The sequence below is a fragment of the Amblyomma americanum genome, chromosome 8, assembly GCF_052857255.1.
Source record: "Amblyomma americanum isolate KBUSLIRL-KWMA chromosome 8, ASM5285725v1, whole genome shotgun sequence".
NCBI lineage: Eukaryota > Metazoa > Arthropoda > Arachnida > Ixodida > Ixodidae > Amblyomma > Amblyomma americanum.
Genome location: NC_135504.1, coordinates 121874958 through 121947046, shown reverse-complemented (window position 1 = coordinate 121947046; position 72089 = coordinate 121874958). Strand labels below are relative to the sequence as shown.

At 46.1% G+C, this 72089-nt stretch overlaps 1 protein-coding gene across 1 annotated transcript; it reads right to left on the bottom strand.

The window, feature by feature from the left end:
• Window positions 1-41133: 41133 nt before the first annotated feature.
• On the bottom strand, window positions 41134-49555 carry LOC144102711 (uncharacterized). The gene is made up of 2 exons (XM_077635902.1): window positions 48580-49555; window positions 41134-41259 (listed from the first exon to the last, which is right to left on the bottom strand). The coding sequence occupies exons 1-2, from the start codon at window positions 49393-49395 to the stop codon at window positions 41134-41136; spliced, it is 942 nt and encodes a 313-aa protein (XP_077492028.1). The 5' UTR covers window positions 49396-49555.
• Between the last annotated feature and the right edge of the window lie 22534 nt (window positions 49556-72089).

The following is a 72089-nucleotide window of genomic DNA, read 5'->3' as shown; positions in this document are numbered from 1 at the left end:
AATTTTTCTTTCTTTCACTCTTCGCACCATTGTTGTGGGATTTTGCAGCAAGGTAAAAAAGTCTTATGGGGTTTAAGCATCGTCTTTGGTCATGGAAAAACAGCCTTGCTTCTTTGTTGAATATTTCTGTTTGGCAGGCGCCCTAAACATCCGCAGCAAAAAACAAGCGATCGGACAGCAGCTACGTGTGGTGCGTTTTAGAGGGCTGTAAAACTCCTCCATCCAGGTAGTACAAGTACGGTCGTCAACATTGCGCTTCTGCTAACCGTAAAATGTCGCCTTGAAGCGCAGAGTTGCTATAAGGTCCATATACTTTTCCCTCCTCAAACCTCCTTACCATGCACCAGAGTAGTTGCCGGCCATCATAAAAATAGTTCTCCACGGTAACCCACACGAACCGTGCTTAGTAACAGCGCGGTTGCGAGATCGCACAAGGTCGCCCAAGCTCACAAAATCAAACACTGAGCAATATTTCCCACTCCATATAAAACGATGTTCGTCTCATTCTGGAAGATCGCACACTAATCTAATTCTTTCTGAAGCAGGATACTAAAGAGGAGCCGCACCGCCAGGCATCTCCATCAGCCCTGATGGTTTCCTACAGTTGTTCACCTGTACGCAGCACCAATGGCCATGCCCAAAAAAAAAATACTTGTGCCTCCAACACACTGAGAAGGACCTAGAAAAGCTTCATCATCGCCATCGTCGTAATCTTCACCTCAGGTGCCAAATTACATAAGCTGCAGCAAAAAATTGTCAATAGCAGTCGTGAAATGCGCAGATCAGGTACAGGTCCTACTAAGTTTTCAGAACTCACCTCACCACCTGATATTCCTCCACATCCAGCTATGTCTCTGTTACGCTAGCAAACCCTGAAACAAACTCTTCTCCGCGTTGATTTCGACCAGCTCGTCTTAGTTTCCTTCGCTTAGTTTGCACTTTTTCAGCACTTTATTTATTTATTTAGTTGTTCATCTTGTTCCTCTAGCGAAATGAGTATGGGAGGTTACATCTAAGCATAATAGCCAAAAGGAGAAATAAAGAAAAAAGGCACACTATGATTTATTGCATGGTGTTTAGCGCCCCAAACCGACCCAGGCTGTGAGGTCTGCCGTAGTGGACGGCTAGAGATAATTTCGAAGGCCGGGGTTCCTTAACGTACATTGATATCGTACAGTGCAGGTGCCTGTAGCATTTCGCCCCCATCGAAACGCGACAGCTGCGGCCGGGATCGAACCCGCGACTTTCAGGTTAGCGGCCGAGCACCATAATCACTGAGCCACGGCGGCGGTGCGAAAAAACACTAAATCAAGAAAGGAAGGTAAATAGAAATGGTTTTCTAAGTTATGCGTCGTTTTTTCTGTCTGTCCAAGTTACCTCAGTTGTCTTCTATCAACAGCTCACTCGTCTATCGCAAACCTAGCTGTTCATTTTTTGCCATATTTGGCATCTAATGCCCTGTTTCTTGTCATTTACTAACAATTTTTATGCTCAGTTCAATAGCTGGCGTCACTAATAGTCTCTGAACGCCTAGAACCTATTTTATTTCTTTGTACTGCATTTATTTTTTGCACATTTTGAATGTTTGAAATTTCTTCCAAAGGGCAGCTTCATGAGAAATCAATTTTCCGGCTTCATTTTTTCGGTGTCCGTGCTACCAGTCTACCCATTGCCGAGCGGTAACTACAGCCGCTACAAATATCGGAAGGTTCCGTTGCATCATTGTTGCTTTGTTGCTTCTGGACCACTCAAGTGTTAATGAATGCTTGCTGAAGAACGAAGAGTGCCATCCGACAAACGTTTAAAACATCAGCCGCAGGTTCAGGGACATTCGTGGCAGTAAATATAGATATATCTTTTATTGAAGCGAAGCTGAAGAGTAAAACGACTGAGCTCCCAGAGAGAAAACAAGACATTTGAAGCAGTAATGCTTTGCTGCCCTGCATGTAATGAGATTGGCTAAATAATCTATAAGTTTTATCTTTATTCATTGGCGATCTCTCAAGGCCTATAAACATAAAAACTTGGCACGGTTTCAAAGTAGTTAAACCGAACAATGATGCAAACGCATGCCTTCAGCCTGTTTGTCTAATTGTTTTGCTTTGCTGGGTTGTCAGCAATTCAAACGACTATGTTAGATTCAAATTAGGTTCTGATCGGGGTTAAGCTTGTCTGATCTAATCGCGCCGCAAATGAAAGTGTAGTGGCTTTCGTGCAGAAGCCAGCAAAGCTGACCTGTTCGCGGCACCACGGGTTCGAAACCCAGTCGTGGAAATATATATTTTATTTCTGCATAAGCTGTTGCTACGCTAGATTCGGCGAAGGGGACCCTCAAGGTCACCTTCCCACTGTCTACAGGTGGCTACGCTGTTCCGAACTTACCCGAGCTTCCTCCCATTGGCTGCAGCTTGCGCGACGCAGCTCCGAACTAACCCGAGCTTACCGCTGTTACTCAAAGGCCTCACACACGATTGTTGCTTGGGAACGTGTTAAGTAGTACTAGAAAAGAACAGTACAAAGGGCGGGATGGGCCCTTCATTTGGCTGTTTCACGTGATAGAATGTTGTACCAACCAGAGCCCCCCCCCCCCCCCCCCTACCATGATCCTGAATAAGGTGGCAGTACTGCACGGGTAATACAAATGCATATAATTAAACTTCTTTAACTTGTATCACTTACACTCAATATAATGTGCATGAAAGAGACAATTATTGAGTCTTTTCAGTTGTAAGTCATTTATTAAAGCAAAGAATTGAAAGATATTACATTAATATGAAAAATGGCGGTTCCCAAGAGCACTTCGTTTTATTTAAAGTTCCCATTAGTTGCAATACACTTCTGTAAATGGTGCACTAACCTTTACATGCTGTCCTAGAAGCAACAAAGAGGCTCTTGAAAACACAGCCAAAGACCGCAATGGGGACCTCGTCTTGAGGCGTGAATCGAATGCTTCCAGAATGATGCTTGTACTTGGAAAACAACCATCAGACATCCAAATCAAAAGGTGTTAATCAGTACTGTAATGAGTGCGCACGAAGTTTGCTCCATGGACAGCCAAATAATCTTTGCTGCCGGTTTTCTTAACAAACACTTTATTCAGACACAGTGGGGTTGTATTCCACGGCCCGCTCAAACTTCGCACTTCTTCAGTCAGCCTGGGTTTGCGTGCAGCCTGGCTAAGCGATCATTTTTGATTTTGTGCTTTCGTTGTGGCTTCATGTCTTAGTGTCGCAGTTGTTGGTCTTTCGCCTTGTCCGCGACCAATAATTTTGCGGAATTGCTTTGATCACAGTGCGTGAACATAGCCTTTTGGGCGCATTGGTTGGTAAGACCGAACATACCCCGCTACATTCTCAGTGTTACACAAGTAGCATTTCTTGCTTCTTCGAAAATGTCCCCCGCTTGGATCCCAAATTAACCTTATGCAGTCCTTTCCAATTAAGTTGCTTGATTTTTGCCCTGTGTGCAGGGCTTCTTTAGGCACACCAAAGCCCTTAGATAGACTCATTGCACTCACTTTATTTGATATCCCCAATAAAAAGCTCGGTTATCATACAGCGACGGCCAAGAGAAAGCGAGATTTGCATATAATTTTTTTTTTAAATGTGGTGTCATGTTACGCTCCACAGCCACGTTTTAATTTATATAGGCAAAAAGCTTTCGATTGGGCAGAAAATAAGCGATCTGAACGTCTGTTAAGGTGAGTGCCAATATACATGCGGGGGTTCCTTTGAGCTAGATATCCAACTACTGTGGTACCTTGTTTGGGGATTTAGGCGGCAGTAGTAAAGAATGTGACGTTTTGTCCCACTCTCCTTCAAATTATTGTGCATCTGGGAAAGAGGAAATTCTAACTTTCGTTTCAAAGTACTATCTTCTTATACCGCCAGTTAAAAAAGTTTCAATGCAGCGAGTTGGCCTTGAGCTGCAGTGCAGTGCGGAAGTGCGTCGCATGGGCTCCGCAGATTTTTACTTCCCCGGACCTTCTCAACCCACAAGGCCCCCAGATTTTGGCAGGAGCATAGAGGAAACACATGCTGGCCCACTGGGACACCGAATTCAAGACGGTGGGACCAATTTTTGTTTTTTACCGGAATTGGAAAATTCCAGGTGGCCCATCGTGCGCTAGGCCTAACGAGACTTAGCTCAACTACGGGCGTTCGCGGGCACCCCGGCTCGCCCCGAGGCGACGATGCAGCCCGGTACGGGTCCCCGCCCCACGAATTACCCTAGTTTTGAGCCGACAACGAGCAGACCAGCCCAGAATCTATTGGAAGCTCAGGAAATGGACGAGGACTACCTCGACGCCACCGACTCCGAGAACTCGGCAGACGGGGAAATCGAGGATGCCGCCATGCGAGGACAGCAACAAGACGCCCCAAGGCAAGACGAAGCAAACTGGGAATTGGCCCTGTCCAAACGCCAAAAGAAACGCCAACCGAAGAACGAACGAAACACTCCCGGGAATTTTCCACCGACCGCTCAAGGTGACCTCGGCGGAAAAACCCCGGCCAATGCTCCGTCGGCAGCTGGTGCGACAGCTGACGCTACTTCGAACAGCGACGGGAAGGGAGCGCCGCGGCGGCTTAGGCCGAGGCTGCCACCACTCCCCAAAGACGATTTCAAGATCATTCTGCGACCGAAGGGACCTGCAGTCAAGTCGCTCCAGACTCATCAAGTAGCTCGCGCCGTAGCTGTAGCATGCAACCACGAATGTAAAGGAGAAGATGTGATCATCAGACTTAACACCTGTTCCAACATCATAATAGTGAGCACGGCAAGCGAGATGGCCGCCCAACACGTGAGACACATTTCCAGTCTCACTTTGGGGGAAAGCTCATACTAAGTAAATGCTTACGTAGCAGCCCCGGAAGACACTCGCCGCGGTGTGACACACGGAGTGGGCCCCGGGACATCGCCGGAAGAACTGAAGGCCACCCTGCGAGTGCGCACTCGAGGAGTTAAAATCCACAGAGCTCGAATGCTAGGACAATCCAAGTCGGCCGTCATCACCTTCGACGGTCCCATAGTCCCGAAGCAAATCACCTATTACGGAGGCGAGATGTGGTGCTACCCGTATCGCCCCACGTGGCAGGTATGTTACATCTGCTGTCAACAAGGCCATCGGTCAGACGTGTGCCCGAATCCGGAAGCCAAGGCGTGCAAGCAATGCGGCACGCAACATACGGCGGAGGGCCACCAATGCACACCCAAATGCTTGATCTGCGGCGGCAGCCACGTCACCGGAGCGAAGGAGTGCAATGACAAACTGAAGAAGACTAGAGAACTGCGCAACAAACACGGCGGCAGCGGAGGCGGCGGCGGCAGCCACGACAGCAGCGACGCAGTCGGGACTACCGCGGAAAGAATCCGCGGTGGTTCAGCTCTGAGGGGGAGACCTCGCGGAACCGTTCGAGATCCCGGGCGTCACGGAGCCGGTCGAGGAGCCGTTCACGGTCCTTCCCGCCCCTGGTGCCCCTGGTTGGCCAGCAACAATAGCAGCAAGAGCAGAAGAAACCCGCAAGGAACACCGGAGTAAAGGTGAGCTGGGGAGCAGGAAATACTTGGTTTGCTTCGCACTCGGGTGGGGAAGCTAAACAGAACACAAATACAAACAACAATAACGCGCCCAAGCAGCAGGAGGACGCGAACAAAGTTATCACAGCCCTAAGACGCGAACTAGAGCTCGCCCGTGTAAGACAGAGCGAGCTAGAACGCCAGGTAGCCGAGCTCACGAAGGCAGTTAGGGAACAGAGACCAAACAGCCCTCGGCAGCCGCAACCCGAGCAAATCCAACTTCCACCCTCGCCGCAAGCAGGCAATGAGGATTTCAACAACTTCAAAGCTGAAATGCAGCAGATGATGCAGCATGTGATGCAACAGAGGCAACTGCAAATTATAGAGACACGGAGCTCAATACGCAAGCAAAAATTCACTGAGAATATTAGAGAGAAGGCGTATCACCGTCCCGCGCTGGCGGCCCTCGCCAACACGACAACAACAAACACGGAAGCTTAAACATGGCCAACAAAACCTTAAGCAAACAAGAAAACCTATAAATTTGGCAATAGAACTGCAGATGCTATAAGAGGGAGCAAGACCTACTTCAACAGTACATTCACACACAGCAAACGCCTCCCGACATTATAGTGCTTCAGGAAACGGGAACCACCCCAACCCTAGGAGGATACACGTGCTACGAAACCTAGGAAAAAGGAAGGACGGCAATCCTAGTCAACAAAGCGATCATAGCCATAAGCCACGACAGGATAGCTGAAACGGACATTGAGCATGTGATCATAGAAATTATTCCACAGAAACAGAGGAAAAGGGGCAGCATTTTCATCGTTAATACCTACATCCCGCCGAAACAGAGGAAAGCGAAATTCCAAGAGCTTTTTCAAGGCGCCAGCAAACTGGCAAAGGGCAACACGCTAGTCGTCTGAGGCGATTTCAATGCCCGGGATAAAACCTGGGGATACAAGAATTTCAATGTTAAAGGAGAGACATTAGCGGAAGCGGCAGAAACTGCAGGCTACAATTTACTCACAGACCCAGAGACTCCGACCAGAATAGGCAACAGTGTCAGTACCGACACCTGCCCGGACCTCACATTCATTAAGGGTCCGGGACAGGCGCAATGGGAAATCCTGATGGAAAATCTGGGGAATGACCACTACATAATCGAAACCCAAGTGGCCACCGACCGACTCAAGCGGCAACTAGGCACGGCAAAAATCACAGTCTGGAACGCCTTTAGAGAAGCATGCTACGAACACCTCATCAAAGGAGGGATTCCGTAGATTGAAGAACGGGGAAACATCCTCAAGCAAAGGCAAAATGAGCACACCAAAGAGATCAAGAGAACAACACAGACACCCGAAGTAGACGCCAGGCTCCTTAGGCTATGGGAAGTCAGACGTGGTCTAATCAAGATATGGAAGAAACAGAAACACAACAGGAAGCTCAAACTTAAAATAGCAGGAATTACAACGAGAGCAGAGGAGCACGCAGTACAGTTGGCGAAAACGAACTGGCAGCAATTCAGTGACTCCCTCAACGGAACTATGAGCACAGCTAGGACATGGCATATCCTGAAAGCGCTCATCGATCCGACCAAAACCAAAGCAGAAAACAATAAAGCAATATACCGATTAATCCACCAGTTCGAAGGAACCGATGAGGAACTCCTGGACAAATTGCGCATCAAGTGCTTCGGGGACACAAACCCGAGAACCTATGCAAGAGATGATCGGGGGAAAGAAAATCCAAACCTAGATAGACCCATCACACGAGAAGAAGTCTATGCAGCAATTCGAAGCACAACTAGGAATACGGCAGCGGGTGCGGACAAAATCAACAACGCACTCATCCGCAACCACAGTGACGAGCTAGTCGCAGAATTGACCGATTTCCTCAACAAGCACTGGGCAGCGGAGACCGTGACCGAGGATTGGAAGCATGCAGAGGTGGTTATGATTCTAAAACTGGGTAAAAAGCTACAAATCGAAAACCTAAGACCCATCTCCCTCACATCGTGCCTCGGCAAGCTGTACGAGAGAGTGGTTACAGTAAGGCTACAACAATACATGGATGATCACGAACTCTATCCCCACAGTATGTTCGGATTCAGGGCGAAGCTGTCGACCCAAGGCGTACTTCTACAAATCAAAGAAGGAGTTCTAAGTAACGTCCCTAGAGACGGAGAGAACATAATAATGGCACTGGATATCAAAGGAGCTTTTGACAACGTATGCTACGAAGCCATCCTGACAGGCCTGGACGACCTGATCTGCGGCAGGAGGGTCTTCGGTTACGTAAAAGTTTTCCTCTCAGATAAAACAGCGACGGCAGGGCTGGGAGAACTCTGCTCGGAGAAGTTCCACACCCCTACCAAGGGAACTCCCCAGGGCTCGGTCATCTCACCTACGCTTTTTAACGTTGTAATGATCAGCCTTGCAAAACAACTTAAGGAAGTCGAAGGAATACACTATGCCATGTATGCCGACGACATCACCATCTGGACAAATACGGGCTCACTAAAAGAAAAGGAAGAAAGACTACAGGAGGCCGCGACCTGCGTAGAGAACTACGTAAAAGCGAGAGGGCTAGCATGCTCCACCGAAAAATCAGAACTGCTCAGAGTCTGGAGAGGGAAACAAAACCGCACAGTCCCAAACAGGAACGAGCTTAGGCTGAACGTCTACCTATAGGGAAAACCCATACCAGAGAAAACACTCGTAAGAATCTTGGGCATGTGGATACAATCAAACCAACGGTGTACACATGCACTTGCTCTACTCAAAGCTTCCACCCTACAAGTTGCCCACATGATCACGCGCGTCTCCCATAAACGCTCGGGCATGCGAGAAGAAGAAACGCTGAAGCTGGTCAGGAGCCTGGTGATCAGCCGAGTCACCTACAGTCTTCCATACTACAACCCAATCAAAAACGAAATCCAACAGATTGATGCGATTATACGCAAAGCATACAAAACCGCACTCCATCTACCGCAATGCACATCCACAGAGAAGCTTTTAGCACTAGGACTTCATAACAACTTTGAAGAACTGAGAGAGGCACAACACGTCGCCCAGTTGCAGAGACTACAGCAGACTCCGTCTGGCAGGGAGCTTCTGCAGAAGTTGGGATGCAACGAACAAATACAAGAAATCCAGCGAACCGCGACTATCCCGGACGGCATACGAGGCACAATTAGAGTAACCCCCATCCCCAAGAACATGGACCCCAATCTACACGAAGAACGCAGAAAGGCGAGAGCCGAGTACATCCAAAAATCACTAGCCCGCTAGACAACAACGGTGTATGTGGACGCAGCCACATACCCCAGAAGGACGGTACAAAACAACTGCAACGCGGTAGCGGCTGTGATAAACTTGGACATGCGGGAAATCATCAGCGCGTCGCTACGGGACTGCACGGTAGTCGAGGCTCAAGAAGTGGCCGTCGCTCTAGCGGCAGCGGAGGGCTACCGGACTAAGCGATCCTTAACAACACTAACCGACTCTCAAGCGGCATGCCGAAACTTGATGTTAGGCACAATAGGGCACAGAGCGCTCCGCATACTCTGCTCTGGGGACCGACCCAAACAAAGCACAGAAGAAGAACCAATAAACCATACGATGGTATGGACGCCGGGACACGCGGGAGTGGAAGGCAACGAAGCGGTCGACAGGGTGCTCGAGGGTACACTCTCTACCGAGCTCCCTTGACAAGCGACTCCCTCCACAAGCGAGCTCCCTCCACAAGATTGCTCGGCAATCTTAAACCACTACAAGGGCTGCAGGAAACGGTACCCCCACCACACAAATCTCTCTCCAGGGAAGACGCCGTCGCCTGGAGGCTGCTAAAGACGGGCTCATACCCGAATCTAAATACACTCAACAAAATACAACCCACACAATACAAAGACAAATGCCCATGGTGTCATGAAACACCCACGCTCTATCACATAACGTGGGCCTGCCAGAAAATAGTGGTGGCACCAAAAATACTAAACCCGAGTGCGGAGCAATGGGAAGGAATGCTCTCCAGCGACCGTCAGGATGTCCAACTTGGGCTAATCCGGCGAGCACAGCTGGCAGCAGCATCCAGCGGAGCCCTAGACTAAGGGCAGACGACCATTGCTAAGAAGACGGACGACACACCTGACTCCGCCATATTGCTCACCTACTCTCTAGAGCTCAATAAACGTTTTCCTTTCTTCATTCTTTCAATGAAGTGGTCCAAACATCAAGTACGCCTTTCTGCTGTTAGTTTTCACGCATCCGTATTACCTGTTATGGCATTATGGGAAATCGGAAGGAGGTGACAGCAAGCGTGGCACATTTTACTTACAGCTGCACCGAATGTTGCGTCGCGCAAACAGCTTAAACCTATTGTGCCGGAAAAACTGTTGGCGCATGCATGATAAGGTCTCACCCAAAGGAAATTGTTGATGACAGGATTCAGGCTAACCGCGCTTAAATGCTGTACTTGCTGGTTTTTAGTGAAACAAACCTTTGTATGCTGCATTGTTCGAACTAATGTGACTATCAATCTCTATATTTTTTGTCGCTGAAGGGAGGCTGCAAGTCTATCCGAAAACACATCTCTGCTGGGTGCAACGCCCTCAATAACAGAGTGAATCAAATTGGGGCCGAGCGATATAAGAGGTCACAAAGTATGAAATCCGAAGATGCCGAACTAAACGCGCTCTAAGCTCCACGTTTTCACTTCTGAACAGTGCTTAGTGTATTTTTATGTCGCATGCTGCAGATCGCTTTATCTGGCTTCGACATGCGGTCGTTGTTATGCGAGGTCCTACCGTCCTTATCAATTATAATGCAGTAGCTGCATCAAGGCCACTTTGTTCACTTTGGTCACATGCATGTAAAAAAAAGCATGATTGAACTTTGTGATTCCAAAGAAGTGTGATAGACGTGAGCGTCGAATCGAGCATGCCGCATTGCACCGGACCGACGCCGATAGCGCCATTCTGGCGTCAGAATTAAAGCATTTTCACGTGACCTCTCACTTCGCTCACCTTATCTTGCTCAAGGAACCTTATGCATAATTTTTATATATCACCATGCTTCAAGCAAGAAGGTTCACTTGATACGCAACCTTCCCACATTGCTGGACGAAGAAATGCAGCAACGAGTGGCGGCACGGTAAGGTGCAGGGCCGAGCAGCACTTCTACTGCGTTGAGACGGCATCTATCGGGTCCGCCACCAAGGTCCAAGCGACGAAGCACTAGTTAGGTGTTCTTATCAGCACAGTCGGTTTCTTGCTATTATGATGATCCGGAGTTCCCGGGTTTGAACCCGACCGCGGCGGCTGCGTTTTTATGGAGGAAAAACGCTAAGGCGCCCGTGGGCTGTGCTATGTCAGTGCACGTTAAAGATCACCAGGTGGTCGAAATTATCCCGGAGCCCTCCACTCCGGCACCTCTTTCGTCCTTTCTTCTTTCACTCCCTCCTTTCTCCCTTCTCTTAGGGCATGGTTCAGGTGTCCAACTATATATGAGACAGATACTGCGCCATTTTTTTTCCCCCAAATCCAATTATTATTATTATTATTGCTATTATGATGAGTACCAATCAATATTCTCAGCCGCGAAACATCATTAGCCGGCGATTTCGGTCTCTGAAGTCTTCAAAAAATTGAAAATTGGTTTTTGGGGAAAGGAAATGGCGCTGTATCTGTCTCACATATAGGCGGACACTTGAACCGCGCCGCATGGAAAGGGAAGGGATAAAAGAGGAAGTGAAAGAAGAAAGGAAGAATGAGGTGCCATAGTGGAGGGCTCTGGAATAATTTCCACCACCTGGGGATCTTTAACGCGCACTGACATCGCACAGCACCCGGGCGCCTTAGCACACCACACGGGCGCCTTAAAAACGCAGCCGCTGCGGTCGGGTTCGAACTCGGGAACTCCGCATCAGTAGCCGAGCGCCCTAACCACTGAGCCACCACGGCGGGTAGAAATTCCGTAAAAATGCTTTGCGACCAAGGATTCAAGAATGCATATATGCCTCACAGGAAGGAAAATGAAGTATGCTAGTTTACAGAGGAAATGATATAAAAAATGGCCGGGCACTAGGCCAACCTCGCAGTGGCGATGAAGCTGGTACTGCGTTTTTGTGGAGAGGGGTACTTAATCAACGTGTGCTGAACTAAGCCGCTTCATGCACCTGTAGTTAAATTGCCTATTTTTAAGATCTAAAAGGTATCTGAACTCACGTTCCTTAAAAACGCGAAGTTGGGCAAAATCGCACCGTAGAATAAGATTTATTTCCCACCGGGAGATGCCGCTTTTAATCCTCGATGCAAAGCCAGAACAGGCAGGGATCCTGAAGGATTCAAATGCAAATGCCGCTACCCTTAAATAAAGAAACTGCCTTGATTATAAAAGAGCGAAGCGCCGGAATTTACGCAAAGTCGACAGCTCCATATAAATTTAATGATTTGAGGCAGTGATTGCCGAAAATAACGATGCGTTGAGCCTTCTGCCTTCATTCAGGACAGAATGCATGCAATGTATTTATTCAGGCCGCTACTTGGCAGCCCATTTTATTTCCGTTCTTTCACAAGCCTTTTGGCAGGCAACCCTATGCAAAGTCAACCGTTTTTAAATGTAATTTTTAGCAACATAAAAAAGCGTACTGTCTCTCGTTTCTTGAAAGAGCTCTTTGCCATCCGCCCGTCTTTCTTTCAGGAAGCTTCCTGAGGGGGAGGCTTCGACGAACCGCGGTCTATTGTGAGTAGTTTGCCGTTTCTGCCCAAATGTATTCCAGTTGAAGTACCTTAAAAAGACGGTGCTCTGAGACTAGACTACACTCTATTTACTATGCCTGACTTTACGAGAAGGAACTGACGAGCGTGAAATGGCATTACGCAAGGCTTTCATGGTGACCTGATCATTTATTTGTTGGTTTAAAATCTAATTGCCCGATGTGCGCGTTCCAATACGCTTCCGAATTTCGGTGGAATTTATTGAGCAATGCCCAGTTACAACATTCTTCTTGGGAATTGTGCTAGGAAGGAAACATGGTCTGGTGCTACCTACTTACTTAAGCTCGGGTATCGTCGAGCGCAGTCTTTACTCTGGGTTAGAAGACGCACCAAATATTCACTGCAGCTTTGAATTCTCAGATTCATTCCCTGGGATTTTATAATTTATACGTGTAGAAAGCAATCTCTCCGGAGAGATAGAGAAATGTATTATACTGTGGAACGAGTTCGGAATACACTCCATAGCTTATTAATCTATTGAGGCAATTCCTGATGGATTGCCAAAATGAAACGTCTTTTTGCTAAACACATTTACTCTGACAGTCTAAGGAAGAATTTCAAGTAAAAGCGGCAGAGAGATATGTGCAGTGTAAGCGCAACTCCGGGCATGCTACACGATAAGCTTAATAACATTCTGAACGATGCAATACCACTATGCTGTTGTCTGCAACATGCCCAATTATAAAATATTATTGCAGGTGATGAGGTGAGCGAGAAAAGGAAAAAAAATGACGGCCGATTTGCGAATCTAGAACAAATACGAATTATGTGCTCTAGCTCTGCGGTCTTTACTTCTGTTCCGGTGTTTGGAAAGCGGTATTGCGTTAATTATCATATATGCTGAATTGGTCATTCTCTGCCTTTTATCCATACATCCCTGGGAGTCATCGTACCTCTCCTCGTGCAGCGATGCTCCTTTAACTTTAAGAAACAAGAAATAAGTGGTCAGGTATTTAGGACAGTGATCAGAAGCAGGAATACTAACTTCAATTCTTTTTACTTACAGGGACCTCTTGGGCACATTTGCTAGCTTCATTTCCTTTTTTCCCTCAATATTGGGGACCCACGAAAGTGCTGCTTCTCGCTGAGAGAAGTGGTGAGCTGCTTCAGTGTCCGTAGGGGACATGGAATGAGGGCTCCATCCAGTCCCCAGAGACGGCGTTGCTCGTCTCGAGAACTGTTTGGTAGAGATAGCTACATTACGCTAGCATTACGAGCCTTCAGCGTGGCTCATGTGGTACGTCACGTGGTTGGTCACGTGACCAGCCACTTGCTGCGGAGCAACTGCTGCTGCCGGCACCGTGGCACGCCGGCGAAACCTAGCTGCAACAGCCTCGCGTATGCGCCTTGCAAGTGGGACGAAGATGAAGAAGGAACGCCCAGCGAAACAAAGTGGCGAAAGACTGACTGTGCAATTCAACTCAGCAAGTTCCACCCGGCCAGCTGTAGCTATCGCGTCACTCCAGGTTTAACCAGAGCTAAACCACCGCCAATATGTTCTTTGTTCATTCGCTCACAAGTACTGTTCCAGTAGCAGGAGTTGCAGTCCGCACAATCAATAGACCCCAAAAAATTACTGAAATTATCTGCACGCGCTGAGGGAACGAAGACACAACGTTATAGTCTAGATCCTAAAGGGGTCTCCAGTTCAGTGTGCCGCAGCGTCGTCAACATTTTTCTGCAGTGCTTGTTGCACAGCACCCTGAAGCCCATGACAGTTGGCACAGAATGCAATACGCCGTGTCAACCCACAGCACACTTATTACATGCTTCAAGGAAATTTTATGCTACTGCAGATGCTGATCGCAGGTCAAAAGATTGTGATTTGTGGTTTATAGGGTTTAACGTTCCAAAGCGACTCAGGCTGTGAGAGGCGCTGTAGTGAACGTCTCCGCAAATTTAGACCACCTGGGTTTCTTTAACGTTCACTGACATCGCACAGCACACGGGCCTCTGGAATTTCGCCCCCATCGAAATTTGACCTCCACGGCCGGGATCGAACCCGCGTTTTACGGGCCAGCAGTCGAGCGCCATAACCACTGAGCCACCGCGGTGGCGCAGGTCAAAAGACACAGAGAAACGCTATTGATTAACGACGTGAGCCATAACATCCGCAGGGCATGATCTCATCGAGAAATTGGTTCGGCATAAAAAATGTTGATACGCTGGGACAAAAATGAAAGAAAAGAGCACTTCAGTTCCTGTGATACACTGTTATTGCTGCATAGAAACTCTTGTTTTACAACGCAGCACCTATTAAATGTGAACTGGAGTCGCACTGACTTTACCGGCACACACACAGGTCAAGATTTCTTTTCATTTTTTAGAAGGCAGCCCTAAAGTAACGTCAAACATTCTGTCGTCTCTTGGCGCAAGAGAGTGGTTTACCCATTCCTTCAGTGTTAAATCTTCCTATGGTTGGCGCAAGGTTCAGCTATAGTAGTGGCAGCACCCTCAGTATTAGTACCTATAAACTACAAAAAATAAAAACGATGCCCCCCTCTCCCCGTGAGAAAGCGCCCGTTATTTTTCTCCCTTTCAGAAGAAACACTGAGATGTCTCCATTTTTCGGCGTCCATAATACTTTATTATTAAGACGGAGGTCAAGGCTTGTGTAAACGCCCTCTGGTCTCTCGGTATTTGCGCCGTCTTTGCATTCGTGAATCGGCCTTTTCAAAGAGTAACAAATAATGTTGGCAAGGCTTCACATGCGTCCTTTTACAAGGAAGAATATGTGTGGTTTATTTTTTACCGTACATTCCGAACAGATCTATGCATAGCAGTGACAAAAAAAAAAAATTGGCGGCGGCTTAGCTTTGGTTAAACCTGGAATGACGCGATAGCTACAGCTGCCCGGGTCCCAAGCAGCACAAGTAATTGGCCCAACATCACATCTGTATTGGAAAAGCTGGCCCGAAAAAGCACCAGGATGGAACCATCCTGTTGCAATATTGGCCCGATGACCTGTGCTGCTTGGGGTGCGACTTGGTCACGTGACCAACTACGTGACGAACCACGTGACAGCGTGGCGGCGCTGCCACGCTGAAGGCTTGAAATGCTACCGTAATGTAGCTATCGCTGCAAAACACGAGGTCAGGCAAGACTAAAATGCCACCCCGTTGTTTTTTTGGGACGTCTCTTTTTGCATACCAAAACGAACGCTTTTACATGCACCTACGACCGCACGATGAAAACTTTAGAGCTCGTGACTTGTTTTCTTTGCCTCGTGATAAGACTCATTACTTTGTACCACTAGTAACGTTCGAGCGTCATCTTGAAAAACAATGAAGCAATACAATTAAAGGAACAGTCGTTGGTCAGTAGAAATGAACAAGAGAACATGCCAATGAGTGAGCCGCGTGCAGTTATTGGGAAAGCAAAAGTGCCTTTTTATGCAACAGCACTGAACAATAAAAAAGACAGGGCGCTTGGTTTTATGCCAGTCGCTGGCTTAAGCCAAGTGCTCTTCTTGAGATAACTGTGCGCACCTTAGAATTTCACTGTGCAGCACTGTTTAATAACGCAGCCTGCTTTAGAATGCCTAACCAGAATGCAATAAATTAGAAACGCGTTATGAATCCACGCTATGAAGGGCGCCATTGGAAATCGCCGCTAACTGTAGCTGATACTTGCTTCCATTGCTGTCTTGAAATGTTTCAGGTGATTTATCTTGTCTAGTTGCGAGCTTTCGAAAACAATTTTTTTGCTTTTTCGGATATTCAAATCATATGCCATTAGCGGCATGAATGCAGTTTCTATTTCGGCACAGAAAACCACACGGATTAGATGTACGTGCGTTTGTTCTGACTGTGCATTGAAGCCGGCTGACATGAATACGTCTAAAGAGGGAATCTATGTGGTTGGCTCGTGAGGAGACCTGTAGTGTTACATACCATTTCACCAATCGTAGGAGATTTGAGGTGTATTATTTGCAAGAAAAACAGGAGACGGCCATTAACAAACACACTTTATGCTGTCAGAGAGTGTTTGTTTCGCATAACATAGTAGTGCATGAGACACCTTTGATGCATGGTGCAACATCAAAAACTGTGGCACCAGCGAGTTCTGCTCAATCATGAACCGTGGCGACCCAAAGTGCGGAGACGACACCATTATTCATGCTTCAATTACACTGCAAGGAAAAAGACTAGAGGAAAGATTTATGGACTTGCATTGCAGTTATGGATATTTATTTTTCTGTTCAGTCAGGGCTTCTCTGCAGAGGGTGCAGAAAGCTGATGTCGCTGCATGAATAATAAAGTCTAGTACAGACGCGAACGGCCCGCAAAGAGGAGGAATAAACAAGCTTGCTGTGCAAAGGCACCATTGTCTAGGCAACTGGTAATAATGTGGCAAGAAAAACCAAGGAAGTACTAGATTAATTTCGCTTGCTCTGTAATCCCACACATTGTTTATGACGGGGGAAAGGAAAGAGAGATGTGGAGAGACAAGCAGACATGGCGCTGCCAGAAATAAAGGCCTCGAGGACGCCTGTCCTATAATACAATAGGCAAAGGTAGATTGCTATAATAGAGCCTGTCGGGTGCAGATCACTTGCCTACTGAAATGATGTACGGAATAAAGCAATAAGGCAAGACTCTAGCGAAGAGGACAGTTCTGGTCAGCTGCGGCTGGACGCCGCATGTTCCTCTAGTTAAGTGCATAAAAATCCGGGGATGGGCGAAATGACCTCCTCGAAGTGATCATCGTCATCAGCTCAGCTTAGCAAAACTTTCTGTTAGAACAGGCTTGTAAAAACATGGAAAGGGTAGAGGCTAACTCCACAACCGGATGGTTTTGATCCCAAGACTTTTGGATCGAAGGGGCCTAATGCAAAGGCCACTGGCCGTGACGGGCGACTTTTAAATGTAAAATGTTTTTAACCTGGGTAACAATTATCGCACTACCTATTTTCTAGAACCACGTTCTTATATTTCACCGAAGGTAATGTTTTCTTTTGATGGAAATCTGTATTTAATGCTTACATTAAAGGACAACCGGTTTGTTTCATGAAGACCAGTGTGGTCACGTAGAAGCTGCTCTCGAACCTAGGTAATTACACGGCCTTCCGGAAGCCACATCATACTAATCTTAAAACAAAAGGAACTCTACGTACTGGAACGGAGGACACCAATTTGAAATATGTAACAATATTTAAGTCACAGTAATAATTAAACAGCCAGTAATTAACAATATAATGCATTTCTTCAACAATGTATGTTTTCAAAATCAGGCTGAATTTTAAGGCAAACGTGCATATCTTGCGAGCAACTCATGAATACTCCGACTCTGTTTGCAGTCGATTCAATGCAAGCAGCTGAATGTCTTGATTGAAAGCAGTTCCTATGATAACCAGCTGCACGTGTTAGTTTATTATACGCACTCCAACTTTTAACTCCCGCGTGGTAAAAAAATACACGACGAGAATACCTCAGGGCAGTGAGGAGGAAGGTAATATTATATATTGCCAGAACTTTCCCTTTGCTTCGTTTCGTGGCAAAGTTCAATAGAAGTGAAAACCCAAATATTAGTCGTCGATGTTCAATTTCTTGCCGGAGCACTCATATGTACATAGATTTAACAAAATAGACTGACTACCATGGTCTTTGTTTTATCGGCAGACATGAAAAAATTTGGCAAGCGGCCCCGCCTCCATAGTTCGCTCAGATATTCCTTTATCATTTCTTGTTTAGTTCCAGTTAGTTCTGCATAAAGAACTTGAATCCTGGTTCCATCAAAAGTGAAAGATGCAGATAAAATTAACAAAATTAAGAAAAAGATGTTCGGTGTAAAAGAAATTTAAATGCGCAATGGGACTGTAATTCAACGAACACGAAAAAGAAAAACGCAGACACTCTCCCCGCCCACTAGTCCATCTCGCATTGTGCCCGAAACTCAACTCATGTTTTGCTCTGGGTGACCGGTCATTGCTAATTTGACACGCACGAACGTCCAAGCCTGCAGGGCGCAAAATAATGACCTCAAAGATTTTCATGGCGCTCAGTTGACGTGTGATATTGATGTATTTCTTTCTCCGCCGAGTTTCAGACAATTTCCCGCTTGATTGGTCTCGGAATGTAGCGGGGACAAGTATTTCCGTGAAATTGACGCAAGGCTATTTCGTGAAATGCCAACATTATTTATTTTGCAGCGTTCAGCTGGCATAGCTCTAGTGGTTTATGCGCTTTATTTTAACTATTTTTCGTCTCTACTTCTTTCAACGAGCGACATCATTTATTGACACAAAGTGACAGGCCGTCGTTGATAACAGCTACTAGTTTCTTGAAGCAGTGTTCTGTGTGCGATGGGTGTGTTCTTTATTATTTCGCATTGATTACTCATAAGCAGCCTGACTAGGCTCACTGCAGGATAAACGCCTTCCCTATACCGCTCCAATTAACCCTGTCCGTGATTAATACAATACAAACTCTCAAAACTATAGGGAGCCTATTTCGGCAGTATTCTCCTCTGTATTGATCGTAGTACTCACGTGCGCTACTTGGCAATTCAGTGGATAGTTTACAGAATTTTTATGCATATGTGTTTCATTGTTGGTGGAACGTACATACATTTTTGCATACCGTGGATCATGTCGCTTTGTTTGTTTTGACAAATATATCTTCTGCAGTACTTCGGTCAACGTCATATGGATGTTATTTGCATGCTTTATTTTACTTGGTTTTTGCTTTCAATAAATATTTGTTACGGGAATACTTCTGTAAAGGTTACTTGAGGCCCATAGACTAATAGTATTCTTCGGTGTGCGTAGCTAACGATGCACTACTTCTACGTGGAGCGGGTTCTGCTTTAGAACTTTGCAGTCTTTAGCTGTGTAAGAAATGGGTAAATAACAATGCACAGGGCACTACTCCAGAGAATCGATTTTCAACACTGTCGCATAAAACTGGAAGCATGAAATATCGCCCCCAAAAAACGACGCTCTCGCTATTGAAAGAACATATGTTTTCGAAGATGTGACTGGAATTACATTCTGGTCGCCCTTGTACAAGCTACTGGCTTGCGCGCCCAGTTTGCTGTGTTGCCCTGACTACAAGCTCGCGGAATATTCTTTTCTACAACCACCGTGTTCTTCGCATTAGCGTGAGATATATCGACGCACTCAAGCGGACGAAATGCGTTATTAGGGAGCTTCACTGAAGTAGCGTTCCCAGAAGGCTTAACGACTAAAATGGCGCATAGGAACGCGACTTTCGAGGTTCCTAAAGGAGGATAGCTTTCTGAGACAATGGTAGGCATTACGTTTGGTTGTCCCTACGCAACACCGGTGGTGCAACGCACTGACATGTTCAGCATATTATTAACCCCACATGTGTGCCTCGTTCATATGGAAATTCATTGTCCGGACAATAGACAGAGGAAAAATGTGCACAGCCCATTAAGGTCCATGCATTTTTTGTCGTGTTAATATGGACAGCGATGAGAAGAATATCCCCCCCCCCCCCCAACGGATGTCTCAGTTTCTACATTTTGAAAGGAGACCACGATTAATGAAGTGAAAAATTTCAAATTCACTGTGTGAGGTCCTTTTCTTTACAACTTTCATGTTTTAAAGTTAACGTTGCGGAGTAGACGCCCCTTACCATTTGCCATATAGCATGAATGGCTGCGAAGAAAACTCTCTCGGAAGTTTTTGCTACATAACAGTCCTAATCAGCAGCTGCCAACTGACTGAGTCGTGTGGTCATCGGATGTAAGCAGTTGTATTAGGAGTTAGGTCATCTAGCCGTTATACGTTCTGAAGCGTATCACGCATGTAGATCATTACGCGCAAGAAGCTGCACCACATTATTTCAAGCAAAATGGCGACCATTATAATGGGCTTGGGTCTCTCTGAATTTTATCTAAAATTAATTTCACTGGCCACCACTCTGCACAGAAGCGGACCCTAATCATAGTGTGGTCGCCTCGATGGCTCGGTGGTTATGGCGTTGGGCTGCTGGCTCGAAAGACACGGGCTCGATCCCAGTCACGGCGGTCTCAGTTCCATGGAGGTTAAATTCTACAGGCCGGTGTACTATGCGATGTCAGTGCACGTTAAAGAAGCCCAGAGGTCCAAAATATCCGCAGCCCTTCACTATGAAGTCCCTCATTGCCTGAGTCGCTTTGGGAAGTTAAACCCCCATAATCCATCATTATCATCATCATCAGCCTTACTACACCCACTGCAGGCAAAGGCCTGTCCCATGTTTCTCCAATTAACTCTGTCCTTTGCCAGCTGCATCCACCCTTTGCCTGCAAACTTTTTAATCTCATCCGCCCACCTAACCTTCTGCCGCCCCTTGCTACGGTTACTTTCTCTTGGAATCCACTCCGTGACCTCTAAGGTCCAGCGGTTATCTTGCCTTCGCATTACATGCCCTGCCCAAGCCCATTTCTTCCTCTTGATGTCGACTAGGATGTCATTAACCCGCGTTTGTTCCCTCACCCACTCTGTCCGCTTCCAGTCTCTTAACGTTGCACCTATCATTTTTCTTTCCATGGTTCGCTGCGTTGTTCTTAACTTAAGCTGAACTATTTTCGTTAGCCTCCACGTTTCTGCCCCGTTGGTGAGTACCGGTGAGAAAAAATAATAATCTCATAATATTCCCATAATAATCCCATAATCCAAAATAAACCAAGCCTAATCATAGCGTGTATTTTTTTCTAAATACTTTTTTCTTCGTGATTCGTTATAATAGAAAACTTGATTTATTGACAGTGTTGCTCGGGAACCAAAGTGTCCATATTATCGCGGCACGACTCTATAAACCCAAGCTACAAGCTGCAAGGACAAAGAACCCAATTACGGGAACAAATGTTTACAAATGTGTATGCGAGCCTGCTGCAATGCACAAACATGCGACAAGTCATGTTAATAACGTGTCCTGACACCATAAATTTCTGCTGCAACAGTTTTAAAGGAAGTCTATTCTGTTCTCAAAAGAATTTCCTCTCCTTCTGTAACCAATCAGCTAGACATGAAGCCCTCGTGCACTTAAGTCTAAAAGCCTTCATAGCTTCGTGTAATGAAAAGCGGTGTTTGTTCTAGCATATGAAAGAAGACCTGACGCATTCGCTTACTTTATTTGCACCGCCAACCGATCAGTGCGGAAGAGAAAATCAGCCTATAAGAAAAAAAAAGAAGCTCAAAAGCGTTTTTTTCTGGCCAATGTTTTATGAGGAGGCTGCAAATCAATTATTAGGCGCAATGAGTTTCAAAACAGAAAACACAACGCTCGGCTTTCTATAAACAACTCTTCCTCAAAACTAGTTTTGTTATGGGGCCACTTACTGCTCATATTAGAGACCCTTAACGAGTGGCTTCCGGTCAACTGCACGCCTTTTAATGTTGTTATTTTTGCTATGATGACGTCACTTGTATCTTACCAATAAGCAAGTGAGTGATCGCATACTATACCTTCTGTACACAGAATATCTCTGAGATCTTGACGGCACAGTGCGCGCCTTGCTATTATTGGAATGCTTCTCCACAATGGTAGATTATTTACTGGCACTCATCTTTGAAACAAATCACTACTGAGAACACCGAATTTCAGTACTCATAGAAAAACATCATTTTCTTTACAATGTGTCTTATGCGTTGTACTCCCAAGCAAGCAAAACTGCAGCGCTCTATTAAAGCAAGTTTAATAATACATTCTTGTTTTATTGTGCTGTCACTGACATTTCAATCCCAGAACGGTGATATTGAGAACGATCTCTTGGCGGATAACAATGATACTAGCCCACTCAAGCGGCAAGAGAAATTGGCTTTCAGAAGGAATCTTAGCCACATTGTATGCAAAGCCCGGAGGCGAGCAAACCGGATATATGTACGCCGTGATTTTGTTGGGGATAACGTTCTTTTTGTTGCGTTTCTGTAAAACAGCAGGTAATTGCTCCGACGCGCGCGGAAGTTTGCTGTCTAAAATTCATTCGCAGGACCATTGGCAGGAAACCTCCACAGAGCTACGTTGAAAGCCAGAGAATGGTGTCTGTAGGAAACCTGATTTGACATTAAGATAGGGGAAGCCTGTCTGGGTTGCAGTCTTTAGCGAGCGTGCGGTGTCTGAAATTTTAGAGACTTCACTATCGAAAAATTTGCGATGAAGCACTTTTGTGCATTTGACTCCGACGTCACGAAAAAAATCTTTTCTGCTTTTGCAATTTCAGTTACGAAATCTGTCCGCCTGTGTTATATGGTCTTTGTGAATCGAAACAATCAGCGTTCTGCAGGACACCACATTATTACCCGAGGTTTCTAGGCATCATGTGTCAAAATGAAGTACCACACTATGATTATAGCCTTGATGAAAAACTGAGAGAGACCAATATGCTTTCACTTAACAGTGTTTACTACTATAAATGCTCGGCCTCAATATTTTCAATGGGGAGCTTTCTTGTTTTCAACTCCTGAAAAAAAAATTAGGCCATGTGCTGACCAGGAGGGCGTATGAATTAGTGGGGAGTCCCGTACTGGTGCTACTAGGTTTAGAACGAAATAAACCTTTGTGAATTTCATGCCTCTTTAAGTTGTCTCTTGGGCGGATTGTGAATGCTTGCGCCCTGCCTTGCAAGGAAATTATTGCACGCGCTAATACATTCACAACTTTGCTGAACAGTGATCATTACTGTCGAGCTCGCGGTGTTGTGGTACCTGCTTACCATACACAAATTTGGCTGAGGAGTTATAAATGTTCAAATGCATCCTCTTTTGTGTTTCGGAAAAAAAGTGTGAATGACTGCGTAGGTCCCACTTTACATTCACATCGTTGTGCACGAAAAGGAGTACAGTAGACCAGAAGACAAGCGCTACCGTTTTCATGCGCTACAAAGCGTGTGCAAAACCAGGTCTCCCAACTTTTCATTATTCTACGCCTTAGATGCCCGCTTTAGCAATAAAATTCGTTCCTGTTCCCGGATTTTCGAGCTATGCAAGGTAGCAGCTTTCTATGGACAATTGCTTTCATAAAGCATACATTGGCGATCTGTGCAAATTAAGAAGAAAAATGTTGGCTTTGCGTACCTAATCAATAAATCTCTAGTGATGGTGCATTCTAGAAAGCGTTTCGCAAACGCCGTTTAGATGACGGCTCTAATTAGGCAACATTAGTGGCTTGGTGCGAGTTTATGAATGAAATGGAACACTGCGAAAATGTGAAGATGTCAGTGCCCGTTAAAGATCCCCAGGTGGTCGAAATTTTTTCTGGAGCCGTCCACTACTGCACATCTCTCTTCTTTTCTTCTTTAACTCTCTCCTTTAGGCCTATCCCTTACGGCGAAGTTCAGGTGTCCAACGATATAGAAGACAGATACTGCGCCATTTTCCTTTCCCCAAAAACCAACTATTGTTATTACAATGTGTAAAGGAATGATTTGTTTTTCCTAAAGCTTTGGCGCTCACTTAGCCTGTTTGCTGCGGATACAACTACTCTATTTACTTCGCAGGCCCATTTTTATTGTTTAGCAAAATTGAACAGCCAGATTTTTGGCCGCCCTATCGGCCATGAGCATATCGCGTAAAATTGTCGGCCATGTAGGCTTCGATTGTGGAAGAAATTTTCCAATTCTAAAGTCAACCCTAGAGTCCACGCAGATATTTACAAGCCAAATTGCATCCCCTAAGCGACCAATGGTTCTCACAGCCTAAATAACACCTTTCCGCAACCAATAGTGCACCTTTGCAGCATTTTAAATATAGCTCAGGCCTCCACGCGACCTCAAGAACTCAAGAACTCGCCCAACAGAAAGAGTAAAAAGGGAAAAAAACTTTCCCCTAGCTCTCTTGGTTGGCTCGTATTTGATCCGTGTAGTTTTCCTGGCAATTTGGAGAGCGACTTTCGCGTTTTTTTTAGCGTTGCCTTGGATGCATGCGCGGTGGAAGCATGTGTTTCCTTTTCTTACTTTTGGAACATTGGCGGGCTTTACTGCTCTATAGAGGATCGACAGTGTAAACGAGGGCGCAATATTTATTGCACAAAATTTTTTTTTACTTTGATGTCATGTTTTCCGCATGGCGCGAGGGCACCAAAAGAAAACGGAGGCGGTGTGTGAAGCAGCAAGGATATTTCTAAATGCGTTAGCGTTAAGCACACTCTTCGTAGCCGCAATGCCATGTTCAATGTTATCTTTGTTTTTTTAGAAAAGCATATTCCCAGTTGGGAGTATACAGTTCTCTCTTCTCTTTTAGCGTTTACCATCGCAGCGCATGAGACGTCCTCTCGACAAGAAATGCAGAAGTGTAATTCGTAAAGGGTGGTCACCAGCATGAAAATCTTCACTATATTTTGAAGGACTGTTTCACTTTTTCATCAATCATAAGACGATGCCTGCCAATAAAATGAATTGAAAGGTAAGTTCACAGAGTGGGGCCGGAAGGGACTATCGCGTCGCCGGTATCTGAACGCTAATTTATACCGTTTATTTTATATCCCATAGGTAGCTGAGCTTTATGCCTTCATTCATAGAGGTTTTTTTCGCAAACGCCTGACGCTAAGTTTTTTCTTGTGTTAAGCTTGAAGAATGCAAATATTCAATTTTAACACGTTTTTTGTTTTATCTTGGGTACCAGCTCCAGCACAATTTCGACCAGATGTCATTAGAGCTCTGCTCAGAGTACTGGACGCATATCTGGCTAAAAATTGTGTTTTTTGACTACTGTTTCCCCCATAAATGTTTGAACCGCATAAGGCTACGAAACATAATTTGCTACTTGAACCAAGGAAATTCAGTGACAAGGATTTTTAACCGCATGTTTAGATAGCACCGTAGAAGCTTCAAAATCTTTCCTAAACCAGTAATGTGCAAAACTTTTTTACACCAAAAATAGTAGGAAGCTGGTTTATAATGAAAGTTGAAGTGTTTTATTCATGTTACTTTTTGCGAACCAGTATTTTATTTATTTATTTATTTCATTTATTCAATGCTGCCAGCCGCCTTTTGGTGGCCAAGGCAAGAGTGGGGATACAATTGCACAGTGCTTTGTCAACAACGAAAAAAGAAAACAAAGACTTGCAGGCAGGCAGCAATATTTCTGTGAAACAACTCAAGTAATAGTATCTAAGATGCGAAACGTTTTTTTATGTAAAAATTATGGAAGTGGACAGATTTCAGGTCATTACTATGCTAATGAACTGATGAGTTTGTATCCTGTATTTCGCTTCAAAATTTTTGCAAAGCCCATTTTTGTACCTTTTTTGGCTAAAAACTCTGATTTGTTGAACCTGAAATTAATTAATGAGCTCTATTCACCGCGTCAAAAAGTCTTGTGCAAATCGGAGCGGTTATTCCGCCCTAGGAAGGAGCAGAGAAGTTGCTCTCCACCGTACCCCGACAAATCTAACAGCGAACAAATGCAATGTAATGGGATTAGTTTAAGATTAAACCTTCTTAGGTTGGTCCGAAACTCTTTTATGTAAGTACATCCCTCAGAAAGCACTGTGCGCACAAATAGTTTCTTCTGGTTGTCCTTGTATACAAAGCTCGGATCATTGCTGCATGCTCTCGTAGTCCAAATCACTGGACTCGCAAGGGTGTTCGGCACGCTGAGAGCATTTATTTTTTGTGCTTTTTTAGTGCGGAGCCCTACTTCACGAATTCGAACCAGCTCATGGGTTTGTGTGGAGGGTGACCTTGGGCAAACCATGAATAAAATAAAAATTGCCACTACTGGGCAAAAACACGGCATTAGAGCAATACCAGTTGGCGCTGACAACACTGCTTACTGACGTACAATGGGCAAATTGGCATTGACGATGAAAAAGTTTAAACGGGCATAACTGGCTATCCGGCTAAGCACACACTTCAACTGCGCTTTCATGTACGCAGTGGTGGTGTACACGCGCAGAATGCTCTGATTTAGCGGAATATTTTGTGCTTAGCAACGCTAGAGCGCCAGCTAGTTCTATAGCAGTAGCAACGCCAAATGGATGCATACTCTCGTAAAATTTGTTCTCGAGCGAATAATTGAACGCGAACGATCCTTGTTGTTGAAGCCATACGCAGAATACTTCACAACACTTTTCTTCGTGCATATTAAAAAAAAATCGTCTCAAGACACGCCCTTTAGCAAAAAAAAAACACTGATGATATCACGCTCTCTTCGACTCTGCTGCATTCGGTGACTGAACTGTTGCGAGATTTCAAACGACATGTCATGCATTTGAATGCAGCGAGAAACTTTGATATCCCTGTCCGTGCACCTCGGTGTTCTTCGGCATAGCGACTGAAGGCCTTGCTTGGCTGCGATGATTATCTTTCTGCCTCTTCATTTTCGGCAGAGCCAGATATGGGCGGCGTCGAAGTGGACCTCGCGGGGAAGAGGTAACATCGTTGCTCCTTGGCCTCTGCACGCACAGCGATCAATGGATGTGGCCCTTTGTGGATCGCACGTAGGGTCATTGAATGGCGGATTGCGTTCAGTCACCGCACAATTACTTTTTGGTACATCGTGCTCGTCAAGATCTCGCCAGGGAACTTCTATTCGGGACATATGTTCACTATTCTGTTGCCTTTTATTCTTCGCAGAGTGAATCATTCTGGCCGAAGACGAGATCGTCTTTATGCCGAATGACTAGTTCATCTATTTGCTTTCAGGTCATCTGCACTCTTCAGCTAGAGTGTTTTAGTTTCTGTGCTGGAGGCAGAGCTTCCTGTTTATCCTTAACGAGCAGACCTTTGTGTGCTACTGTCTCTATCACTATCAGGCATACTCCACGAACATAACTAAGCGTCCCCTCATTCTGACTGCCTCCTGCAATTGACGCTTTGCCGCTGGCACCATCATTGAGAGGAAAATACAGAATGGCCAAAGGACGCATTAAGCGAGGGGACGGCGGGCTGTTGCATAAAAGGTTTCTTGGTTCCTGCGGACGTTTATTATTATGGGTACCATTTCATCTAAGAATGTTGTAGACTAAAAGCATGCATATTTTCTTTCTACGATGCTTTTTGCTGCTGCTGTGTGTTTTTGGTGGAGTCCCAGAATAAGAAGCTTTTCTCTTTGTGTCATGAGTGTGCTGGGCTGAGCAATTCGTGGCCGACTTGCACAGATACACCTGCAGTGAGAGGCCGCATAAACTACTGCCATAGAAAGGGCCAGTTGCCCTGTTTTTCTTAAACTACAGTAACAATAAAGACAATCCTTGTCATTGATTTAAGGTCAGCAATCTCAGTAAAATTTATCAGACGCCAGCTTGAAACATGCGAAAGATATATTGCAGCAAAGAGAACGGCGTTCCAGCCCTGTGTCTTCCACCGTCTTTCTTTTACTCTTGTTTTTGTGCTTCCCAGCTTCCCTTCATCCTCACGTCCAATAATTTTTTTTCTAATTGAACGATTGAAATGGCACGCACTTAAACGGTTCACTATTCGGTAACATACCTTGCAAACAAACTCTGGTTTTACATGAAGACTTCATTCATACATATCTGCAATCCATAATTGCACAGAGCCCACATATTTTATAATACCATGAATGGCTATTGTGTGTGACTAGGACAAGGGCAAATGAGATTGTGTAAGACAACGTGCCTCCTTAGATCTCCTGAAATATGTAATTGCCCACTTTGAAAACGCATAGGTGTTCCTGAGAATAGACGAGTGTAGTGCTCGTCAACAGATTACCTTTCCGCACTAGAGGCCACTGGACTTACGCTCTTAGAACTCACCCTACGTGACGAAGGAGGGAGCCACTTGATCTGAATATGCGCTTAAATTTTATTGTGCGTCAACATGAGCTCATTTCTTTCTTGAAGCGTTGCTTTTTTGTATATTGACATTTTCATATTCAAAGTGTATCGCGTGGTGAATCTTTGTTGGTACTTATGAACTGCTGCTCTTAAATATATTTACTTCAAGATCCTTCATTGTGGCTGCGGAGTTTATCACACTCAACGGCTGCAAAGCAACTTGCACCGACACTACCTTAAAGGTGTCCCAGGACGTGTATATTTGGCTGTCCAACATTCATTTCCTACTTCTCAACACTTTTCTGTAGAAGCGGCATTTTATCGAGTTGCACGGTATATAGTTGGAAGGTTGGAATAGAAATTTCGAAACATAGGAGCCCACGATCTACTTTCAAGCAATAACGCTCCGGTCGCCAGCTTCGGAAACACCACGGTAGCCGTCTCCCCATTCAAGGCGCGTCGCGTCAGCGTTCGGACAAAACAGGGCGTACAGATAGTAAGGCAACCGACTCTAGTACTATCAACTGCCTAGAGAGACAGCAACCGAAGTTTAACTTTCCCCATCCTGGGACTTCCCGTCAAGCCGTGCTCTGAATCCGGACGACGCATAGAGCCGGCGTTTGATCTACCCTGCCAGAGGCTATATTGGAGTTCTCTCCGAGTTTAACCGGAGCCATCAGAGTAGGCTGCTTCCTCTTTGTGATACATTGCTTACTGGCTGTGATGCGTAGGAATCAGGGCTCCAAATTTAGTTGGGATGTCGTGTAGTCGGGCTATTCATGTCACATGCTTTTTTTTATAACCTTTCTTTTAAGAAGATAATAAGAAATTAGTTCATAAGGAACTTTATTGGGGCATAGTTTGGAGGCCTATATTCAGTACCTTTGAGTCATTTCACTGTGCAATTGAAGGCCTGAAAGAAACCTTTATGTAGGATATAGTTAAATGTCGCTGAAAGAATAGCCCTTCATCCAAGACCATTACAAAACCAAAATTCCTTTGTTATCCACTTGTTCACCTTGTAAACATTGCGAGACAAAGGTGGCGACACATTATTGATTTCACTTGATTGGCCATTTTTTCGCTTTATTAAGAGAATAGACCCAAGATCTTTGAATGACATACGTTACTGCGTCTTCTGATTCTGCCTTAAGTGACAAAATAATTGAACATTGCACACTCTTCCCAAGTTGAAAAACAGTGAGAAGCTCGAAACTTCGACCGAATCTCTCTGATGCGTTAAAATTCGTATCCCCCAAAAGATCAGGTGGAGAAAAGCAATATGAAAACGCTACTAACCTCACACATTGATGCGGGCTGGGCTAATGCCGTACTTTCGGGAGAGATTCAAAAGGAAGAATCGGCGGTGCATGCAATGCACAGGGTGCCCTTATCACAAGCGGCTGCATTAGTAGCCTATGTTGCTGATGCTTCTACCTCAAGTGCTAGCGAGTGGTTCCACATCAATCCAGTGCTCCACATAGCGCATTAAAACAGCGTTCATGTTTCATTGCTGAAGCGTAATAAACACACAGTGCGAGTAGATTGGGCGTCTGAGTAGGCACTTCGTCGCATTCTCGGGTCCGTATTATTATCTATTGTAGAGTAACTCAATAAATTATTCGGGATAAAATTTCACGCAACCTGTACTCGCACAAGCGCAGTCCAAAGCGTCTGATATCCTCTCTCGTAAGAAATAATCTTTGAAGTTGCGCACAGTTTTTCAGTTTAATACAGCGCCAATCCAGTCTGAACAAAGGTGGCGGTTGTTTCTCGAGTGAGGAGGGCTACTCATGGCTGCTCATTTTACCAAAGCTTCGGAAGTGCAGTATTTTTCCCAAACTGGGCAGCAGTGCTCTCTCTTCGATTGAAATCAGTTCACCGCGTCGACCGCAGCAATGTTTTGTGAGAGCGACAGAAACACCACACCTGCTTTAAAAGAACGTCAGTTTGGGCTAGATGGTGCATACTATTTGAGACAGGAAATAATAGCGCTAAAGGGAGCCAAACGCAAGTAAGACCGACGCACAAGAACGCTACCTTAGTGGATATTACTGGTATTTGTTTTTTTTTAGCGGTAATATTTTCTCTCTCGAATACCACAGCTGCTGGCAGCATAGATGGGAACAGCCCTTGAACACCTATTTTACCCGGCTTCAATAAAAGTGGGGCACGTGAAAGTGAAGGCACGCCCATATATGCCAAACCCGCGGAAATGCTTCAGATGCCAGAAATACGGTCATGGTTCACTCAGCTGTCACGGCCACGAAACGTGCGTGAAATGCGCCTCAAAAGATCACAAGTCAGATAACTGTAACGATAAACCTTGTTGTGCAAACTGCCAGGGTGACCAGCCGGCATATGATGATGATGATGATTGTGATGATGATAACGATGCCCTTAGACTGAATGGCACATACTCACAGCGGGCGATTGGTCAGGCTGCATTGCTGATACACATGGGTAAGGAGTGGAGTAATTGGATAATACTGAAAGAAAGATTTTGCGCCTAACACACACCACACACAGAAAGAAGACGACACCACGGGCGCACACTTCAACTGTTTATTGAGGGTGAAGCACTCGACATATATAGGCCACGAAACAAAACACCGCGCATGCGTACAAGGTAACATGAAAAAAACACTAGCTGATTAGGCACGATAAAAACTTGCGCTCAGCCTCATAAAGAAAAACCGATGTATCACTAACACAGTTAGGGCCCGCTTACTTGATGTAGAACGCTTCCAGAGTTTCTCGGGATGTCTGACACCTGCCTCTACCCAAAATCCTCGCCTCACTGAACCGTGGGAAGCAATCGGTGCAGGCTCTGCAGTGAACCACAAGTCGCTCACCTTCGTTATTTTTTATATCTAGTGCATGCTCCCTAAGCCGGTCATTGACACAACGCCCCGTCTGTCCAATATAGGATTTTCCGCAGGACAGAGGAATTTCATAAACCACATTTGTGGCACACTTCACGAAACGTTGGCCATGTTTCTTCTGGCAGCCAAGCTTTTACCTATCGCAAGTAATGCGACGGCTTAACTGGGAAAGCTTTTGGGGAGCCGAGAATACCATCGGAACATTATACCGGTTAGCGACTTTTTTCAAGCCGTGCGTGACCTTATGAATGTATGGGAATACTACAGGCCACTCTTTCTTCTCCGGTTCTACCCTGCTTACCCCAGCCTTCAACTTCTTCAAAAGCGTTTCAGCCACAGGGACCAATACCGACTCAGGGAAGCCAGCTGCAACAAGCCTGCTCAATTGGTTGCAAAAACTTGCCTCCATTTCATGCGCACACGACTTCCGGAGCGATGACTCCAGGCAGAGGTTGGCGATGCCTCTTTTTACAACTTTTGAGTGGGCCGAATTGTACGGCTGTCTTGTGTAACGCAACGTGTGATGCCTGATTACAGCCTCGCTTAAATTCTACTAACATTAATATAATCAACTAGCCGAACAAGAAATTATTTTGGGGAATTATTTACTGCAGTGCAAGCGGGGAAACATGGTTCTGGCTAAGTATCACGCATAGAGGGGGCCAAAACTTTTGTTTTAACCAACAGTTGTTTCGATGGCTTCGCTTCGCACCAAGAGTTGAGGACACGGGGTAGAAACTGTGCAATAGAGGCCGCATTCGGTGCACTTGAACTGCACATACGCCCATGTACTTAGCCATTTAAGTGCATGTAAAGAACCTCAAGTGGATTGCATTCCAACAGAGCCTCCTTTACGGGGTCTCTCTTATCATATGTGGTGTTTTTGAACGTTAAACTCTTATTTAAATATCATACAATACCCCACGTTGAGCAGTGTATGAGCTTAAGCCATTCGTACAGTGACATGTCTAGTTACTAAAGTTTTTGTGCTCCTTACCAAAACATTCCATACATCACTGTAGAAGCCTGCAGCTTCGCTGTGATATGAATTCGTAGAAGAGGAATACGACGCTGCTCGATCTGTTGTCACCTCAGCTCAGTAATTTCGCCTTGTTTTCTAGTTAACTAGGTTATTTCCATCCTTGGAAGACGGCCGCGTCTTTAAGGCGGTACTGTCCCTATGGGAAGGGTACGGCAGCTCCGGCGCCGGTATCCTTAAAGGGACAGCGCCATCCGAAGGAGCCCAGTGGGGCACAGGCGGCCATGGCGTCACATGGCGGGATCTGCCAGTCATCAGGGACGTCCAACAGTGCAGAGCGTCATCATCGCTCAGTGGGGACGACTCAACTATCGTCGCCTCTGACGAGGAAGTGGCTGACATGGCGGAAATGGACAACGATGGCTTCAAAGTGGTGAGTCATCGGAAGCACCGGACAGTCGGCATCCCAGTGATAGCTCAGCCAAAAGAGAAAGGTGTTGACTTCAGAGAGTGGAACCCTATCAGGCTGTTCGATGATATTAAAGTACTACTGGGATCTGCTCCGATTCGCAGTCGCTTCACAACGCAAGGGCTCTTCACTCTTCATCTAGATATCTCAACGGAAGAGCAAGTAGACGTTCTTCTGCGGTGCTCTCAGATCGGTGGCATACGAGTTCAAGCCCTTTCCATCGGTGATTTTCTACGACTTGTGAAATTTTATCTGAATTCTTCCTATGTTACGTCAGGTGAACATGCATATATACAAAAACAAGGTGTCTGCATAGGCTCTTGCGTAGCACCAATCCTAAGCGAACTCTTCCTTGCTAGATACGATAGGATGTTGAATGACAGGATCGCTGATACGTGCGTAGTAAAAATTTTTCGTTACGTGGATGACTATCTCATCCTTTTGAATTGCAGCCACGAACCATTTAACCCTTTGGTATCCGAAATTCTTTCTATGTTTGGCCAATCTATTCCTCTGGCTTTGACGCATGAAACACCGCATGAATGCTCAATCAGATTTCTGGACTTGCGACTGCATTTCTCTAACCAGCATACCTGCTGGTCCTATCAGCCCAGGGGTAAAAACCCTCTTCCGCCTTTTATGTCTGCCCATACAAAACCCGTTAAGAGAGGGATAGTAAGACTTTGCTTTCAAAATTCGCTTCAGAAGTCCTGTGAACATCATTTCCAGGATAGTTTCAGCAACCATGTCGAGCGCCTGTCAACCGCCGGATATCCCCTGAACGTTCTGGTGTCCGCTGCCGGGTCCGTCGCCAAGAAACAAGGACAACATGACGCGCAGGAGGCGTCCAACAGGGAGAACAGAAGAGTGGTCGTAATGCCCTACATTCATGAGGTCAGCCACCGCCTCAAAAAGTTCGCGAAACGTTCAGGGGTTGACGTCGTCTTTTCAGCGCCAAACAAGCTTTCCGCCCTATGCCCGAAGGTGAACAAACCTCTGATCGCCCGTGGGTGTGGGCAGACTCATTCGGAACAACTCGTCCCCTGCAAAACCGGCGTCGTCTACTCTCTGCCCGTATCCTGTGGGAAGAGATATATTGGCCAAACAGGCAGGTGCCTCAACATTAGGCTTCAAGAGCACAGGAATAATGTAGACAGTTTGGCAATTTCTGGGCACCTTGCCAAGCACTGCAAAAAGTGCAAACGTAAGAATGATGATCCGGACAAAACCTGTTACCCAGATTTCAATCGCTGCACAATTCTTGCTAAAGGACGGGATAGGATATCCAGGGAAATCGTAGAAGCATTCGAAATCCACAACGCAAAGGAACAATGTGTGAGTATACCCTCCCTGTGCTTGTCGCAAAAAGAATTGGATTTTCTTAGAGGCAGGGTAAACGTTAAATCCTGTTCTTAAATGCCCCTCTCTGTCTTTTTGTTAATCACCTTGTGCCGCGATTTTAGACCCGTTTTTACCGTTAGTTTAACGCTGTTTTTTTCCCTTTTGGCGCGTGCATATCTGTTTTCATCGTTTTCATCGCTTTCACCTTCCGTCCTGGCCTCTTACACTGTGGTTTTATCGCCTTTTTGTCTTTCTTTCGGGCTTTTCACCTTTTTATCGTTTGTACCCTTGGACGTGACCACACTGTTTCGGTGATTGTGCAGGATCGCCTTGGACACACCCCCATCTTTGTACTTTATATATGTGTCCTGCATCGAAATAAAAATTTCAGTTGTTAGTCAGCGCCCGTGTCTGTGTCTTCTTTCTTCGTGTTTTCGTCTCGTTCCTTGCGCTGTTTTTTCATCATGGATTACCAACTAGCCCGGCATCTTGCACTTTTGAGTAGAAAACACTCAAAGTTGTGAATAAGTCAGCACTCATTTAAAAATGTTACATTCTATTATTTTTACTTTTGAGTACCATCCATCTTTTCCTTCTCTTTCCAAGGCCTAGTCGCGAGCTCAGGAAGATGTGATCAACATCCGCTAAACCGTCTCTCCATCAGAATAAACTTTTTCTTTAGGTAGCAGCGCTCTTGATTATCATCGATCTGATTTGAATATTGCTATGGTCCTCATTTGCCAAAGAAACGTTGGGACATCAAAAGAACATGTCAAAACACATTCTGCGCAAGAAAGTAATCAAAACATCATTCATTTCACACCAGTCATTCAATCTCACGGAGTAGGGTTGATAGCAAATGCTATTGTGTAAGCTTTTCTCTGCTGCAACCTGCTAACTGTGATCGCTGCTATGAAACACCGCAGAGGAGCAAAAAAAGCTTGTATCCAGATTGGGTTGCGTGCAGACGCTACCAAGTAAATGCGCCTAGTGATTAGCAAAAACCTATAAACAGGCACCCTTACGTTCTCGCTGTCTTAATTAAGACCACGCACATCATCTCGCCCCTTCCTGTTTTCAGCTGTCGGCCACACGCGCGAATAATATTATATTGACGCTAGCGGTCGTCATGACTACTGCAGCGCCATGCGCGCCTTACAAACGCCTACGTTCGGGGGAGCATTGCCTACTGCACTTTCAGTGCGTCAGCGCACCACTGCAAACAGGAAAATATACACTCTAAGCCAAACCCTGTCAAAATAGAACTAAATGGCTCACATCTACCTCGAGCAAATAGCCTTTGCTGGTTGTCCAAGTTTAATTAGTTCATTTCGGTATTCGATGGACAGATAAAGACCTACTGATTGACGAAAATTGTGGATTTCAATATGTACTTTTATTCCGCAAGTCGATTACGGTGTTATGTTTTATATTGTTGCATCCTTAGAACCTTGTTCTGATAAGTGTTAGGCTGCAAGGTTTTTTTTTTTTTCTGAGAAGTATTCTCTCGACTAGGCTAGATTCTGAAGATGGAGAAAAAGAGAGAACGACAAGGAAGGCAGAAAATAAATAACGGGGCAGAATCCTATTTTTTGTGCATTCCTTGTCCTTGTCTTTTTTGCGCCGTCTTCAGAATCTAGCTTAGCTCTGAACCAAGTAGCCCAAACCAAACTATTTCTCTCGATATCAGCGCTAACATCAAGACATCTGAGTCGACTTGCGGAAAAAAAAATTCCATCTTGATATCCACATTTTTCGGCGATCAGTAGGCCTTTATCTGTGCCGCGAACTTGGCCAAGAACTAATTGTACATGGCTCACCAGGAAAGAGAATTTGCTCGATGTCGATCTCAGCAATTTTTTCCATTTTGACAGAGTTCAGATTACAGTGTATATTTTCCTGTTCGCGGCTATATTCTCACGAACTATAAGCGTAGCACGCGACACGCGCCCGAATGTAGGCGTTTGTCAGGCGCGTATTGCAGTGGAGTCGCCAAGACAACCGCTGCCGTTACCACGGCCCCACGTGCGGACGACTGCTCAGAGCAATAAGGGGAGAGATTATCGGCGCTGTCGAAGGCCACCGCGCATGTAGCAGTGTTTGTTTATAGATTTTTCTAATCACTGGGTGGATTTGCTTGGTCGCGTCTGCTCACAACCCGAAACTGGATACAAGCTTTCTTTGCTGCTGTGTGACATTTCATAGCGGCGATCAAAGTCATCCGCAGCGGCGAAAAGCTTACACAATAGCATTTCTCCTCAATTGAAATCAGTGTTATTGAATGACTGTGTAAAATCAAAGGTGTTCTTTATTATATTCTTGCGCAGGATGCGTGGTCACAATCCTTTCAGTGTCCGTCCGAACGTTTCTTTGGAGAGGAGTACCATAGCAACATTCTAATCAGATCGGCGATCCTGAAGAGTGTTTTTACCTATAGCGAAAGTTGATTCTGATGGAGATACAGTTAAGCAGATGTTGAGAACATTTTTCTGAGCTCGCTACTAGGCATTGGAAAGAGAAGGCGAAAAGAGGTGATACTGAGAGAAGAAAAGAAATCAGAATAGAATGTAACACCTTATGAGTGCTGAGTTATTCACAGCTTTGAGTGTACTCCACTGTTGTCCACAGATTGATTTGTTAGTGTTCCATCTCAGTGTAAGTGTCACTGCTCTTTTGCATATTCCTGGCGTGTTTCATTACCAAATTTTTTACAAAAGTGTAAAAAAAAAGCACGGAACGGCAGTGAAGCATGCGGCAAAATGAATGTGTACGCGGTCTGAGTAAATATCCCGTTGCAAATAACGACCAAAGAATGAGGCACACTACTAATCTTGGTCGGCACATATTCGACTAAAATGCGAAATTGTGGATGATAAACTATTTCGGGCTCTGAAACACATTACACTGCGCAGAGTCTGGCTGTCGAAATAAATGCATGCGGCGTCATATGAAATAAGCACTAAGTCTTAGCCCGTGCCATCGTTTACATCGCATCGCTCTATGTATCTTAGAAGGAAGAAAGCTACACCATGATCAAGCTGAATTCTAATCGCAGTTTTGGAGGAGATGAAGATTCTCATTCGTCTGTGCTGAAGCTTGCCGGTCGAGCTACACATGCCACCCAGGAGAAATTAGTGGAAGTTTTACAACTAGGACACCTTGAAATCTTACCTTAGCCCTTTCGGAATCCGGCCGCAGCTCCGTGGATGATTTTCGCATGTAATGATTCGGCCCTGGTCCACAGAAAGCGAAATGTCTCGTTTCACAACCAGCAGCATCGTCTGCTTATTATCTACATGAAGGCTGTTCACTAAAGGTTCTGCAAAGTCTCGTGGCATCCGCAGAATTGACCCTAGATGATTGCTCATTATCGTTATTTCGATGTCGTAAAGGTTTACACTTGTCACCCTCTACTCTAGCTCTAAGCAAAATATAAGAAAACAGAGAGAGTTATCCCAAACAGAACTCCACGGTTGAAAGATATCGAAACAGATAAAAACATGTAGCAGGCAGGGGATCATGTAGATTACTGTGAACTTATTAGTTGGAAACATCAAAAATAGCCCTTGGCAGATTGAAGTTCTCAACCAGTATATTATGCGTTTTCAGCCTCTATAACAGTTAGGATGCTGTGCCTGTAGGTCCACCTCCAGATGACGTGTCCTGTAGCCAAGGCTCCTACAGACCAACATCGATTTAGAAAGATGCGGTAGTGCTGCTGTTGTCGCGTCGGGGTAACAGTTCGGTGTTCGGCCTCTCACACACAGTGCGGGGAGGGGGGGGGGGGGACAAGACGAGCGCCCGTCTTCTTTGTTGCGTGTTCTGGTCCTTGTTTTCTTTCGTCATTTTATTCCTTTAGCTCTGTCTCTGCACCAGATAGGGCTAACAAAAGTGCTCAAGTGTTCTTCGCGCAGACACGTCACCCCACAGACGTCACATATCAGAATGAAGAACCTTTCGAGGTTAGCTAACCGCTTAAGAGAGCCTTCACCGGGCCCGAGCCCCATTGAAGCATGTTAATGCACGAAGAGTTCCGGGAAGTGCCACACCTGCGTAATTTTCTTACGAAAGAGTTTAAGCGAGTCTAGGATGCTGGAGTGATCCCTCGATCCGGTTGAAATTTTGCGGTGGTCAAGCGCACTTCGAAGTCTGAAAAACCGCCACATACCTTATCTAACCTCTGTCATATCTCTAACCTCTTGCGTGTGTATAGTAACGAAGAGCACGGTGAACACGTGCTTAATAAGATACCTGGAAGGTCGCGACTGTGTGACCCGAACGAATTACGGTTTCCGCCCGGACTGTCCGTAGAGGGCGTGCTCAACTATAATTCGGTGTTCTGACGGGTTGCTACAGAGTAGATAAGGCCTTCATGGTGTTTCACACAAAGCCAACACGTCCAATCAACTCGCATTTAGAAAAAATATAAAATTTCACCGCGTGTTTTTTAGAAGGGCGAAGATGCCAAGTCGCGGTTGGTCAAGACACCAATGTTCCAAAAATTAGGTGTCTGCCAGGGCTTGGTGATCTTACCCACTATGTTTAATGAAGAATTAATCCAGCTACCAGGACATCTTGCGGACGTACTGTGCACGCCGTGTATGCAGACAATGCCGCCTTGCTTACGCATCTACGGTCCGTATCCTACCAGGAGAATGTCTTACAAAAAAGCTTTGGCCCTGTTAGCTCGCAAAATCATATTATGCGTGTTTTCTATGATAACAGCTTCTTCTCCGGAATTCATGTGTAGGATGGTCCCGAGCTCCTATAAACGGCTGCTGGCAATACTTTTTCGTCCCACACAACTAGCCACAGTGACAACAATTAACCCGACGGTTATAGAAGTGTGCAGCCGCTATGACCATTCCGAAGATGAGATAGAGTCACTCGCTGTGGGCGCAGTGTTCACGGAGCACGCATGCTTCCTGCCGCTTTCATCACGTTCAGGTCGTGTACGCATTCAGCCACGATCGTTTGATTTCTCGTTGTACAGATCCCGTGGCTGGCGCCTCACGCCGAATGCACCTTTTAACTCGATAGCCTTAAGGGTGCCGTCTCGCAGAAACGTAATCGAAGGTGTCTGCGCAGGCTCAGCGCCTCCAAAATGTAATTTATCTTCCGCAGAAACATGAGAGTATAGTCACCTTTCGGCAGCTAGTCACCTGTCGGCAGCTGGAGGAGAACTGAACAAGTGAAAATGTAATTCGTCGACATTGGCTGGGGAGCCAACTCGTAAGACGCTGGCTACGCCTTGAAGCGCCTTTAGAGAAAGTGTCCTCAAAATGGGAAGCCCTTAACTGAAGGTTTCTATCGCATTTCGGCAATCGCACTCACTGCCTACTCACTCGTCGTACCTTAGAGGCGAGTGTTTTTATCCCGCCAGGTGGTGGTCCTCTTGACCCATGAAGATGACGACGAAATTTGTATTGAATCTGCCGAAAAGTGTCAATGCGAGTTATTTCCAGTATTTTTCAAGCTAACAGGAGCATCCCGTAAAGCATTGTCGAAAATGACCTAGCATTAACTTTTTTTGTAAAATAACAAAGCAAAAGGCGGAGGCGAAATTTCCAAATTTTGAAATTTCAAATATCCAAATTTCTCTCTGGGCGATGGATCTCTTTCTAACCGAGGGCTCCGTCGCTCAACAAAATTGCAAAAGAAAAAAAGATAATACACTGAAGTTGCGTACATTGCTATTACGCGCGTGTGACTATTAACTAAGCTGCGTCGTGTACTCATTCTGCCATGCAGAAACGTCAGCGGTACAGCATCAGTGCGAGAACGTTACCGAATGGTAAGCAAGGTCAGATGTCGGCGTCATCCAATCTGAGGCTGCCGGGTTGTTTGTGCCCTCTTTCATGCTAAAAGGCTGCCGGCCGATGGGCATCCCGACAGCGACAGTGGCGCGAGCGTCATAGCTTCGTTTCTAAAGCAGCGAAGCGTTTCGTCCTCATCCAGCGGCTTAGATCCGGAATGTGCTGAATTGCCTATACAGGCGACGAGAAAACAGCTAAAAAGGGCGGCAGAGCAGTGATGCGAAAACTATTCGTGTTTCAAAGTACCACTCGGCGGAAGAGGCTGAATTCATGCCTTGCTAGAGGAGACCAGTGGGTTAGAAAATTGTAAGCGAAAGCACGTTCGTCGGGCGGCGTCACCTGAAGTACCCCTCAACGGGCTTGTACGCGTATGTGAGCAGAGGATCAAATGGCAAAGTGTCTAACTTGGTTTTGCAGAAATGTTGTCGGTAGACTTGGCAAAGATTCTCGTGTCCTCACGATCGGATGGACATCATGGTTGCGTTCCTGGATTTGATAGAGTGGGCACGAGTGAGATGCGCCTCACTTGAATGAGCCGTGTTTGCTTGCCAAAAACAGAGCTGGAGGATATCCTACAGACAGCTGATGTGAATGGCGAGAAATACACGACCGCATCTTTAAACACAAATTGAATACGAAAACCAACCAATATTTCCTTTTGGTTGCAATGCGCTTGCAGATACAACCCATATGCGTGCGCGGTTTTTCGTGAATCATGGAGAGTGTTATTTTAGCGAGAAATCACACCCTATGTTGCCGTGTCATAATCTCACTGCAAAAAAGTGCATTCGTGATGCTGCGAGCTGAATTAGACAAAGAAAGGATTGTCTTAGGGTTTAGTAACTGGCGTAGGCCACAGCTTCGACTCTTGCTTCCTTTGTCCGTGGGCGCGTGAGAACACAGAACCAGTGAGCAACCCCTAAAAATTTTGTGTGTTCGAAGCAGGCTGGACCACGGAATACCTGACTAAAGAAAAAAGTAAAGAAGGAAAAAAAAGTTTTTTTTTAAAGCGAAATTTATTGCCCAAGGGCATCAATGATGGGTGAAGGTGTGATGAATGATGCAGCACAGATTAAATGAACGGAAAAAGGTTAGCTAATTTGATGAAGTTCAATAAAAAACGATGGTACGGTCCCTGCGTCCAGGCAATGTATGAAGCAGGGTTGCTTGGTGAAAGACCCGCTACCATCAGGTGCCGGATCCTTGTAGGCTTGAGAGCGGGGAAGTCCCACAGTAAGTGATGAATGTCGGCCTCAATGTCCTCGTGTTTACATATTGGACACCCTGGCCGAGGAAACAAATCTCGGTACAGAGGCCACTTCCGAGTGATGGCTGGTGTGAGGACAACCCCGACCCGGATCCTCCTAAGCGCAACCTTCTCTGCACGGGTTAGACCGCTGGGGAGGGTTACCGCACACGGAGGGATAAGAGCACGTGTGCGGCGCCGGAGGAGTTCCTTTCGTCATGAAAGGAGGGTAAAATTGTCCAAATGAAAGAGCCGATGTGGTGGTGAGTTTGTATTCGCAAGGCGGGTCGCTAAATCTGCCTGGCTTTGATAGGTAAAAAGATCCCGTGGATCTTTTGTAGTTGAAACAGTTGTTGAAAAACACTTGTTGAAGGGGAAAGAAGTTGGTGGAACCATAGCCGGCGTTGTGTTCAGTCCAAGACAACAGTGGTTGTGGCCGGTGCCTTGGAGATGACAATGAGCGCTCCTTCTTCCAGAGTGGCTCTGGCGAGCCGCACCTCCCACTTCTCCATGGCGCCATTGGGCGGCTTTAGGTGCTGTGGTTCATTGGTGCATGTTCACGTAATTTGAAGAAATGTACGGGTGGCATTGCACCATGGGCATGCATTCATGTTTAGCGTTCAGTGGAGGAGTTTTAGATGTTGAAGGTTGAGGAAACTAAGTCTGGATTCGGCGGAACATTTAGGCATCGTGCAAATAAATGTTTGTGAGAACCGGGTAGGTACGTCAGTTGAGTCTTAAGGTCTCAGGAAGCGTAGAGTAGTGGGTCAGAAGCGGGTACATGTCTGGGCCCTGTGTCCCCGGTCGGTTGGTGTAATCCCGAGCTAGGGTGTCAGCCCTGAAATTGCCTTCTAGACCTGCATAGGCGGGGGCCCATGTGATGACATGATTTTGGTAGGGGGTGGCGCCCAAAGCGCGCACTGCAAGCTTATGAACTTGGCCGTTGGTGAAGGCCCGACACGCAACCTGTCAGTCGGGGATAATATGGAAGCAGCGCATTGGTTTCTCCTGGGATTTGATGGCGAGTGTTATGGCAGCAATCTCCACCGGTTCTGAGAGAGGGGCCTGAAAGGATGCAGTAAGGTAACTAAAGAAGGGATGGTTGACCACCGCTAAAGCACATTTGGAAGGTTGTAGGGAGGAGGCCGCGTCGATGTATACAAAGTAGTGAAATTCGGCATCGAATATGATCGTGTCGATTAAACCGATTGTATCAGCAAAATTAATCGCTGTCCTGCCATTTTCAGCTGACAGTATCCGACATTTATATATTTTTATTTGTGAGTTGAGATAGAGTTTCTCGTTTCTTATTTTTTTATTGAGATCCGGCACACCATGCTATAAGGGCAGTGAAAAGCCCTTCCGCACCTGTCACCAAGCTTGCCAGCAGGTATAGTAAGAATACATGATTCATTGCGCCCCCTGGGACGTCGGATAGATGTCAACTAAGTTTCCTGTAATTAAACCAGATGACTCCCACGGGCGTTGCTCGACACCTGCAGTTGCGTGCATTAATTGCAAAGTGTAATTCATTCATACTTCGGCTTGATTCCTCTGGCCGTTCGGTGAAATCTACTATTCGTTGAAATATCCTAAAGTGGAGGCTGCTTCTGGCGCTGGGCTGCCCCGAAGCTTGCGCAGCCTGCTTATTTCAGCGTACCTATCTCTCTTACGTAGAACGCTGGGGAAATTTATTTGTAATCTTTTATAAACGCACGTAAATGGTTGATAAGCCATTTTTTATCTTGAGAACTTTGAACTTTGACAGATTCACAGAAGGTAGGCCTAAGGAGTTTGCAGCAAGGATGTGTCTTTTTAATATAGCACAGTTAGAAGCGGATTTGGCCTCCTTGGTGATAAAGCAACATTGAAGAGCTCAGGAAACGTTGAAAGCCAATGAATGCGCTAGGAGATGGTTTCATTTCGCACATTAAAAAAAAGTAATTTTCTCGTGTTAAACCACAAATTTCAATTAAAATTCACACTGGCAAGCGTGTAAGTGTGCCCCATAATAACAAATTGTGACGAAATTGAACAACGCAGTAAACTTTCGCAAGTTAAGGTCATATATGGGATAGTTTTGGTTGGGCTGCTCCACATTTTTAACCTTCATTTTTCTCAGATAAGAACGCACTGACATAGAGCGAACGTTGCTTTATTCTTTATCTCTTGTGTACCGCGCGTTTTTTGTGAAATTTAAAGGAATAATTACATTTGCATCGCTGTGTATGGTAGTATTAAAAAGGGGAAATGTTGTGAGAGAGAAAATGCGCCTTGGGGCCCTCTTTCCGCAGATGCTTGAAACATCAGCAGGAAAACGTAGAAAGGCTTCGCTGTGAAAATGCGGCACGTGGTGTTTCTGACATTATCAAGGCCCAGCACCGGTCTAAGATATATCTCATTAGCCTTTGGTGGACATGGCTTGTCCTCAATTGACTCTTCTCAGTTTCTCGAACATGGCAGTCTTCCTTCAGAAAGCGTATAGAAATGCGGCATCCTACACTAATACTACATACTGCTAACAATTCATGAACAAAAGGACAACACCTTCCTTCAACTTTTCCTGTATAGATAACTTCCAAGTAATTGCCTGGCCCTCTGCCCGGTGCCACGCCACCCACGCAAAATACTTGTATATTGGGGAAGACCCAGACCCTTTTTTTACCCTTTTATTGTTTCTCTGGGAAAATGTAAAACAACATTAAAGAAAGAGAAAGGGAGCCCGGATCAGAAACGCGTTCCCAGGCTTAAAGCCAAATGAAGATACATGAAAGGGGCTGAGTACTTCGAAGAAAAAAAACAATTTAAAGAAAAAATCAAAGCTGCGAAAAAACGAAAACAAGACCCATAAGAAGTGGAACAAAAGACACACCACAGCCAAAGTCAGTCAAAGGCAGACGAACAATGCACAGAGTGCAGTCCACAACGAAAAAAAAATGAGAAAACCAAAGTCACAGTGTAGACATGTTCTCAGTAACAACCCATTCCTCCTTTCCGCCAGCTGGAGGAACATTCCAGTTGCCATGTTACCCACGCAGCGTACCTGCATTACATATCTTGCTAGATGTAAGGCTCGCCTATCTGCTTGGAGCACCGCGTCGCGTTACTGTGGAACCATGAAGCCGCGTATGTCTTACCTATCTCTCACTAAGAACCCAAAGAGATGCTGGACGTAAACAGGGCCCTCAGGGGAACGTTCATTGAGCTCCGATTAAATCACGTCAATGATTCCAGAACAGCAGCTTTCTTTCGTTTACGACGACGGTGTGCACACAGAATATCAATAGCAGCGAAGGCTGCCTGTCACAAGATGCCTTTGGAGAGACGAAGACAGTTTGAGAATATATTGAGCGCCGTACCGAAGACCCGGCACTATTGGTGCCCTATCGATTGAAGTTGTTATATTTCCGAATTCGACCATCTCGCTCATGTAGTATTCACTTCGTTTGCTTATCGTTTTGCGCTTACGGAATACAGTCGTCAGTACATGACGCTGCCTGCAATATCAAAAATTCACGTAGGTTGAAATGAAGGCGATAACATAAACCTAAACCAAGTTCATCACATTCGCGCAGTTAAGCTCACTTTAAAACAGCACGATTGAAATCTAGCCACCAGAAGAGTAAGCCAAGGAAGCTTCATAAGCTTTATGTTGACCACCCTGCGTGTGCTTTAGTGAGTTCGGTATTGTCTGATTAAATTATATTTAAAAAATGGTTTTAGAACTTTCTAATCTAAGACAAGCACTTGTACCACATTTAACGAGTGAATAAATATTGATACCTGGCGGCTAGAAGCAGCAGTAGAAAGAGGAGAGGTAACCTGCTATGCAAGGAACCGATGGCTTGGAGTAGACTCTCAGCACACAAGCGCGCACCTCCGCGTCGTCTTCGTTACCAACCACTTCGTCGTCCTCCCAGCGTCCGTAGCATGCCCCCCCCCCCCCCCCCCCCCCCCTCGCGGCAAAAGCACCGTCCCGGTGCGCACTACACAGGCCAGCTAGACGGCGAGTTGTAAGGTTTGAGGCGGGACACATGGACGATGTCGGTGCGGGGTGCAGCGGCCGGAGATGGCGGATGTAGCGGGGTGATCTCGTACGTCACCGCGGTCACCGGACGTACGACCCGATAAGGGCCTGTATATCGGGGGAGCAGTTTTTCACAAAGGCCCACACGGCGGGAAGGGATCCAGAGTAACACAAGGGAGCCAGGAGAGTAGGTGACTTCACGACGCCGACAGTCATGACGTCGTTTCTGATTGACTTGGGAGGCCGACAGCCGCTGGCGGGCGACAAGACGGGCAGCGTCGGCGCGAGCGATGGCGTCCCGAGCGTAAGGGCTCGTGGATGCGGTGGCGGGCAGTACACTGTCGAAGGGCAGCAAAGGATCGCGGCCAAAGAGCAGGTAAAAAGGGGAGAAACCGGCTGTATCGTGACGCGTAGAATTGTAGGCGAATGTAACAAATGGGAGGCTAATATCCCAGTCGCGGTGATGGTCGGAGACGTACATGGAAATCATGTAGGTGAGGGTACGGTTCAGACGTTCAGTGAGGCCGTTCGTCTGCGGATGGTAGGCCGTGGCGAATTGGCGGACGGAGCAGGAGCGGAGGAGTTCGGCGACCACTTTGGAAAGAAAGCAGCGACCGCGATCGGTGATCAGGTGACGGGGAGCACCGTGGTGGAGTATGACGTCGGGCAGGAGAAAGTCAGCGACATCAGTTGCGCAGCTGGTTGGATCGCTCGAGTAATAGCGTAGCGCGTGGAGTAGTCCGTCGCGACCGCGATCCATTTGTTTCCCATAGCAGACACCGGAAAAGGGCCGAGCAGGTCGAGGCCGACACGGGAAAACGGGTCTACGGGGATGGGAATCGGCTGAAGGTGCCCGGGAGGGAGAACCGAGGGCGTCTTCCGCCGTTGGCACAGTTCGCAAGCGGCCACATAACGGCGGACAGAACGGTATACACCGGGCCAAAAGAAGCGGCGGCGCACGCTGTCGTAGGTGCGGGAGACTCCAAGATGACCGGCCGTGGGAACGTCATGAAGCTGTTCAACGGCGCTGCTGCGCAGATGTTGAGGGACCACGAGCAAGAGGTCAGCGCCGTCAGGCCGCATATTGCGCCGGTAGAGGCCGTTATCATGGAGCACAAACGGGGCGAGGGACGCATCACAGCGGTTGGCAGTGAGGCGGTCGACGAGGGAACGTAGCGACGAATCCAAGCGCTGTTCTTGCGCAATGTTGCGGAATGCCGAGATGGATAAGACGCAGCCGTCAGCCTCGCATTCGTTGGAGGAAGGCGGATCGACAGGGTAACGGGACAAGCAATCCGCGTCCTGGTGCAAGCAGCCGGACTTGTGGACGACACAAAATGTGTACTCTTGAAGGTGAAGAGCCCAGCGCCCCAGCCGGCCAGTAGGGTTTTTGAGCGAAGAAAGCCAGCATAAGGCGTGGTGATCCGTGATAACAGAGAAAGGGTGCCCAAACAAGTAAGGGCGGAATTTTGCAATAGCCCAAACCAGACCGAGGCATTCCCGCTTGGTGATAGAATAGTTGCGCTCTGACACAGAAAGGAGACGGCTGGCGTACGCAATAACGCGAAGCTTGTTGCGTTGCCGCTGAGCAAGTAGGGCACCAATGCCATGGCCGCTCGCATCGGTGCGAGGTTCCGTAGGGGCTGAAGGATCAAAGTGCGCCAACACAGGTGGAGCAGTGAGGGCACTGATAAGGGCTCTGAAGGCGTCAGCTTGGGGGGGGGGGGGGTCCCCAAGAGAATGGGATGTCCTTCTTGAGTAGCGTGGTAAGAGGTCGGGCTATTTCCGCAAAGTTCTGGATGAACCGGCGGAAATAGGAACATAGGCCGAGAAAGCTGCGCACATCACCGGAGGAGCGCGGAGTAGGTAATGAACGCACGGCGCGGACTTTGTCGGGGTCGGGTTGGATCCCAGCAGAATCGACCAAGTGGCCAAGGACCTTGAGCTGACGGCGGCCGAGGGTACATTTCTTCGAGTTCAGCTGAAGACCAGCGCGGCGGAATACGGCAAGGATGGCTGAAAGGCGATGCAGGTGGCTTTGGAATGTGGACGAAAAAACAATCACGTCATCTGAGTAGCAGAGGCATGTCGTCCACTTAAAACCGCGCAGGAGGAAGTCCATCATGCGCTCGAAGGTCGCAGGGGCATTGCACAGGCCGAAAGGCATGACTTTAAATTGGTACAGGCCGTCCGGGGTGACAAAGGCGGTTTTCTCCCGATCCCGTTCATCAACAGCGATCTGCCAGTACCCTGAGCGAAGATCGATGGAGGAAAAGTAACTGGCGCAGTGTAAGCAGTCGAGAGCGTCGTCAATTCGGGGCAAAGGGTAGACGTCTTTCTTTGTGACGACATTCATTCAGATGGCGGTAATCGACGCAGAATCGCCAGGTTTGATCTTTCTTTTTAACAAGCACGACAGGGGACGCCCAAGGACTACTCGAAGGCTCGATGATGTTGCGGGCCAGCATCTTGTCCACCTCTGCCTGAATAACACGGCGCTCTGCGAGGGAGACCCTATAGGGCCGTCCGTGAATAGGGCGGGCTTCGCCGGTGTGAATGTGGTGGGCGACAACAGAGGTTTGACCCAAGGGACGGTTCCCAAAGTCAAAAATATCACTGTAGGAGGACAAGAGGCTGTGAAGAGCTGTAGAATCAGCAGAGGGCAGATCGGCCACGATCATCCGGGAAATAGAGTCCTCACGGGATGGTTGCGATGTAGGGACATTGGAGACGGCAGTCGTTGGGTCAGGAGCCAGGACAGAAACTGTGCAATCGGTCAATGGGGACAGATCAGCAAGGGAAATTCCGGTCGGAAGTACCTGAGGGGACAGGCTGAAGTTGAGGACAGGGAGGCAGCTGCAGTTGTTGGTGATGTGGACAATGGTGTGGGGAAAGAGGACATTACGATTCAGAATCACAGCGGTGATAGGGCAGGCGACGTAGTCTCCATCAGGGACGGGAGGAGAAGGCGACAGAGGGATGTAGACAGCTGTTTGTGGCGGGAGACGAGCAAACTCGGTGGATTGAAGGCGAGGTGAGCTGGTTGAGTCGTCATTGCACAGGGGCAGATCCAATCGAAGAAGGCCTGAGGAACAGCCAATAAGAGCTGAATGGGCGGTTAAAAAGTCAAGGCCAAGAATTATGTCCTGAGGGCACCGGGTCAGGACGGTGAACAGAACGGGTATATGACGCCCGGCAATGCTGACTCTCGCAGTGCACATTCCAATCACGGCAGCGGGGCTGCCATCGGCGACGCGAACCGTGGACATGGCGGCAGGCGTTAAAACTTTCTTCAGACGGCGGCGCAAAGAAGAGCTCAGGACAGACACTTGGGCGCCAGTATCAATGAGGGCAAGGACCGGGACACCATCCACGAGAACATTCAAGAGATTACGTTGGGCAGCGGGGGTCAAGAGAGGATTTTCAGGCCGGGTCAATGATGCAGCGTCACCTCCGGGGGCTGCATCGGCTAGTTTTCCAAGAAATGGCGGGAGGTCGAAGGAGAAGGGCTGGGGCGTGTGGGAGGAGAACGGGAGCGGCGGCCTAATGGGGAAGGTGAGCGGCTGGACCCACGAGCGTGCGGAGCGGGCTCGTCAGGGAGCGGATCGGGTCGTGGTGTGAAGCGGTGCGGGCCGTAGTCGTTGCGGCGGTCGACGAAGGAGTAGGGGCGAGGTGGCGGAGACCAACGGCTGCGGCAGTGACGGGAGATGTGTCCGACGCGAGAGCAGGTAAAACCGATCGGCCTGTCATCAGAGGTACGCCATTCGGCAGGATTGCGATATCGGTACCGAGGCGAGAAGCTGCGACTGTAAGTGGCAGCTGCGATCACTGGAGGGTCCGGGCTGGCATGAGCGTTGTGCACGACGCGAGGAGAAGGGACGGCCAAGTTCGCAACCTCCTGACGAACGACGGCTTGGATGAGGGCCAAGGTGTTGTCCGGCAGTGGCAAGGAAGAAACAGCGGGCGTCATCGCCTCCAGTTCGCGGCGCACGATACGGGTTAAGTTAGCCGGGTCGGAAGGCTGCCGCAATGTTGGCCGATCTTCACAGGAGGAGCTAGCAACAGTGTTCGGCAGGCGGTCAAAACGGTGAGAAATGCGCCGGTGTTTGGCTTGCTCGAAACGGCGGCACACCTCAAGAACAGAAGCGACCGTGGAACAGCCTTTGCATAGAAGCGGATTAAAGGCATCGTCGGCAATGCCTTTCAGTATGTGGCCAACTCGATCTGCTGCGGACATGCCTTTATCAACTTTACGGCACAAGGCGAGGACGTCTTGTATGTAGGCTATGTATGGCTCGGAGGAAGTTTGGGCGCGAGACGCGAGTGCCTTCTTGGCGGCGAGTTGGCGGCCGATGGGTTTTCCGAAGAGGTCGCGGAGCTTCTGCTTACATATGTCCCATGAGGTCAAGTCATCTTCGTGGGTTTCAAACCACACTCTCGCGGTGCCGGTCAGGTAAAATATCACATTAGCGATCATCAGCATTGGATCCCACCTGTTGTGCGTGCTGACGCGTTCGTAAAGGGCCAGCCAGTCGTCCACATCAACGTCGTCTGTGCCGCAGAACGTGCCCGGTTCGCGGTAGTGGGCGACGACGACCGCTGGCGGTGTTGACGGAGAGGGAGATGGCTCGGACTCGGTAGACATGTTGGCGAGACGGCGGCCACGACGGAGAGCCAGCTTGAGGTCGGGGATCGAATTTAGCAACCTCCACCAAATGATACGTGGCGGCTAGAAGCAGCAGTAGAAAGAGCAGAGGTAACCTGCTACGCAAGGAACCGATGGCTTGGAGTAGACTCTCAGCACACAAGCGCGCACCTCCGCGTCGTCTTCGTTACCAACCACTTCGTCGTCCTCCCAGCGTCCGTAGCAATATTAATCAGAGATAACGTGCCAGCAATTTCAGTGCTTACCTGTAAACTGCGTGAAAGTTGGAAGCTGGGCTGGATGGTTGATTGACAAGCCTGGGTGGTAAACGCCACGAAACACACTAGAACAAAGGTAGACAACACGCTGCGAGGGCTCGATGCCTTGTTTTTTTATGGCGTCTGTGTATGCAGTGAGAGGGTTTCATTTTTCTGTGCCTTTCTTAACGAAGGCTCCGCACTCGTCGTGCTTTCTTCACCTTGGTGTTTTCGCGCTGTCCTCTACCGACACTATAAGCTGCTCTGAATAAATTGAAAATTCTGTCCACCAATTTCGGCAGTTACTTTCTGGCAGTTTTCGTGCAACGAGCATTTATCCAGGGCAATTTGACTGAACAACAACAAAGAAAAGACTATGTTGACCGAAATCTTGTGATACTTAACGTTGGCAAGTCAGATTTGTTACATAAATATGCCTCGGTGCCCGGGGACACCTGCGTAGCGTTCACATAACATAGAGAACAACTCTATTTTGCCGTGTCTAAGAGGGACTGTTCCAGTCAAATGTGTAGGAGAGGCGGCGTGAAATTTGGCCACAGTTAATAGCACTCAACCACGATGTATTAACAGCTGCCCTTTTAGTGAGCAGTTGTCCTCTTGACAATATAAAATTAAAACACAAATGCCTCTTTTACAAAACTTTCTCTCTTTCACTGCCAGAAAATTGGCGTTACTTTATTGCGCATTCGGCGCATTCTTCTTTTTGACCCCTCCGGCGTACCTCGATTTTTTTTGGTTATTCTGTTCATCATTCTGCTGACTTGGATGGCCACGCTTCCGAGTTGGTTGGAGGGGACCCGAGTTGCTGCTCTTGTTTTTGATTGTGAGTCTCAGGATATTGGAATTGTCCTCTTTTTTATAACTATTGGTTATCGGTGAGGAGACTGATAACCTTCTTGTCTCTTCTTTTGCGAAGAAAAAGAAGTTCCGACATTTCTGGGAAACACCTCTGGCCGCCTTCTTTAGCGTAGCTTTAGACCGTCGTTGCGGCTTGTTCAAGGTGCTCATAGATTTGATCAAACTTGCCTTGCGTTGACGAGATGGTGATGTGACCTATGTATAATGTATGGCAGATTGTCTCCATTTGGGCGACTTTCTGGATAGGGTTGTCACGCCCAGGTTAAAAAGTAAAGGTAAGGAGACCATGCCTTGCGATGTGGTCCTATGGCCCATGGCTATCGGGATAGATTTTGTGCACTCGATGTTGATGTGGACCATCCTACCTTTGAGGAAGTTTTGGATAGACGCGAATGAGCGTTCCCCGGAACGTGTGTTCTGGAACCTTTCTACACCCGCCGCGGCGGCTCAGTGGTTAGGGCGCTCGTCTACTGATCCGGAGTTCCCGGGTTCGAACCCGACCACGGCGGCTGCGTTTTTATGGAGGAAAAACGCTAAAGCGCCCGTGTGCTGCGCGATGTCGGTGCACTTTGGGGATCCCCAGGTGGTCGAAATTATTCCGGAGCCCTCCACTACGGCACCCCTTTCTTCCTTTCTTATTTCACTTCCTCCCTTATCCCTTCGCTTACGGCGCGGTTCAGGTGTCCAACGATATATGAGACAGATACTGCGCCATTTCCTTTCCCCCCAAAACCAATTATTAAACTTTTCTACAATTTCTTGGGCTTGACGCTGTCAAACGGCTCTTTTAGATTCAAGGCTAGGATGACACTGCTTGGAGCTGTATAGGGACGGTCTATGACTTCCTTCTTGAGTTGAAGCAGAACGTCTTAGATAGAAAGGTGCGCTTGGAACAGGCACAGGGTGTGCTTTTCCGTGCATATCTTGCTTGGAAGACTCGCAACGAAGGACACCACCCACCTCTGGTTTTGTTGTGTGTGTGTTCGCTTTTAAAGGCGACAAATGATGGGCGAGTTGGCCTAACAAGAGGGCGACACAGCGCGCCATTAAAAGACCAAAGAAAAGAATGCAGAAGGCTTAACAGCACTATGTTGCGTCTTTACGTTTCTTTGTCATTTTGCCGTTGTACTGTTTCAACATCACTTTTAATGAGGGCCTGCCGTATGGGCTGCGTTTTCAGAAAAGGCGTCACCATCAGCGTGGATTAGAATAATCCACCACTGTCTAGGAATTCATGTTTCGTTTTGCGTGCTCGTTAGGCTCTGTGATCATGCGCACAATCAAGACAAGTGAAAGCTCGCCGAAAGGTTTAAGCGCGACAGCTAAGCATGGTTTCAGCCACCTGTCTCTACCGTAAGGTAATGAACAACCGAAGCATTGATTCCTTCCGAAGTCGGCTAAGCTGGTAGCAAAGAACCTCTGGTTCTTTCACTCCACATAAACACAAGCTGGGACCAAGCCCCCACTGCCGCGTAGAATCCCTTGATCCTCTGAGGACGAAGCGCCTGCGTACTTACAAGGTGTTGACGACATTCAGATGTGGTGCCGTGCAAAGGGCGGAGAGGCCAAACGGGAACATAGTTTTTATGCGAAGTATGCGATATCTTCCCAGACTTCAAAAGCCACGAAACCTCTATATTTTTGCTTAATTTGTTTTTATGTTCATTTCTTTTTGTTTTGCGGAAAAAACAGCCCGCACCTGATGTAACACTTTACTCGATCTTATCAATAAATTTTCATTCACTTGCCGAAGGTTGCCCTCATCTCCAAACCGAGTGGAAAACCCAAAGTGGCACGTCATGTCGATCTTGCAGTTAACATGCGTGCAAATGCCTTTAAAGAAAACGAAAATAAATATCTCAAGCGCATACCTCATACTAATTATAGACATTCCGTCCACGGCTTCTCCTCTCTTATAGTCGTCAAAGCAATAAGGAATTGTATGCATTAGCGATATACCTGCCCACTGCATTGTAGCTTCTAGCGTAGATTTCTCATTTGTATTAAGGCGTCGAAAGGTTTTCAGGATTAGCTGAACCACGGAGGCAATCATATTAGCTTTTGTGAAGGCATATGAAGTTGTCCTATTCACGACTTAGTTCAGCTGCGGCCCCTCACATATCACTTCTTTTCAGAACTGCGGCAGTGACCAGGGCTGCTTTTTTGGATAATGTGGTTTATTTCAACCCTTGGTTTCCCATCTGCCGATGTTATCTTAATTGTCTCGCCGGAGCTACAGAACCCAATCGAAGCGATGACATTTGGGGCCTTAATGAGGACGGAATGACCTCGGGCAGAGACCGATAGGGCACTATCTTGAGTTGAGCAGAACGCGACTCTTGTTCTAGTCAACCGTGCTTGGACTTACGAGAGATTTCAGCGTGCTTTAAGCATGAGAGTAATATATGTTTTCTGCTCTAGCAGAAGAGCAAAGCAATGCATCTCTACATGTATAGAGTCATGTAGAGATTGATGATGTATAGATTGCACCGACGAAGGGAAGTGAAGAATGGGAAGCATGCGACCTACCCGTTTTGTTGCGTTTTTAGGCAAATACCTTAAATTTGTAGTCGTAAACTGTTTAATGAGGCGTATGCTTCTGAGGGCGAGTGTTCGAGCAAGTATAGACAGTCTAACCGTGCTACACACCACGCAAATATCAGAAATGAGTACTTGAAATTTAGAATTTAAAGGGGCCATGAAATGGTAGTCATTCATACTCCAGTTCTGTGCTTCAGTAACCAATACAAAGCTTATGATTCAGTTTCCGAAATTTGGCTGCCCTGGACGCGCTCTATATTCCAAAAAATGCGATCGGAATTGAGAACGGGAAACTCCTCCCACCGGCAGCGACAGCCATATTGAATGCAGTCGTGACGTCACCAGAACATACACGGGGCAACGTCGTCTGCTCTCGTTGCTGCAATGTGCGCAGCGAGGTCTCTTGTCCCCTGTACTTCCGCGGGCGATGGAAGTAGCCGTCATCTTCCATATATGAGTGACTGGTGCCGCAAAAGCGTTAGTAATAGTAACGCAGTTATTCTTCGGTATAGGTATAGGGTCCGGTTACAATAGGCCGGTGGGAGGGCGGTCGGTTGGCTGGTCGGTAAGCAAATGCCATCGCTGACGCACTGGTCTGTCAAGCTAGAGCGACGACGACGCCAGCACGACCAACGACTCTGTATCGCAGTAGTGGAAAGAGTGAACTTAGTGGGAACTGGCAGAGTGTGGTGGGGGACTAGTTGGTATGACATTCTGTAAACTTAAGATCTTTAGAACTTATTGGTTCTGATCATGCTAGCCACGGCGACATACGCGATGTTCGTGCACCAGCAAATATGTGCTTTCATTCGGTGCCTGCGCATGGAACCTATCGGCGAGGCAATTGAGCGACACGGGCACAAAACGCCGCACGACGGTGCCGCTTGTCGCTCGCCGCCGTCGCCTGGGCTTGTGCGGCCGATGAATAGATGAATAGAGCTTCACGCCCGATAAATAGACGGCCCGAAAAACTGCGCTTGTGTACCTTATCCGTATCGAAAAAAGCGAAACGAGCGGCTGCATTTCATATCTTCACACTGTTTTACTAAACAGCGAGGAACTCTTCCCAGATGCTTAAACTTCGGCCGATGGTAGACCACCGGCCGCTTTTGTGATGAGGCCTAGCGAGTACGCAGGATTCGTGTGTGCGATTTCGGCGATTGCGGAGAGCGAATTCGAAAGTTTTAGCGCCTGAAAAAAGCTTTCGAGCGTAGTTTTGGCAACAGTGCCCTCAAAGCGAGGGCTGCCTACATCGCAGGGCGCGAGTGATATAAGGAGGAAGTGCCGACATGTGACCCGGTCTGCACAGCATGTGCTGAAGGCAGCGCCATCGGCGTCAATTGTGGACAAGAAATCTGGTTGTTTTCATTAATTCAAGTAATGTCCAAGCGTATTTTTAGCTAGAGCACTTTAAAATCAAGTACTGATGACATAAGAGGAAGCAGATACAATTAGCGGGAAGCGCCTGTCCTACGCGAAGCGTTTCCCAAGTAGGCGATATAGCATCAGCGGCGCTAATTGCAGTGTTATCATAGTGTGTAAATGAGTAAAACTACAGTTCGTGATAACTACTACGTAATATTTAAAATAAGGAGAGCCCACCTTGCCCTTTATGTCAAGCAAATGAGCAGTTCTGTTTGCGCACAGCTATGTGAACAACCCCAGCGCCGGGCTTCATGCAGTTGTCGGGATCGTCGCATTACTAGGCCACAATGCGCAAGCACAGTAAACGCTAAATGATGTACTATTATTTTTAAAGCAATCTATTAGACGGCAGCGACTATTCATGGGTGCGGGCAGTGAAAGCATTCGAGTCGCGTAGGGTTTTGCCAGCGGCTAGCTTTGTTCCGGCAAAAAGGGTTTTACGAGCCGAAGGCAATGCATGTTCGACTTATAAACGCACACATGCAGCGGGGAACTCGTCTCATTCGGCACTTTTCTCGGCTCCTTTCGTTCGTCAAGGTTGCTCTAGTGCCACCCTGTGACAATTTGAGTTTAATTGGCGAGCCTATGAATAGCAGACAAGAAATTGGTAGCCAGCTACAAAACGCCACGGCTTTCACGGCGCATATCGGTGAGGACATTCACGGCACGTGCCGCTTTTCAATACGAGAGCGCTTGACTGCTCGAAAGGAACCACACTCATAACATAAAAATAACATGTTTATGCGCATAAATAACAAAGCAGGGGACCATCGATTTCTGCTTCCTCATCAATCAGAAAAAGGGCGCCACGAGCAAGTCCGCTTTTTTAAGGATTACTCAGGTCGCGTACTAAGCTGTCGGCTTCCTTAAAGAAAACACTGAAAATGCACTTTATTTCGATAAGCTAAAAAAAAAGAAAACTTTTCGAGCTACCACCGTCTACGGTGTGCATGCAAGCACACCAACAGCGCGCAGCAGACGACGCGGGGCGGGTACGCCCCTGTGACGTCAGCAATCAGAGGTTGCCACACCAGCAAGCAGTTCGCAGAAGAAACGAAATAACAAAAATAATTGGTTTTTTTGGGGGAAAGGAAATGGCGCAGTATCTGTCTCATATATCGTTGGACACCTGAACCGCGCCGTAAGGGAAGGGGTCAAGGAGGGAGTGAAAGAAGAAAGGAAGAAAGAAATGCCGTAGTGGAGGGCTACGGAATAATTTCGACCTCCTGGGTATCTTTAGCGTGCACTGACATCGCACAGCACACGGGCGCAAAAAAATTCGTTTTAAAACCGCCGATCTCTCTCGAACTGCGTCACCGTAAACAGAAAAGCCTCATCACGAAAAAAAAGACAGCGTTATGATCTGCCATAAAACAAAAAAAAAAACTGGCACTCTCGTTTGTCACAGAGTTCGCTGATTGGTCGAAAGAGTTATCACGCCAATTGTACACATGACGTGCCACCTGCCGCACCTTTCACCTTCCCCCGCCGCAACTCTCCAATCCCCCTCTCTGCAACTGCATCGATTCATATGCTACATTACTCTCCACACGTAGTCTAATTAGGAGTCTTCACATTTTTTCGTAACGAAACCGAAGCGGAACTGAATTTTAGATTTGTCCTTTTTTGAGAGACTCATGACATAATGTTTGGTTCCCCGCATATTTGTTGATGTACGCACCTATTACTGGATTCAAAACACTATTACCTGGAAACAGGGTGAGGAAGAGTGAAGGTTTATCAACATGAAGCGCAATATAATTTCGAAATTTCTAGCCACCCGTCGTGATAACCAAGCAAGCATCGACAAATGGGAATTATAGCAGAACACTAGTTGTAAATAGTGGCCTTTCTCGGCTTGCTGTGTGCGTCATACGTCCCTTTGATGACGTCGCCCTATTTTTCGTACCACTGCTGTGATTTTGTGCACCATCTGCCACACACGCTCGCGTTGCAATCTTTTCTTGTAATGATAATAGTAAAGCTTTCGCATTACAAATTGTACATTAACTCTTACAGTATGATTTTGACTTCCGAGTACGGTTTCATATGCACATATTTTTCTTCTCATAAATCATAGACGCTCATGTGCACGTGAATTATTGTAAGAGAGGTGGTTCAGCACTAGATATATATGTTATGTGCCACCAGTGATCAACGTGTAGCATATCGTATTAGATTTTTATTTGCCCTAGACCATCTGCCTATATACGATTCCACCCTGTAGCCCTCTTCAGGTTCGGATCGGATCTATTCGGCATTCTGGTCGAATAAGATACTAAGCAATACTCTCGTTGACAAAAACTTACTTCTTTCTTTGAGGTCGAATCTTAACGGATCTGCTGCACGAAAATCTTCTGAATGAATGATTTTCGAATTCCCCTATTTTTGCTTGCAAAACTTCTCGCTGACTACCTCGAATCAGAACGCGAAAAAAGGTTTATAGCTGTGTCCAGAAAATATGGTTCTTTTACCCATCGGAATGCATCAGGGCAAAGGGTAACTTTAGCTTACGGGCTTCCCAATATAATAACTATATAACCTAACTATTCAACAAATATCCCGGGATCAACTTCTCTTAATCTCTGCAAAAACTTATCATGTTTTATTCCTAGGATGTATATTTAATAAGACCTTAACCGAAAATACACTCTGGGCTTCTTGATAATACTCCAACAATTTTTAAAGCTGTTGCTGAATCAATGCGAAACTGCCCATTGAATATTTGCCTCAGGGACAGGAAAAATATTTATTAAGGGCTACGAAAAATGTTACGCAAGAACTCGTCTTGTGGAGAAGGCTGCTGAGATTCAAGGATAATGCTTTCACTTCCACGTCAAACGTTTCCAGCATATGATGGCTTTAATCAAACCAGCTTTGCTTCCAAGACCAAGTCTATATAAAAGTCGCTTCGTCAGTACGCCTGGGTGCGCATAGCGGGGTAGATGCGGCATTGTTAATACAGAAGGGACGGTGAAGCAATTGCCGGCAGATAAAGCAAGGCTAACCCCACCTGTAGCATTCAACACCTCAACTCAACTCAAATCAACGTAACCTATATAGCTCACACACTTCGAAAGCTCACTGTAGTAATATAAACAAATTTCGGCTCAGTTATTCAAGACAACTGCCTGAAATATCTGAAGGTATGAATGAATCTAAGCACACAACTCTCGAAACGCTTCACGAGCACGGCAGTATCAACCTGCATCGGTTATTGAAAAGGAAAATATCGCCCTAAGACACCACCTGAGCTGTACCCCAGCTAAATTTTAAATTTTCAAGTAACTTATGTTGCACTGAACAGCAAATTTCGCACCTCCGATAAATATGTCAATCATGATCGGAGCACTGCGGTTGCAATCACAGATGGCGCATCATTGCCACGGCATATGGTTTATGATGTGGCAACTCGGAGCGACCTAAGTGCGCCGCTAAGGCGCATAGCCATAGCATAGCGCACGAACCACCGGCTACTACTACTGTCAGGTAAGCCAATATGGAAGCGACTGTTCTCCCCACAGCCATCGATAATAATACCGGCGAGAATGGAGTTCCCAAGCATGTCCAGATAGTGGCGCGAGTCGACATAACCATCGCATGGTGAATACAGCTACACTCGCCATCTTCTACGATGCAGACAATGTGGAAGTTACAGCTCCCTAAGAAGCAGCACTGGAGGCCCTGCAAATATTTCCTCAGTAGACTACAGGAAAAAGACTCTAGCTCTTCACGAATTCGTCTCTCGAATATGGAACGTATATACGGGCGGGTACAAGCTGAGCAACGTAGCTCAGCAACGTAGGTAATTTATCCACTACATATCAGGAATTGAGCATCAGTCTAAACCTTACTGCGACGATTTCTTTGGTGCCTATATGCGCAGATACCGAAAGTAGTCTGTGGGCAGCAGCGAGGAGCGAGAACTTGCATACGAGATAGTGGCCGCACCGATCGCAGTTACCACATAAGCGAGTGCAAGACACCCGTCGGTTCGTTCCCTCAGCCTTCAAACAAATAGTGAAATCACCCCGCAACGTCCTTCTGCAGCGCCGCAGTGAAGGAGAGGAGAAGACGTGGCCTGCTGCGCTTACACATCCTGGAGGAGCTACGGAGGGGTGCGCATAGTTCGCCTGCTGACAACCATCACTGCGCTAAACCCGTGATTAAGACATTTTTCAGCAGTGACCCAGAAGAAGGCACGTACCATTGCTGCAGAAGCCCTGTGACCGCTAATCACTTCATTTGGGAATGTCATGAATATTCGTAGCTACGTAGCAGGAAGGTCGATGAACTTCTTGTTGTGCTGCGCAAGGATAAGTGCAGTGAGTGGACCAGTAAACATTGACAGCATGGCCGTCTGTCTGGTGTCGGAGAAGCTCGGGGTACTTGTGGCAGAATGCCCGAGCACTAAGCTTTGTGGCAGTCGGCCGTGACCAAATTAGGACTCGCCTTGGCAGCCGTGACAACGGTTTGGCAACGTGCGCGCACTGATGCCTCGATGGTAATGCGCGTGAGGGCATTTAATACAGAACGTGTTTTATATTTAGATCTAATAATCCATCTATCTCAGATAACTAAAGTGCTAGTAATATTCTACTAAGTGTACTTACATAGGCATGTGACCGCCACTAATTAAGTTATCAATAAACCATGACCGCAAACTTCACTGATTATACAGTTTATCAATTTTTAGGAAGCTAAAACCCCGCCGCGGTGGCTCAGCGGTTAGGGCGCTCGGCTACTGAGCCAGAGCGCCCCGATTCGATCGCGACCACGGCGGCCGCGTTTCGATGGAGCCGAAACGCAAACGGCGTCCGTGTGCTGTGCAATGTCAGTGCACGCCAAAGATACCCTGGTGGTCGAAATTATTTCCGATGCCTCCACTACGGCACCTCTTCCTCCCTTTTTTTCTTTCAGTCCCACCTTCTCCCTTCAATTACGGTGCGGTTCGGGTGTCCGCCGAGATATGTGATAGAATTTCTGCGCCATTTTCTTTCCTCAAAACCAATTTTCATTTCATTTTAGTAACCTATAAAATTAACGACTGCTATTATTGCGACTTCCATGTTCTGCCCATTGCCTGTGTATCAAAAAACCTGAAAGCCTAATGCTGAGCACCTTACTCGTCGTCGTCCATTTATAAGCGTTGGTCTACTGCTCAGCCTAAATTGCGTTATCGGCTCAAACATAATAGTGAAAAAGTTTAGGCACTCAACTACGATGGCTTTTTTTCTCTTCAGTTTTCGAACTACTATCGCCTCTTGAACAAAAGCTCTGGCATTGAAAAGCAGCCCGACGTTTAAATGGAAGCTGGAAGCATGCAGAGCCTGTTACCCCACATGTGCAAATCTAGTGCGCTGCCAAGCCTACCGCACTCTCTCACCAACCGTAGTGACGACAGGCTCGTTGGTACAGTCCGACGAATTGCGGTATTTTGAGACAGATCCTTAATTTAATTTAAATGCTCTAGATTTCCATCGTCACGTCATAAGCCCGTGAAACTATAGAATTTAGGCTCATGTGTGTACTAGGAGCCCGCTTCACACGCAACAATTCGTTTATAGAGTTCATCTGGGATGTGTTCATTCCTTACCGACGGCACGGGCAGTCATGGACAAAACTAATGCGGGATGCGGGTTCGCAGAAAACAAAAAAAAACATTTCTGCGTAGTCTTGGCAGTCAGATAGCTTGTATTCTTCCTATGAATGGAGCACATTTGTTCTTTCTAGCTTATATGCTTATGACTGACCTGATTTGCATGAGGGAACTGCAATATTTATTTATTTTTTCGTGCACACGCACCACGTATACTTTTGTCCGCGACTATACTAGTAATGTGGGTTGCTTTGTGGCACTATACATCAGGCTGCCGGGCTCCTTTGCTTTGAATTATCTGAGCTCGTTAAGTTATCAGATTACAGCCTTGCACTTCATAACAGCAATGTTTATACAATCATCTCGTTTACACCGCCCGCCCACTCTAGCCTTGCAGGCAGCGATCACGCTGACGGTGCAGCGAGGTCAGCGCATGGCGACACCACCTTCCTCCTACCTATACCATTGTCTCACAGTGATGACGCGAGACTTCTATCTACAAAATCCTGGCACACGCAACGCTCTTTGCGGTGCAATCCGGAACATCAATACGGACCCCTTCTTTGTATCGACTCCACTTCCACTTGTGCAATATAAATAGACGTGATCGAAATTGCCTCCACCGAATTTGCCTGGACGTTGCCTTCACTAAATTCTATTTGCATAAAATTAGTGCAATAAGTAGCCCTCTGTGCCCCACACGTGGTGTGCCCTAGGATCTGTCACATTTAACTCCCGCTGCAAACGCTTCAACGATCATCGCAAGATACATTTAAGTGCTTTAGGGCTCCCACAGGCTGGCGCCGTGCTCATCGAGCATGTCCTTGTACCCTGGAAGGACACTGGTTTGGGTGTGCGCGAGATGAAAGCATTTTTAGTGTTTTTAAGAGACACGGGTTTGGTGGACATTCTTTGACAAGTGCATGTGTGTGTGTGCTTGTGCGTGCGTGTGTATGCGTGTGTGTGCATGTGTGCGGGGTTTCTTTAACCATTAACCCTTTGTTTTTTTCTTTTCCTTTTCTGTTCATCATCGTCTTCTCTACTCTGCTCATCTTTCACCCTAATCTGGAGTAGCATGCCAGACCGACAACCAGGCAGACCTCTCCTGTTCCATTAAAGCTCTTCTCCTCCTCTCCTCCTCCTGCGTATTATAGAGGTGGACATTAGCTTTGCGTAAGCTCTAGGAACCGGAAGCCTTGAAACTTAGTGAAAGATAACCAGTTCCATGAGCAATCACTCCACTTACTCCTTTAGAGACGTGTCTTCCGAAAGAAAACTCCAATCTTTAGGGGAATCAACCAAAGAGGACAATATTTACAATAAGGAGGTTATTACGCATTGACACCAAAAAAGTGCAGCCATAAAAACAACAAGGAAAGCTGCACAGCTTTCACAGAAACTTTCTCGTTAAAAGAAAATTTCGTTTTGATGCGGACGAATTTCCATACTTGGATTACAGGCTTAAGCGTGAGTTTTGCATGCTGCATTGAAGTTACTGATTGCACGAAAGAGCCTGAATTGGTGTTGCGCTTTGAAGTGTACAAGGACAACAAGACTGGGCATCAGATTAAACTGTGATATCTATTGGTCAGCATATAGGCGCTCTGAATTAATCTTAGTTCAAAGGAAAGAGCGTTGTCTCGCGCGAAGCGTTCCGCGGTAAGCTGGTAGTCTAATGGAGGTTACAAACTAAAAGTGCTCTGACATGGAGACAGGGAATGTCAGCTGCTGTTGTAACCCTCTTTTAACGTTATGGTTGCAATAACTATGTTTAAGCTATTATCTTAATCTAGCGCTTTATTTGATTAACGATGTGAAAGAAAGACAACTAAAGTCTAACGGGAAGTAAGTAAGGCTCAGGCTGACATAAGCGAAAATTAACTGCAGCATTAGCACTTACCCTTATTCTGGGCGCCTGCGATGGATTTTCGCAACAAATAAGGAACCAAACCGCCATATTGTAGAAATCCGAATTCCAGCCATTGTGAGACTGAACTTAAAACATAAAAATGGTGGGCGGACTTGTTCCCATGGACAGGAAAGCTAATGAAAACAACAAGTAGCTCGAAAACAAAAATATATATAACGTACCTCTATAGACAAGATTGGTTTAAAAATCTATTGAATTTATTTTCAAGCCTCAGGTAGATACGTTGGTGCAGCCTTGTCAGCAGGATCATGCAGCACGGTGGATGCAATGTATTTTATAGGAAAAGGTTATTAGACATTTATTTATCTAGAATTAACCAATGAACTTTTCATTCTTTTATTTTACAGGGGAAGGTTTTTTAGCTAAATTGAAGACCTTGTACATCGAAGCTGATCTTGCTTTAAATTTTTCTTGATTGGTAAAATCGTCCGAAATATCCAACCTCAACAACACGAAATTTGAAGCACGTTGAGTTGCCTTTTCCGCGTGGCATATTTATGAAAGGGCTTCGATCGCAACGCATTTATTTCGTATAATACCAAACGCAGTTGGTGAGTTCAATAATAATAATAATAATAATAATAATAATAATAATAATAATAATAATAATAATAATAATAATAATAATAATAATAATAATAATAATAATCGTTTTTTGGGAAAGAGAATGGAGAGGTATCTGTCTCATATATCGGTGGACACCTGAACCGTGCCCTAAGAGAAGGGAAAAAGGAGGGAGTGAAAGAAGAAAGGAAGAAAGAGGTGCCGTAGTGGAGGGCTCCGGAACAATTTCGACCACCTGGAGATCTTTAACGTGCACTACATCGCACAGCACACGGGCGGCGCAAAAGACATTCACTTCAATTCGGAAAAGAAGCCACATGCAACGTCGCCTGTTTATAAATAATCATTGCGAAAAAGCTAACTCAAGGTGCTTGAAACGTATAGCTTTGACGTTCGATATTCCGAACCACATTACAGATTAAGAAAAGTTTATAAAAGTGGGCTTCTCTTCGATATTGTGGCCTTCATTTTTGGAGAGGTGTGGAAAGTGCCAAACCAAAGTTATAAATGGAGGAGAAAAAACTTGCTCCAGCATAGCATTAAACAGGCTCAAACCATTGAAACAGTAAGTGAACAGGACCAGAAAAATAAAGAAGCGTAAAATTTAGAGAAAACAAATTGGAAAATTAAATTCGGCCACAGTAGCTCAAGAGGAAGACCAAACGCGTCTCAACAAGCACAGACACATATCGTTGAAAGTTTATTCATGAGGCCACTGTTTTAATGGCGGAAGAGGATGAAAAGACATAAAAACAAAAAAGGATAGAAAGTAAAGAACAAAATTAGGAAACAGTGAGCGTGAGGAACACGAGGATGGTTTGAGAAAAATCGCTGGGCAGATGAAAGCTGGGGCCAATGGCTGGAAACGAGTGCCAGAATGAGGTAGAAAAGAGTGCTTGGGAAGTAAAGGCAAGAGGAAAAACAGGCATATGACAGTGCGAATGGAAATGAACCTTTCCCCTCCCCCACCCCCTCAAAGATTTTATTAACAAGAGTCCCCAGAAAAGAAAATTACGAGGAGAAAGAAAAAAGAGAACGTAAAGAGCAAGTAAACGATGAAACAAAAAAAAACAGTAGAAACTAGAAAAAACAAAAAAGAGCCTTACAGGCAGTAGACCCTCCCTGAAGAAGAAAGAATAGAATAAGAAAACTAAAGAACAGCCGAAAAGGGGGACGAAAGACAAAAAATAAATTAAAGGAAGTAAGAAGAAAGAAAACGAGCAAGCAGAACATAAAAAGTGAAAAAAATACACGACGAGAGAAACTGCAGCGTTTGGGTTTCGCTAGGGCGCACACAGAAGCATCCACTGCCATGGCCTAGGGGCCCTCCCGACACACCACATGGCCGCGGGGAACCATAGGTACCCGAAAATTACGCCAGCTAGCCGCGGACATAATTCGGGAGAGCCGCGCTGGCGATGACAGCAACACCAGAGAGGAAGGCATGGCAGTGACGGCTATCGAGCGAACGGCGCCAGGAAACGTTTGGGTGCCCAGTGCCGTCGCCTAGGAGCAATTGGGCGACCATATCTCGCGTCAAAGCGCAGGAGACAGATAGTGGAGGACGTCTCCACAGCGGTCGCAATAAGGACAGGCCGCCGAAGTCGCCATTTTGGATCCCATTATAGCCTTCCCCTTTACAATCTGGAATGAAAAGTTCATTTTTTAAAATTAATCGCCTAATTATATAGCTCTTTCATGAATGCAATCTCCACATTGCTATACGCCCAGCTGCAAAGACCGCAGGTACACATCTATCGCAGTTTTTTTTAAAATAAAAATATGCAAACGTAAAAAAAATCCCCTTCTATAGAATTCTGCTGTCTCTCTCTCAGTGCTGCCGCGGTGGCTCAGTGGTTATGGCGCTCGGCTGCTGTCCCGAAACACGCGGGTTAAATGCCGGCCGCGGCGATCGAATTTCGATGGAGGCGAAATTCTAGAGACCCGTCTACAGTGCGATGTCGGTGCACGTTGAAGAACCCCAGGGGGTCGAAATTTCCCGAGCCGTTCACTACAGCGTCCCTCATAGCCTTAATCGTTTTGGGACGGTAAACCCAATAAACCAATAAACCAAACCAACATCTCTTGCTGTTTTAAAATGCAAGTAAGCAAACGTAAAAATAAATCATCCTTCATAACAAGCCTGATGTCTCTGTCCGCGCTTAACAAATGAGGTGATAATATTCAAACATTTTTTCTGTCCCAGTGAATTATTTGCCTCCACGAGGGAGGGTACAGTGCCTTTGTGGGTGGAGTTTTATATAATTAGTTGCTAGATTCACCTCCAAGAGCAGTGTAGATTTGGAGATCTTGTGAAATGTGGTCTGTCATTTACCAATTTTTAACGTGGAGCACGTCCGTAAAGACTTTCAGAAGCCTATACAAACGAGGAAAGACACCGGTAAAACGCCTTACATCAACCGAGTCACAAGGGTTAATTACGAGCCACCGGGGGCGCTTAGAAACGGAGCATAAGGATACTAGAAAGGACGAAAAGTTGGGGAATTAAGTTGATGCAAGTAACCTTGTGAACACGAACGTCATAAAAAGTGCGCAAAGAACCTACTCTGCAAAATGTCGACTGTGTTCCCAGTGTGTTCCCTGTTCTGCCACATGGACCTCCTTTGAAACACTCATTGCTAAAAAAAACGCATCATTCGATTCTTCAGGCGTCAACATGTCGCTGGAAGTTTCTCTCTATGTCTGAGCGTGTCTTAGTATCCTTTTGACAGTATTAATTATAAAATTATCATCATCAGCCTGACTACATCTACTCGAGAGCAAAGGCCTTTCCAATGTCTCTTCAGTTAACCCTGTCCTTTGCCAGCTGCGCCCACCCTATCCCTGCAAACTTCTTTATCTCATCCGCCCACCTAACCTTCTGCCGCCCTCTGCTACACTTTCCTTCTCTTAGAATCCACTCCATTACCCTTACTGGAGTGAAACTAGTTAAGTTTAATTTTATTACAGCTCAGTTTCGTATTACCTTTATGGCACTAAAGATGATGCTTCTGAAAACACCTACCTCCTTAAAACATAGGTATGCAAACACAGCAAAAGGAAAGAGGCGGAGTAATGTTTCCTTCCCACTTGTTACTTTGCTTTCCTTAGTGCTCAGTGTGCCGGGCGTGTTTCACGTTTTGCGCCCTCTTTAACTCTCGTGCCTAACGTTGCGGCTTCCCCTCTGAAGCGCGCGAGGACTCTCAAACTCGCGAACTCCACTTTGCGCCTTCCCTGAACACACAGTTTCAGTTCCTGGTAGCCTTTGCCGCTCGCCTCTAATAGCTCTTCATTTAAACTGTCTTATTCGGGAAAGCTTGCACCATGCTGTGGGTGCCGTAGTCCCGTGCAACTCTGCCTGAGCGTTTTGAGGAGTGAGGCAGCTAACAAGCGCTCTTCCCTTGCTACTTAAAAATTTAATGAGAGCGTTGCAGAGTGTCGCCTCTCGATACTCTGGGACTTTCGCACACAATAAGCTACCCAACAACGTGCATCTCGTGGAGGATAGCATGACAGACTCATAATTATACGCGGTAACTATAGGCTCCAATTTCGGGTAGTGCATGCTAGAAATGGGGAGTATATAGAAGTTTATGGTTCCTCTGACATTAATTGCGTAGGACGCGTACGAGAGCCGGAAGAGTGAAATAGCTTTAAACTGAACGAGCTATATCGGGGGCTGCGCGTTTTTGCGCTAAGACATTTACGCCCCTCGTTCTGCCAGCAATATATTTTCTCATCAGGGTGGAATGCAAGAAGAAAAAAAAAACACGCATTGAAGTGCACCCACATATTTCGTAAATTTTAAAAATAACAGTCTTGCCTACCTTGAAACTGAAAATAACGCCACAAACCATGTCTCATTTCTTAGTGTGCATTAATTGCGCAAAGAAAGAGCAGTGAGGTCTACGAGACGCTACCTATATACTTGGCATTAACAGAGCAAGCAATACATGAAGAACTGCCGACCTTTTTTTCCCGTTGTGTACTGTTGTTACCCTAGTACTGAGTTTTACATTTATTGTTTCTTTAGCTGGCTTTTTTAGTTTATAATAGGCATAAAACAGTCTCTATTTGCCCATAAACAAATATATGCAAAGAAATCTTTTAGGCAGATCGTGTCTTGATACACACCAATCGAACAAGGGAGGGGAAAGCCTCAGGATGCTTGCCAACGTTTCGGCAAGAGGACCTGTCTTCGTCTGGGAAAAGCGTTCAATATTGGCGTGGTTTAAATAGGGCCTTCTCTTAGAAATGGAAAGCGCAGTGAGGAGAAGGCAACCATGAAGAGAGAAAAGTCGTCTTCGCCAGAGTGAAGGCCCTACTTAAACAACGCCAATGATCGCTTTGCCCAGACGAAGACAAGCCACATTGTCGAAACGTTGGCAGGCACCCTGGCGCTTTCCCCTCCCATCTTCACTAATGTTTCTATAGTGAGATCTTACACCGAAAGTATTTACGCGAAAGCGCAATAACATTTAAAATAAAAGGGCTCCATGGCTGAAGAAAGTTTTTAAAATAGTCCAAACATTAACATATCTAGTCCGTACCAGTGCCTGGATTACCCCGGAAAGCAAGCATAGGTGGGGTGTCAGACAGTGAGGCGATGGGGTCAGATAAAGACGATTGCAGCGTAACGTCCCCGCAGATAGATCAGGACACGGTTACTTTGATATCAGTGCGAAAAGGTTTTTTCATGCATGGCAGGCGGTTGTGATTTAAGATGAGGAGCATTTTGAAAGAAAGCACGTGATCTTTTCCTTGCAGTGCCTCATCATAGCATACCCGTTCTCTTTATTTCCGAAACAGATCAATCAATCACTATTTATTTATTTATTTATTTATTTATTTATTTATTTATTTATTTATTTATTTATACAAATACCTCACAGGTTCCACACTTGGAACATTGTGTGAGGGGAGGGGTTACAATATTTAGCAGACAAAAGATGGTACAAAGTGGAAAGGACAAAAAATAAACAATATTAAATACATTGGACTGCAAACAATGATTACACCGTACATGAAAAAAAAAACCGTAATATATTGACACAGAGGAAAAACAGCAAACAAATAGTGGCACTGCATGGATTTGACAACACATACGAAAACAATTTATGTTCAATATCATGGATGCATGAAGGTGGTCAATTCGTTTTTGAAGATTAATGGGTCACGTATGGTAGCAATGCAATCCGGAAGGCCATTCCAACACTTGATAGCACGTGGCAAAGCAGAAAAATTAAACGCGAGTGTTCGGCCGAATAGACGTTGGAAGCTAAGATTATTATGTAGGCGACGTGAAGTGCGCATTGGGCGTGTAAGTGGCAGTGTGGACGCGTGACGACTGTATATTAGTTTCTGTAGTAAGCAAAGAAGTGCGATATCCCTACGTGTCTGTAAACTTGTTAGCGATAAAGATAACTTCATGCTTGTTACGCTGGAATGACGGTTGTAGTCGTGAGTAATAAAACGCGCGGCACGGTTCTGAATTGCTCCGAGTGAATGAATTAAATAAGCCTGATGTGGTGACCAGATGGCTGATGCATATTCGAGTTGGGGACGGACAAATGTTAAGTATGCTAGCTTGCGGGTAGAAACAGGTGCGCTATGAAGATTTCTTATCAGGTAGCCAAGCGTGCGCGAGGCTTTAGCAGTTATGCATTGAATATGTTCCGCCCAAGAAAGATTTGAAGTCAGATAAACGCCAATGTATTTATAGGAAGACGTGCGGGATAGTGTGACACTGTTAAGGGAATAAGTGAATGGCGAGTTTGAATGCTTCCGGCTAACTGTCATGATTTTACATTTGTCAGTATTAAGTGTCATTTGCCATGATGTGCACCAGTTAGTTACACATTCAAGGTCCTGCTGAAGAATTGCATGGTCAGTGTTTGAGCGGATTTGGCGCTAAATTATGCAGTCATCGGCGAACAGTCGGACCGATGATGTAAGATGCGATGGCAGGTCATTTATGAAAATTGAAAATAATAAGGGACCGAGAACACTTCCCTGAGGGACGCCAGAAGTGACGTCACTAAGGGGTGATGAAAAGTTGTTTGTTACCGTGAACTGCTTACGAAAAGATATGAAGTTCCGGATCCAGGAGACAGTTAGCGAGTCTAAATTAGGCGACGATATTTTAGCTATAAGGCGACAATGGGCAACACGGTCAAACGCTCTGGAAAAGTCAATGAATATGCAGTCAGTCTGGTAGTTTTCATCCATGTTCTTGAATAAATCACTGGTAAGTTCAATTAGTTGTGTATCACAGGAAAACCCTTTTCTGAATCCGTGCTGGCGTGGGAAAAAGAAATCATTGTTCTCGAGATGGCGCGCGACGTTAGATGCAACGATGTGTTCAAGTAACTTACATGGAATACTCGTTAGTGATATGGGGCGGTAGTTACTAACTGGGTTTTTGTCGCCAGATTTGTAAACAGGGATTATTTTGCCAATCTTCCAGTCATAAGGAATTTCGCCGGTTGCTAAAGATTGCCTGAAAATATGACACAGAATGATACTAGAGGGATGTATAGTGTGTTTGAGAATTTTTGTATTTATTCCGTCTACCCCTGAGGAAGTTGATACCTTAAGACTGTTAATTATAGACGCTACGCCTTCTGCTGTTATATCTATTGTAGTCATGAATGGATAATTGAGTTCTTGGGGTTGAGGTAGGTTGGAATAGTCTTCGGTAGTGAATACTGGTGTGAAGTAGTCATTAAACGTGACTGGACAGTTCTCTTGGGGTATTGGACATTTGTTTTCATCAAGCAATAAAATGGTGTCCGACGTGCGTGACGGGGAAATTGTTTTCCAAAATTTTGCGGGGTTATTTTTTATGAGCGATTGAAGGTCCTGTGATAAAAATTTATGTTTGGCCTTCCGGATGGCATGGCAGTATGATGCTTCAAACAGTCTGTGCTCAGCATGCGCAGAATCAGTGCGCAATCAGACAAATTGCGAACACCGCAGTTACAGCCTTATACAAGGTTAGCATAGGAAGTGAAATGAAAAACATGTGGTGATCCACTTCACAGCTGTTCCCATATTTACCTGCAACATGGGATGCGATGATTGAAGAAGATTTCAATGACGCTAAACGGACTTGCGGAGGATAAGAAAAGCACATTTCTACGTGTCGCTGAGGCATTAACAAACATCAGGAAATCTAACTGTATTACTCACCCTACTCTAGAAAATACAACTTTTATGTAAAGTATGTACAACGAAGAAATACCTCATACGATTCGAAGCAAATTAATTAGTATTTGTCACATTTTAGAAGCATTTCTCTGACCCTTCTTGAGAATAATTGATGTTTATTGTTTCAACGAAAGAGGTAGGTGTGGAAATACTTTGTATATGATGCACTACAGGTACGTCTGAGCCGCTGGACCACCTTATCATTTCCTCCTCGTCATCTCCTAATCAATTAAGGCAATATCCTCTAACTTCTTTTTGAAATAGTTTAAGGAGTCAGAGAAATATAAAGAATGCTTTTCGGCTCCTTTTCAAATTCCCAAATTGCTCTTAGGAATACCCGCAGTCATCGACATTCCGTTGAGCCAGAGTAGTTCTGTTATCGAAGTCAAATACTTTTCAGAAATGTTCAATTTCTTCGTAGTCTCCTGTCACTCGTAATAATCTAATGAGAGCAGCGATCCAAAATGAAAATGAATTATTAGGGGAGTAAGGTCTTTTGTCCTGAAGACTTCTGCAATATCAACAATCTGCTACATCGCGATATGGCTGCGTAGAGCAGATACCCTTCTATAGTACTTCACTTGGAGAGATGCAAGAAATATAACAAAAGACTCGACGGAGGCCAAAGGACAATCGAAGAACCGAAAAATTTACAGTGGCCCTGAATACATGGCCGATCGAACCTGTATAGATTTTCAGCGCATGTTGTTCGTGGAAAACAGATAAAATAAACACGTGTTTTCACTTGAACCTTCAGTCCCTTTTACAGGCATTTCAGTTACATTGTGTCATTATAAAGTAGAAAAAGTATATAGGGTTGTTATTTTGGAATATTTGTCTGCGCACAAATGCAAAGACGGGTAACTAAAATGGTACATTTTTCGAATAGTTTTTGCTTCTGGAAAGCTTGATTGTGATGATAGAACAAAACATATAGATTTGCGAAGAAAAATTTGTCCTTATCTGAATACTGGCTACTCAAGAATACTTATTTTAAAAACACAAAATACGCAATCAATTTGAACGAACAAGAATGCTCGCTTCGCCGAAGTTGCAGAGAAACCAGTCTTCAATACGCCTTACATGCATTTGTGCTTTGAGGCCTACCCTAGGCCCTTTAGTAAGTAGTTAGATTTTAACAAAATACATAAATCTTTGCTCATTAAGAAATGGCATGAGTAGTCCTGCGGAATCCCACTCAGTGCACACGTGCTGGGTTAATTTTAGGGCATAAAGATCAACGGTCACTATATTGGTCGCTATGATAAGGCTATAGTGGCCATCTATTATCCGACAAACAGATAGAAAAAATTACAGTTTTACTTGAATCCTTCTGGAGCGACTTCCGAAGCTACGTATTCGGCCTGGGGATCAAAATTCTCGCATCTCTCTGCATTCTATGAGAAAGCCTTTACCTTCCCTTCAAAAGTGGCCTCCACCTCACGTCAGCGCAAAACTTAGCCGCTTGAAGTGTAGTCCCAATTTCCGGCCGCACTTTGAGAACAAAGGGACGACGAAGTGCCCTAGGTGTTGCACCTTTTCAGCGTCTGCAGCTGCGCCACTCTTCCGGCGCAGCAGAAGCCGGGAGTGTGCCTTTTTCTTACAAGAGTATCGACCTGCCAGCACTTGCACTTCTGACACGCTGCTGAAAACAGACCCAATCGCAGTCACTAGATGGCGTAGCGGCAGTGAGGCTGAAGTTCGAGCCCAAGGCAAAGCAGGTCCTTTCGCTGCTTTTTAATCGTCGTCTCTCTGGAGGAGGAGCTTAAGGAGGCAGAACGGAGCCCCACGAGCAGTCGGAAGCTACTACACAAAAGAAAAAAGAACATATTTCTGAGAAACCTTAAACCGCCAATGTCGGTACGTCGACGCTGCCCCTCTGGCACTTGGGAAATACTCCGAATTGGTATGTAATCGATTCCTGCACATGTAGTGTTTGCTTTGCCAGAGAGAAATTTTCTTACTTGTTTCTCTCCTTCCGCGTGTTTTGTGTCTCAAGCTGGCTCCTCCTTTTTGTCAGATTTTTTTCGTCAGTGTTTTCAGCTCCTGCTGCCTGAACGTGGAGTACTGCCTTTTGTTTTGTAGTTTTTTATCGGCTGCCAGCTGTCCGGCTCAATCTAATATGGCCGCGGGTCATTCAGAGAGCATTGCATGGAGCAGTGAAGGAGATTCCCTATTCTGGACGTCCTGTCTAAAGAGTCCGCGCAGCGTCGTTGACGTCGCTTCCGTCCATTACATGGAACAGGAAGGAAAAGCACATTTCTGCTATTTCGTTCTGTGAGCAAAAGAT

What these genes read in the sequence shown, in the direction of transcription:
- LOC144102711 (XM_077635902.1), bottom strand. Translation starts at nt 49,395, where the DNA reads ATGTCTACCGAGTCCGAGCCATCTCCCTCTCCGTCAACACCGCCAGCG. An exon ending in ATGCCAGCCCGGACCCTCCA is followed by an intron (nt 41,260 to 48,579) that starts GTGATCGCAGCT and finishes AATGAACCACAG; the next exon opens with CACCTAAAGCCGCCCAATGG.